Source organism: Malania oleifera, chromosome 8, assembly GCF_029873635.1.
Source record: "Malania oleifera isolate guangnan ecotype guangnan chromosome 8, ASM2987363v1, whole genome shotgun sequence".
In the NCBI taxonomy this organism is placed as follows: domain Eukaryota; kingdom Viridiplantae; phylum Streptophyta; class Magnoliopsida; order Santalales; family Ximeniaceae; genus Malania; species Malania oleifera.
In genome coordinates this window covers 70,131,980-70,204,068 of record NC_080424.1, presented here as the reverse complement: position 1 = coordinate 70,204,068, position 72,089 = coordinate 70,131,980, and the positions used below count along the sequence as shown (strand labels likewise).

Below are 72,089 nucleotides of genomic sequence, written 5' to 3'. Positions count from 1 at the left end.
ACGAAAAAACAACATTAACCAGTAGTGACCCCATAGTTACAGTAAATATGGGAACTGAGGAAGAACCAAAACAAGTAAAAAATGGGGTCTTGTTAAAAGGTAAAGAAAAAGGTAGAATAGTGAGCTACTGAAGGAATATTGGGATGTATTTGCATGGTCATACCAAGACATGCCGGGTTTGGACACAGATTTGGTAACTCACAAGATACCCATTTGCCCCGATTCTAAGTCGATAAAGCAGAAATTGAGGAGAATGCGACCGGAAGAGTTAATCAAGATAAAGGAGGAAGTGCAAAAGCAATTCGAGGTTGAGTTTCTAGAAGTAGCCCAATACCCTGAATGGATGGCCAACGTTGTCCTGATTATAAAAAGGAATGGGAAAGTGTGAGTTTGTGTTGACTATCAGGACCTATATATAGCTAGCTTATTCCTACTTCCACACATAAACGTGTTGGTAGACAATACAATGGGGCATGCTTTATTTTCGTTCATGGATGACTTCTCAGGATACAATCAGATCAAGATGGCCCTGGAAGACAAGGAAAAAACCACTTTCATCACATTGTGGGGGACCTTTCATTACAAGGTTATGCCATTCGGGTTAAAGAACGGAGGGGCCACTTACCAAAGGACAATGGTAAACTTGCTCCATGACTTAACGCACAAGGAGATTGAGGTATATGTGGATGACATGATCATGAAGTCACAGGATGGAGGTGATTACGCAGAAAACTTGGAAAAGTTGTTTAAAAGACTTTAGAAATGTTAGTTAAAGTTGAATCTCGAAAAATGTTCTTTTGGCACCACTTCGGGGAAGTTGTTGGCATTCATGGTGAGCAAAAAGGGGATTGAGCTAGACCTAGACAAAATAAAAGCCATTCAAGAAATGTTAATTCCAAAAACTGAAAAGGAGGTTCAGAGTTTCATAGGCAGGCTCAATTACATAGCTCAGTTAATATCTCAACTGACTACTACCTGTGAACCCATCTTCAAGTTGTTAAGAAAGAACAACCCGAAAAAATGGAACGAAGAGTGTCAAGAGGCTTTTGAGAAGATAAAAGAGTACCTCTTGAACCCTCCGATGCATGTTCCCTCCGTACCCGGGAGGCCACTCATACTCTATTTTGCAATATCAGAAAACTTTATGGGTTGCGTGTTGGGGCAACATGACGAGTTTGGAAGAAAAAAATGGGCCATCTACTACCTAAGTAAGAAATTCATAGGATATGAAGACCTGTTGTGCTTTGGTATGAGTGATCAGTAGGCTGAGACAATACACATTGTATTACTTGACCTAGTTGATCTCCAAGATGGACCCAATTAAATATGTTTTTGAAAAACCGGCAGTGACAGATCGAGTGGCACGGTGGCAGATGCTCTTAATCGAATACGACATCACCTATGTGATTAGAAAAGCCATCAAGGGTAGCGCCATTGCAGAATATTTGGCGGATAGAGCTATTGAGGATTACTAGCCTATGGGATTTGATTTCTTGGATAAGGACATCGATTTGATAAGTCAAGAAGAAGGGGATCACATGGGATGGATGATGTTATTTGATGGAGCAGTTAACGTGAGGGGACATATAATAGGGGCTGTGCTTATTTCATCAGAGGACAAGCATTACCCGATCACAACTAAACTCACCTTTCCTTGTACCAACAACATAGCTTAATATAAAGCGCACATATTGGAGTTTTGGGTTGCGCCATAGATTGGGGAATCAAGGAATTGGTTGTAAAGGGAGAATCAACCTTGGTTATTCACCATTTGACTAGAGAATGGGAGACCCAAGACTCTAAGTTAATACCTTATCAGGAATATGTCTAAGAGATAATTATAGAATTAGACCACATCAGTTTTGCCCACCTACCAAGGAAAAACAATTTGATTCCTGATGCATTGGCCACATTAGCAGCTCTATTTAAAGCTGAGATGGGAGTAGAGGTTGAACCAATTCGTATAAGGGTGCAGTTAGAGCAAGCATATTGCATAGTGATGGAGGAGACCAATGGGAAACCCTAGTTCCATGATATCTAGACTTACATTGAAAAGAGAGAGTATCCTGAGGGAGCTTCCAAAAATGACTAAAAGATTATCAGAAGGTTGGCTATCGGTTTCTTCTAGGACGGAGAGGTGTTGTACAAGGGAAACCATGACATGACTCTCCTACGATGTGTGGAGGGGCAAGAAGCAAGACAGATCATGCAGCAAGTTCATAAGGGTATTTTTGGTACGCATACTGGAGGACACTCGGCTCAAAAATTCCGCAGGAGCAGGTATTACTGGTTGATCATGGAAAGGGACTGCATAGAGTATGCCCAGAAATGCCACAAATGTCAGATTTACGGGTGTCATATTCAAATTCCACCAGCCCAACTCCAAGTCTTATTCGCACCTTGGCCCTTCTCAGCTTGGGGCATGGAAGTGATTGGGCCAATTACCCCGAAATCCAGCAATGGGCACTATTTCATCTTCGTGGCCATCGATTATTTCACCAAGTGGGTAGAGGTAGCATCATATTCCAATGTCACTCATAATGTCATCTGCAGATTCATAAAGAAAGAGTTGATCCACAGGTATGGGATCCCTAAAAGAATCATCTCAGATAATGCTAAGAATTTGAGCAATGAGGTAATGACAAAATTATGTAAATAGTTCTAGGTTAGGGATCACAATCCAACACCATATAGACCACAGATGAATGGAGCTGTTGAAGTAGCCAACAAGAACATCAAGAACATTTTGGAGAAGATGTTGGAGACCTATAAAGATTGGCATGACAAGCTTCCCTTTGTCCTGTTGGCCTATAGAACCATGGTTCGAACCTCTACAGGGGCTACCCCTTTCTCGTTGGTGTACTGTAGAAGTGGAAATTCCCTCCTTATAGGTCCTAAAAGAAGCAGAGCTAACTAAGGGAGAATGGAAACAGTCTTGGTATGACCAGCTGAATTTGAATAAAGAAAAGAGAATGACCACCATAGCCCATGGCCTGCTGTACCAAAGGAGGATAATGAGGGCATTCAATAAAAAGGTGCGACCTCGATAGCTCTAAGAAGGGGATTTGGTGCTAAAGAAAAATTTGCCAATCCATATCGACTAGCGTGGCAAGTGGACTCTCAATTATAAAGGGCCTTATGTGGTGAAGAAAGCATTTTCGAGAGGCGCCCTATTACTAGTAGACATGGATGGAATCGATCTTTTACACCCTATCAATTCTAATGCTGTTAAAAAAAAAAAAAAATTCTATGCTTAGAGACACTGTAAATTTTCAAAGGAATTCAATAAAATGTTTATGCTATTTGTTCCATAGATTTCTTATCTGCTTATGTTTTGATCAAATGATAGATGGCCCTCTTCGCCAGCCAGTTTTCCTATAAAGAACCAAACATTAATTTATCACTTGCCAAACAAATTGAACCTGGATGTTAAACCATTTTCTTATGAAAACTCATCTTTCAAAATTTAATCGGGGACGGGTGTCAAAGGTTTGGAAAATCATGCGAGACAACAATTGGCCGCCGAAATGAAGGCAGGCCATTCTTCAGCTACCCACAAAAAAAAAGAAAAAATAAAAACCCCTTGCTAACCCTCTTAAGTCGAGAAAATTCATTTCTTAATGAACCCATCAAAAGATCACAACCTACATTAGGACAGTTTGGAAAGCATTTTGTCCCAAGTGGTTTGCAAAAGAAAATAATATCAACGAGCCATTCACAAAAAGCAAAAATACAGCTAATGAAGAAGAAAAGGGACGTGCTATAAATGTGATCCATAACCAGTGACTACCCTTTGTAAAAACTTGAGCCTTATTATACCTGTCAACTCCCCAATTTTAACTAGGCCCCTTTCCCGAGAAAACTTGACATAATAAAGGTTGACGTTGAGTCCTGGATAGACTCCTTTTTCAAAATTAAGACCCTGAGTGCCCCTTTCCAAAAATTGAGTCTTTTTGGGTAGTTCAAGCCCCTTTAACTTCAAAACCCAGCTTGTATAATTTTAGCATAGTTTTCCTTAGTCACATAATTAATCCCTTTTCATAAGGTTTCATGAAATAGGTCCTTGTAATTTTAAAATTTAGTCCTTTTGACTTCGGTCAAACGAGTTCCTAAAAAATCTTTTCAAAATGGGGTCTTACGAAATAGGGTCTGTCAAATCTTCAAAACCAAGTTGTTATGTGGTGTCTTTAATTAATTTGAAAAATTAATCTCATCTCAAATTAGACTAGGTATTGTGTCTTAAGTCTTAAAATACCATAAATCTGAGTCCTTGATTTTAATCTCGAAATTGATTTCTACAAATCAAATTCTAAAGTTTTCAAAGGTTAGTCTTTGGCTTTGATTAGGATGTGAATTAAGTTTCTTTCTTGAAATTATTTTCTTAAGTCCTTCACCATTTGAAATTGAGCTTTTATTTCCTAAGTTTTAAAATTAGGTCTTTAATTTTGAAATTGGTTATTTTATTGAGATCTCAAAGTCATTCATTATTATCAGGATTTTCTTCTGAAAAAGGGTCAACTCCGAGATTGGCGTCAAAATTAAAAATAAAGTCACATTTCATTATGAAAAGGGGGAGGGGGCACTGCACGTGTGAGGTACAAACACGTAGGAAACATACAAGGAATGTGAAATATGGGTTATAAATAAAATACAAGTCGCAACAGGTAAGTATAGGGAAATGGAAATAATGTTACAAATAAATGTTGTAGGAAAGAAAACCCAGGAGTGCATACATCAACATATAGAAAATAATACAAAAGTGTATAAAAACTACAAAAAAATGAAATAAAGTTCCCTGCCCTCCATTCATGGCTCACCACCTTGTCAAAGGTCCCAAAGCCTTCCATTCTCCCGTTGCCACCTAGATCTCTCAAAGTCACCTGTGCACAAAGGAGAACCATGAATCAGCCAATAAGCAGGATAATAATAAAATGCCATGCCCTCCATTCCCGGAATGCCACCTAGATCACCAGGTTCACTTGCGCACAGGAAGCACAAAATCAGTTAACTAAAGCCCAAAATAATAAGAAATGAAATGCAAAAATAACATGTGAGTTGTTAAAGGGAATTATTCCCTGCCAGGTGGAGGGCAATTATGTTAATTGGCACCAAAAAGCACCACCAGACTCCCTATAAATAGGGAGTCTCATTGTAGCAAAGGCACACCTCAAAGAGCGCAAAAGCGCCCTGCCAAATTGAGAATACAAGAACATTAGAGATACCCTACGAAATTGAGAAGTGAGAGAACTAAGAGCAAAGCGAAAATCTACTGAAGTAGAGAACAGAGAAGTAGGAGCTCACTTAGAACTTGGAGGAGCTCTACTAAATTGTAGAGGGCAGAAGGGTGGAGGAAGTGGAGAAGCAGACTACAGAGAGCATTTAGACACGCTCAAGCCACTAGACCATATGCCCAAAATAGAGATAGAAAGACAGGAGGAGAGAAAGGAAGAAGGTAAAAATTTGAAACCATCACTGATGTAGTCATTCATTCCATTCAATATTGGTGTGTGGATGTGAATGCAGGGACTATTCTTGTTAAATTTCATGTTTGTGCTTGAATTTGAACTGTAGAGACCAAACCCAAGCCCACTTCCCTGAACCTAAATCCAAGTTCAGGTTCGAACCCCTCGAACCAGCCCACTAGACTTGGACTTCCCAAACCTGAATCAGAATCCAGTTTCAAACCCATCTTGAAAAGTACCCTAGCCCAACCTGGTTTTAAAATTAAAGCCCATCCGTTTTTTAAGTACCTTGGCCCAACCTTGTTTTAAAATTAAAGCCCATCTATTTTTAAAAGTACCCTGGCCCAACCTTGTTTTAAAATTAACCAAAAGCCTAATGATCTCTTTTTAAAAAAACCCAAACCCACTTGAGTTCTAAACTAAACTCGAGGCCCGGTTAAGTTTTTAAAACAAAAGCCCATTTGAAACTTTAAAATTGTTGAAAGACCCATTTCCAATTTAAAAGAACCTACTCTTTTCTCTTTTAAATTAGGCCTATATTCATTTTAAAACATCAAGCCCAATTTAATTTCAAAAATTTCACCTAGGGCCCATTTGAAATTTAAACCTCAGCCTAGCCTGTTTTGAAATTCGAACCCCCGAGGCCTTACTTCCAAATCCAAAGCCACTGGGGCTGCTTAGTTCAAAATTTATCCAGCCCATTTTCAAATTTAAATCAGGCCCAACCTCATTCTAAAAGTCCTAACCCGGGTCAAGCCCATTTATCCAAACAAAGAACCCCATACATGCCCAAGTCTAGCACGTGTCCTAAGTCCGAATCAGGCCTAACCGAGTTCACACGAGCCTGCTCGGTTGACTCATGTGAGTCAACCCATTGCTCACTCACCTGGGGTGAGACAAGTTTAGCTTGTCTTCTTCCCTTTGCCTAAAACACTAACTAGAGACCCCAATCCCTTACCCAGAGCATCAGAATATCTAATACGCGATCATCATAAACTAGCATTCACACCATCAAAGTTTCACACACACCCATAAGATTGCACAACAAACAATCAACAATCAAAAAGGAAAGGTACAATATTTGAAAGAAAAAGAAAAAAAAAAACAAGAAAACTTATGAGCACATGGTCGAATCTTGAAGAGATCGCCCCAAGCACCATGCCAATTTGCCTCAGAGACTTCCCTGAGGTGCTCGCCGCGGGTTTTGGTTTCACCAAAAGCCTCCCTACTACTTGGATCCAACCAAAATAGCTTGAGAGAAAGGGGATTATCTGAACTTGGAGCCTCAGTTCGTTCAACGGTAGTGGAGAAAGCATCTAGGGTTCCGATTCAGAAAGAGAGGGTGAGCTAAAAAGGAGAACCTAGGGTTTCATGTAGAACTGAGTCATAAAGGATAAACTGAGAGATGGTAAAGAAGAGAGAAAGAAGAAAGGTGAAGGAGAGGAAGAAGGGTAACGGGCTGAGAAGGTTGTAGGCACCGAGAAGTCACAAAAACCCTAGGGCTTTTGAGATAGGGTTTCGATGGAAGAAAGAGATTGAGAATGAGGGAAAGGGAAAAGGAATAGAGAGTGTGTTCGAGAGAAGTGACAAAAATGAGAAAAATGAAAATTTTTAGTTTAGATATGCCCTACCTCGGGACCCAGGGATTTTGACACGTGGTACCTCCACTCCCCCTACGATTAAGGTTGTGCACAGACGAATCATAGTGGTTTGCTATGTGTTTGTTCTAAATGCACTAGATGAAGCCATGTTGACATCTGATTCATCACCATTCGATCTGGGTTGGCTTGGATGGCCACGATCCCGTCAACGTCAGCATCTCTAGAATGTTTGATTGCCGTCGTTCAATCTGGATCCATTAGATGGCCACAATTCACCCTCATCAGCAGCTCTGACACGCTCAACTAACACCGTCCGATCTCTACAGTGTGTCAATGGCCTAGATCACCTGTGGAGGGGTCATTATGAAGCCCTGCACGCTGCCCCACACATGTCAACATGTGGCATGCTTGTCCCCCCTCTCCATTAATGCGTGGCGGCCTTCCTTGGTAACCGTTGGATTCATGCCTCAACGGATGCCCAAGATTGATCCAATACATGGATCTCCACCAGCATCCACGCCACCATTCACAACGGGACACGTGGTGCACCTTTCCCATGTGCGGCAGGGCAAGATGTGGTTATTTCTCAATTGTTAGATCCTTGCATTCAACAAGTGTTCAAGATGATGCCTCGTCTCCAATCCTACTTGCGGGCTGCCAGCCGTTCGGATGCTACTACATGGCCCTTTGGTCCTGATCCGGACCTTAAACCGGTCTCCCTCGGACCGGTCTTCCCCCGAACCGGTTTCACCTGGTTCATCTCTTTAAAATTTTTTATTTGATTTTGAATTTCAAATAATTCATAAAGCTTACAAAAAAAATCATATAAAAATTTCATAAAAATTCCTAAAAATAAGGAAAAATAAAAAAAAAATGTAGGAAAATTCTAGAAATATTTTTGACTTGATTTTTAGTGTTTTTGCTTAATTTTCTGTGTTATTTCAATTAAAAATATAGAACTACAAATCATGTTTTTAATTGCTTTTATACTTTGAAAATCATATAAAAATTCAGGAAAATCATAGGAAAATATATAAAAAAAATATTTGAGTTGGAAAATTCATTTTCACAAATATTTCATCCCCAAATAAATTCAAAACCTCCCAAAATATTACTTTTCATTTAGATAATTCTATTAAGATTTCGAAACCTCGGGAGTATATTTTTGTAAACTATTTTCTCGATTTTCTGATCCCGATGATTGCAAAGGGAGGCATGAGCTCTTTGGAGCACAATGCGCCCCCATTCTGAGGGAATACTTATATAGTATTTTATTTTGTGCATTTTCTTTGATTTTTGAAAGGGAGTAATTTTTTAAGGCTTATTAAATTTATTTTGGCATATATTTCGATTAATTAGGTATTGTTAGTGAGAACGGGCATGTAAGAGGTGCTAATACCTTCCCCTTGCGTAATAAAACTCCTGAGCCTGACTCTAGTAAAGGAGATCGATTCTACCCTTAATTGAGTACTAATCAAGTGTTCTAACCACACTTCAAAAGTTTAGTGGTGATTCCATCACACTTTGTTTTCCACGAAAATCATAATTTCAAAATCCACACACTTCATCACTTCATCATCATTTTTGAGTCATCCTAAGTTCACGACCGGGAATGTTGCGATAGCTTGGCAACTCTGCTGGGGATGCTTGAGAGTTGAGCGAGTAATTAATTGAGAGTTATCCCAAAATTTAAATTTGATAAGCCTTTTGATTACTCCCACTCATTTTTTGTGAATAATGTCGAATATGTGTTTGAATAAACTCGTAAAGCATGTATGTAGTTTGAACTATTTATACTTCATTCATGACAAGAATGCGATTAATTGTGAATAACTATGAGCACTTTGTTGTTTATTGAATAAGCATGCGATCAGCTGTGAGTACTTTGTTCCCCTTATTAATTGAATAAGCATGAGATTATTTGTGAATGTTTTGATCAAATAACATGTGGATGCATGTGGGGTAAGGGGATCAGGTTAAAACTGAGTTCACACACTCTCACGCTCTATACCTGGGCTTTCCTTATTAGGATTAGATAGGGTTGTAATAGCGTTTGTCCCTTCATAGCTAAAGCTTGATGGGACCCGCGAACCACTCTACTCAGTGTGAGCTTTGTCTGGACCTCTGTGAGGGAGGATGGAGTCTCAATCTAGGAACCTGTTGTCTATAAGGAACATATCCTAGCCACACATAATTGTCTGAAGTCCCCCACCAAGGATAGAGCCTTGGAAAACTCTGCATATATCTACCCTTGGTTTGGGACAGAAGCCCCATCTTTCTCCAGGTGGTCTCATGCCTGTACATATCTACTTTGAATTGCATGGTAGTATTACTAACATGTTGCATCCATATAGGCATTCCGTTCACTTTACCAAGGTTTCAAAAAAGATTGGAGCCATTTATGGAGGATACAATGATTTACCAGGAAATAGAGTTTGTAGTACAGTCACATTCTGAAAGTCAGTAGAGGTAATGGGGAGATAGCCTGAACAAGGAGTCAGTGGTAAAGCTATTGGCCAAAGTCTACATATATACCAGGTCAAATCCCCTCGACGAACTAAAAACTATCTGGAAGAGATGGACACCGCAACGCCGTTTGGAGTTCTCACAGTCATACAACCATATCAGTTTTCAATTGCACATATCAATGAATCTCCATATGGTGAAGGCAATAGTCGAATTTTGGAATCCCTAGTACTCGTGCTGCACCGTAAATGGAATAGACATGGTTCCTACAATCGAAGAGTACACCTCACTACTGCATCTGATGAAACAACGACCACCGTACCAGATCTATGCACCTGATTCTCAGACTTCTTTGGCAAGAGAGTTGTATAATGTTTTTGGAATCAAGATTTAGCAAACCGTATGGGAAAATGAAAAGTCACTTGGAAGTGTTTGAAGGCGCTGTTGGAAGAAGAGGAAGGTAAAGAGACCCAGATGCATCTGTTAGCCCTAGCCATATACAATTTGATTATATTCCCCAACGAACTAGGAACCATTGATCAAGCCACTATTCCTTTTGTGGCACAACTAAAGAATGGAGTTAATCCAATTCCTGGCATTTTGGAAGAAACTTTCCGATCCCTCAACAAATGCAGCAGCAAGAGTTGGGAACAATTGAAGTGTTGTGTTCCTTTACTCTATGTTTGGTTTACCAGTCACCTGCCAAGCAACCAGGGGGTACCGTAACACATTTTTAGCTATAAGAATTCCCTTATCCGAGTTTGAAGGGGTTCAGTAGATTGTCCAATGGAGCAAGGGCGTTCGGAATGAAAAATTGCACAAATTGGGTGATTTGGGATTAATTTGGCAAACACCATGGATAAACCGTTCCAGTATGATATATTGATGTGAAAACCTCCCATGGGTCCCGTTACTAGGCCCATGGAGAGGAGTAGCATAAGCTCCTTTGATGGCCAAGAGGCAGGTGGGGGCGTCTCAATTTGTGCAGGCAACCCACGGGTTGGAAAAATCAGACTTTGCTTATGCAACAATGGATGCCCAGAATCAGGTCAAAAAATTTACAGTAGCCTGGAAACATGTGCTCTTGGTGGACCCAAGTTATGAAACCATCACAACTCAAGGAAGCTACGAGGTATGGCGGGTCAACCGAATGAACCCCCAATTCGAAGGAACATTCGGAGCCCTTGCTACTCATTTCAAATTTCCAAGAAAAGACCCGTAGTCGAGGTTGGTAGTGACAAAAAACCAGCAAACGGAGCAGAGGAAAGATGAACTAGTTGCCTTCTACCGCAGGAAAGTCAAACGGCAAAAGACTCAGCTCATACAATTATAACGAGAAGTAGTGGCTCTGAGGAAAGAGAGACAAATGCTTCGAGTCGTTCTCGATTGGAAATCCAAAATGCTAGAAGGCGCCAAGGTTGAAACAGAAGAGAAAACCCTCTACATACGAGAATTAAATAGCCAGTGGGATGAACAAAGGAGAACATTCAGCTAGGCATTGGACAAGGCGCAACCATTTGTAGAACAAGCCAGATACTGGGAAGCCTAATAACGAGCACTAAAGAGGAGGGTAGACAGTTTGACACCTGGAAGGTTAGTGCTAGCTTAAGAGGGCTCAAGCCACATCAACAACGGCAAGCAAGGGAATCAAAATCTCGCATCCGTTTAGTCTATTCTGTTAGCTTTACCGTAATCCCAAGAGGAAGGGTGAATTGGTATTTTCAAAATTAATGCCCTAGGTCAATCCTCTAACAGAAGTATTACACAAGCCTAGGGTCAATCTAGTAAAGATAAAGTAAATCAATATAAATATACAACGGATATTAAACTGCACAAATAATTTAGCTAAGCATGCACAATAAAGCGATAAATAGAGATGACACCCAGAAATGTTATCGAGATTCGGCAAACTACCTACATCCTCGCCATAACTAATAAGCACAAGGATTACCACTATGAGCTCACTTAACGGGTGGAGCGGCACCTAAACAACAAGATTAATTAGCACAGGGCTGACGTCAACCTTTACAAACAATCCTTACTAGGCTGGATTACCACCCCCTCAGGTCACTCCTAAAATACAACAGTATTTTCATAATATAACTAGTACAGTGATTATGCTTCTCAGTAAAGTAGATACGTACGAAATATAATCAATCACATGTACATCAACAGTATAGGTTATGTAAGCTCGGTGATGTGTATCTTTGTGCAAACAACACTCAGCGAGATGTGATAACAACTATGCTCAAGAGTGTTCTAATCAAGCTATATCTTTGAAACAAGTTAAATCAAATATTAATAACAAATCAGAGTTTCAAAGATGCTAATCAAATATTCAAACTAAAAATATTTTCCTTCAATGAAATAAGTACAAGAGTAGTTTGAAAATACTATAACTTGGAAAAATATTTGCACAGCAAAATCAAAGTTATAGGAATCTTACAATGACAATGCAAAGATCCTTAAGCTTGTTAGTTTATCCCAACACTAGACTTACAATATTCAAATCTGTAGGATAAACTTAACTAAACTCCCCAAAATCAATATCAATAATCAACCAAAGCAAAGGGAGTATTAGTAATATCTAATAAGCACTAGCACAATCAATAAGCTCTCACAATGCTAAGATGTATCAATGGAATGAAGATATTAGAGGTATTATTAGGAATGAGGTCCTATATATAGACAAAGGCCAAAATATAACCGTTTAGGACATGTAGGGTATTATTAGGAATGTTTTAAAACATATTAGAAAAAGTAACCCTCTTTAAAGAATTTAAACCTCGGTAAATAATTTGCAACCCAAGAGGTTTCGAGTGGCTGAACTTTAGTTCAGTTGCCCGAAAAGACTCGGCTCAAAAATCCATTTTTAATGGTTCGGATGCCCGAGTTCAAGCTTCGTTGGCTAAATAAAAGTCATAATCTGTTTGTCCGTGGTTTGGGTGCTCGGGTCTAAGTTTGGTTACCTAAATATAGGTCTTTGGTCGCCCAAGGCCTATTTTGAACTGAAATGTTCAGCAGCTCAAGTTGGTGAAAAGTGTCCTTTTAAGGGTTCGGTTGCCCTAGGGAGATAGGATCATTTCTAGTTCGATCGCCCGAAACCAGGTCAACCTGCTGATTTTCCAGCAGTTCAGGCACTCGAGGTGTTTTGAACACCATAGGTTCGGTCACCTGACCTCTCACAGGATTTTCATTTTAAGTCTGATTTCTCTCAGTTTTGATCCCCTGATTTGTGAATGATAATGAGGACTTATTTGTGCATAAGTGGTGGGACTTAAGGTCTCACTAAGGTCTAGTAAGCTTACCATATATCCTATATGCTTGATATGCAGATAATTATTGCAAGACATTTTTCTCCTAATTACTATTATAGACCCACATTATATAAAATGAATTACAATCATAAAAATAGTCTTTCGGGTCTTCATGCTTTGCTTTCATGTGCTATTATTTGATCTGTTAATATAAACCTACACATACACTTGAAAGCTATCAAATACTAGAATATTTATTATTATCAAAGCTGGGTGTGACGTATAAGGTCAACATTCTCCCCCTTTTTGATGATAACAAATACACCATGCAAAAAGTAGGTATAGCCTTAGAAGGCTCCCCCTAACAATATGCATAATGTAAAAATTTATCAATGCAAATAATTTTTCTTTTAAGTTTAAGTGCAACCCAAATAATTTTTCTTTGAAGTTTAAGTGCAACCCAATTTAAGTGCAACCCAATTTTTGCCCACTCTAATGCATCTCCCCCTTTTGGCAATAGAAAAAAAGGGCTATGAAGTTAATAGCCTTAGGCATTAGGTATAAACCATTAGCACACAAGAGAAGTTTGGGAATTTTTAAAAAAATTCGACAGCATGCCATTTGAAAATAAAACATTTCCCAAAAATTTCTCTATAAAAAATGACATGTTTTGAATTTTAATATTAACAGTTTATCCACAAATACTTAACCCAAACAATTCCAATATGATCAAGACGTAAAACATAAACAAAATCATCATCATGCAGTAGATATGAGAATTATGCATTGCAAAACACAAATAAATTCATAAAGTTTAAACCAATGAAAAATACCAATAGTTATATCAATTGTTAGACTTGAGATTTGTTATAAAGCTCCCCCTAAGTTGATGCATTCTATCAAATGTCTAGGAAGCATCTCTACCATGCATGAGACCTAGTTCACATCTAATTTGTATGAACCTATCTTTTGGAAGTGGTTTAGTGAAAATGTCAGCCCATTGTTCATTTGTGCACACAAATTAAAGTGCCACATCCCCTTCTGTACATGATCATAAAGGAAATGATGCTTAATCTCAATGTGTTTAGTTCGTGAATGTGAAATAGGATTCTTTGAAATGTTGATTGCACTAGTATTATCCATTTAATCGGTACTGTATCATAGTGCAACCCAAAATCCATAAGTTGTTGTTTCATATAAAGAGTTTGAGCACAACAACTTCTAGTCACAATATATTGTGCTTTGGCTGTGGATAAGGCAACTGAGTTTTTTTTCTTAGAGAACCAAGAAATGAGAGATAGTCTTAAATAGTGACAAGTGTCAATAGTACTCTCCCTATCAACCTTAATATCGGCAAAGTCAGCATCAGCATAACTAACAATATCAAATGTCGTATGCTTAGGATACCATAATCCTAGCTTTATGGTTCTAACTACATACCTAAGGATTCGTTTTACTGCCAATAGATGAGATTCCTTAGGAGCGGTCTGAAACCTAGCACACATGCACACACTAAACATAACATAAGGGCTACTAGCTGTAAGATATAGAAGACTCTCAATCATGCCACGATACAATTTCACATCAACAGAGATTCCTTACTTATCTTTATCAAGTTTAATGGAAGAACTCATAGGAGTACCAAGAATTTTACTATCTTCCATATTAAATTTCTTTAGCAAGTCCCTGACATATTTAGATTGACATATGAAGGTTCCATATTTAGCTTGTTTAATTTGCAGCCCTAAAAAGAAACTAAGTTCACCATTATGCTTATTTCAAATTCACTTTGCATGCATTTGGAAAACTCATTACACAACTCGTCATTGGTTGCTCAAAAAATGATATCATCAACATAAATTTGAACTAGAAGCATATCATCATTTTTAGATTTGATGAATAGTGTAGTGTCAATATTGCCACGGGTAAATCCATTTTCTAGTAGAAACCCACTAAGCCTCTCATACCAAGCTCTAGGAGCTTGCTTCAATCCATACAAGGATTTAGACAACCGTATACATGATCTAGGCATTTATGATTTTCAAAATTGGGTGGTTGTTCTGCATACACTTCTTCATTAATATAGTCATTAATAAAAGCACTTTTAACATCCATTTGAAACAATTAAAATTTTTAAAACCGGCATAAGCAAGTAGCATACGAATGACTTCCATCCTAGCAACAGGAGCATATGTTTCATCAAAATCTATCCCCTCTTCCTTATAATAACCCTGAGCAACTAGTCTAGCCTTTTTCTTAGTCACTACACCATTCTTATCTTTCTTATTTCTAATATACCCATTTGGTTCCTATAAATGTATGATCATTGGGCCTAGGAACTAAGGTCCACACTCTGTTTCTTTTAAATTGATTAAGTTCTTCTTGCATAGACATTATCCAAGACTCATCCTCTATGGTTTCTTTAATATTTTTAGGTTCTTCTTGGGACAAGAAAGCATAATGACTCATTAGGTTTTTCAAGGAAGATCTTGTCGCTACACCACAGGAAGGTTCACGTATGATTTGATCTATAGGATGGTTTCTAATGAATTTCCCATCTCTAGGCAACTCCTAAACTTCATTCCTATTGTTATTATCTTTAGATGATTTATCATTAATTTCTGAATTCTCACTTGCATTGTTTTCAATAGATAGCTTGTCTAAGCATTTTCTAATGTCAATGTCATCTTCATCATTTCTCTTAGAAAACAGATTTAATTCATCAAATTTAACATGAATAGATTCAATGAAAGTTAAGGTTCTTTTATTGAAAACTCTATATGCTTTACTATTAGGAGAAAAACCTAGGAAAATGTCTTCATCAAATTTAGACTCAAATTTTCCTATATGCTCACTATCCCTAAGGACAAAGCATTTACAACTAAAAACATGAAAATGGGAAATATTAGGGCTATGATTGTTCCACAATTCATAAGGGGTTTTATTTAGTGAAGGTCTAATCAACACCCTATTCATGACATAACATGCAGTATTTATAGCCTCAGCCCAAAAATATTAAGGTAGCTTATGCTCATTCAACATGGTCCTACCCATTTCTTGTAAAGACCTATTCTTTCTTTCTACCACACCATTTTGTTGAGAGGTCGTAGGTTAGAAAAGTTGTGTGATATACCCTCTATGTCACAAAAATCTTCTATGCCTTCATTTTTAAATTTAGTTCCCCTATAACTTCTTATGTGAGTTATCTTTTAGCCTTTTTCATTTTGAATTCTCCTACAAAATTTAGTAAACTGTTCATATGATTCATTTTTATATGAGAGAAACAACACCCATGTGAACCTAGAATAGTCATCAACAATGAAAAAAGCAAATGATTTTCCACCAAGACTTTGCACAGAATTAGGACCAAAAAAATCCAAGTGAAGCATTTCAAGTGGTCCAGTGGTAGATATAAAATTCTTTTTCTTAAAGCTAGATTTTGTTTGCTTACCTATTTAACATGCATCAAAGATTTTATCTTTCACAAATGGTGTTTTAGGAAAGCCTTTTACTAAATCTTTTCTTACTAGTTTTGACAATAAGTCCATGCTAGCGTGTCCTAAGCGCCTATGTCATAACCAACTAGTTTCATTAGTTGCAGAAAAACAAGTTACTTGTTGTGAAACTAAATTATCAAAAGTAGAAGTACATAAATTTCATAGCGATCTACAGTGAAAAGAATTTTATGATCTGATTTGCTTTCAACTATGCATTTATCATTTTCAAATGAAACTTTATATCCTTTATCACACAATTGACTAATGCTCGAAAAATTATGCTTCAAGCCATAACTAATAAAACATTATCAATAACAAGGGAAAGATCCTTACCGACTTTACCTACACCGATGATGCGTCCCTTTGCATTGTCACCAAATGTCACGAACCCTCCATCCTTGGGAGAGATTGAAGTGAATTTTGTGTTGTCGCCGATCATGTGCCATGAACACCTGCTATCCGGGTACCATCTGTCCTTTAAAGAGGACGAGCTCAAACATACCTGTAAGATCTAAGTAATTGAAGCTGGTCCACAATATATGTTAGGTCCACGAGGGTTAGTGACTGGATCACCCTTAACTACCCACACCTTTCTAATTTTTACATGTCTATTTCTAAGTAGGCAATCAAATTTAATGCGGCTGATTTGCATGCATTTAAAACATTTCATTCTGCAGTTAGGATCTTTAGGTGAGATTTGAGATTTAGATTCATGTGTAAAATGCCCCAGGTAAAGATTAGGTCGTCTAACATTCTCAACACCATTAAAACCACAACACTCTTTACTAAGAGAATTTCTTTGGGCTCGAAGTATTTTTTCAAAATTGCGTTGGCTCTCGGTGAATTTAAAAATAATTTTGGAGCTATCCTCCAATTTTCTTTCAAGCTCATCAATTTTCAAATCCTTTTCTTTAAGAATCGAAGCATGAGAATTTTTTGCCATTTCAAATAATTTTGACCAATTTTCACATTTTTTTTTTCAAAACATCATTTTCCTTTGTCATTTTATTCAAAAGTTTAGACACGCGAATATATTCAAATTGCAATTCTCTAAAAGTAGGCATGCTATCAGATTCACAATCATCAGAAGAATAATATGAAGATAAAAAGCAAAAAGACGATACTCATCATCATGTGGCATCAACCACAGATTAGCAACCTCTATGTTGCTGTGGTCTGAGTCGAAGTCACTACTACTTAGTTTATCCCATGAAGTGTTTTCTTTCATGGCTTTCTTCTTTTTCCTAGCATCCTTTTTCAGTAGTGGACAATCTAGTTTGATATGCATCTTTGTTGCAGTTATAGCACATAGGAGCATTTGACTTTTCATTTCTTTTACTCGACTCTCCCTTATCAGATGCAGACTCCCTATATCTTTTGTATGACTTTCTATTCTTCCTAAAGAATTTGCTGAATTTTCTAGTTAGCATAGTCATATCATCCTCAAAATCAGGTTTGCTACATTCACTAGATGTATTAATGGAATTTTTCAATGCAATCATCTTCTTCACCCTATTATGTTCATTAAGTCTCTCATTTATAGCTAGTTCATAGGTGATTAGAGAACTTATCAATTCATCTAATGTCATGGCCTTAAGGTCTCTACCCTCAGAAATGGTCATAACTTTAGCCTCCCAAACAGAATACAAGTCTTTAAGGATCTTCCTAATCATCTCATATGTAGGATAGGTCTTACCTAATGCATGTAGTGAGTTTATAATGTGTGTGAATCTAGTGTACATACTCTGAATGGACTCACCTACATTCATCCTAAAAGTCTAATATTCACTTGTCAGTATATCTATCCTACTATCTTTTACATACCTAGTGCCTTCATATGTGACTTCTCATTTATCCTAGATTTCTTTTGCAGTAGCACATGTCATTACTCTATTAAACTCATTCACATCAAGATCACAATACAGATTATTCATAGCAGTGGCATTTAAACTAAAAACTTTTATATCATCATCATTATATTCATCCTTTGTTTTAGGAATTCTAGTCCCACCCTCTGTTTTCATAGGAACATAATTTACTTTAGAGACAATCCTCCACACCTTCCAATCTATATTTTGAAGGTGGATGCGTATCCTCTATTTCCAGAAAGTGTAATTAACACCACTGAAAATCGGAGGTCATGTGGAAGAGGGTCCCTCAGGGAAAAGGATCACGGTGCTATGAGCCATCCTAGATCTTTTGCAAAATAACTTTTAAGTCTATACTACATGGCTCTGATACCAATTGTTAACTTTACTGTAGTCCCAAAAGAGGGGGAGGGTGAATTGGTATTTTCAAAATTAATGCCCTAAGTCAATCCCCTAACAGAAGTATTACACAAGCATAGGGTCAATCTAGTGCAGATAAAGTAAATCAATATAAATATACAGAGAAAATTAAACTGCATAATAAATTAGCTAAGCATGCACAATAAAGCGGTAAATAGAGATGACACCCAAAAATGTTATAAAGGTTTGGCAAACTGCCTACTTCCTCGCCTTGACTAATAAGCACAAAGATTACCACTATTAGCTCACTTAACAGGTGGAGCGACACCTAAACAACTAGGTTAATTAGTACAGGACTAACCTCAACCTTTACAAACAATCCTTACTGGGCTAGATTACCGCCCCCTTAGGTCACACCTGGAATACAATAGTATTTTCACAATAACCGGTATAATGATTATGCTTCTTAGTAAAGCAGATATGTACCAAATGTAATCAATCACATGTACATCAATAGTTTAGGTTATGTAAGCTTAGTGTTGTGTATCTTTGTGTAAGCAACACTCAACAAGATGTGATAACAAATGCCCAAGAGTGTTCTAATCAAGCTATATCTTTGAAACAAGTTATATCAAATCTTAATAACAAATTAGAGTTTAGAAGATGCTAATCAAATATTCAAACTAACTCAAAATATTTTCCTTCAATGAAATAAGCACAAGAGTAGTTTGAAAATACTATAACTTGGAAAAATATTTGCACAACAAAATCAAAGCTATAGGAATCTTGCAATGACAATGCAAAGATCCTTAAGCTTGTTAGTTTATCCCAACACTAGACTTACAATATTTAAATCTGTGGGATAAACTTAACTAAACTCTCCAAAATCAATATAAATAATTAACCAAAGAAAAGAGAGTATTAGTAATATCTAATAAGCACTAGCACAATCAATAAGCTCTCACAATGCTAAGATGTATCAAGGGAATGAAGATATGAGAATATTTGGGTAAAATAGGATTTTTAAATAGAGAGAATTTTTGCTAATGATTTTCTTAATCTTGTTGGCAATCCGCTCAAATGAGGTCCTATATATAGACAAAGGCCAAAATATAACTGTTTAGGACATGTAAGGTATTATTAGGAATGTTTTAAAACACATTAGAAAAATTAACCTTGTTTAAAGTATTTTAACCTTGGTAAATAATTTGTATCCCGAGAGGTTTCGGGTGGCTAAACTTTAATTCGGTTGTCTGAATAGACTCAGCTCAAAAATCCATTTTTAATGGTTCGGGTGCCCGAGTTCAAGCTTGGTTGGCTAAATAAAAGTTAGAATCTTTCTATCTGTGCTTCAGGTGGCCGGGTCTAAGTTCGGTTACCTGAATACAGGTCTTCGGTCGCACGAGGCCTATTTTGAACTAAAATGTTCGGCAGTCCGAGTTGCTGAAAAGTGTCTTTTTAAGGGTTCGATCACCGTAGGGAGATAGGATCATTTTTTGTTCGGTCGCCCAAAATCAGGTCAACCCGCTGACTTTCCAACGGTTCTGGTGCCCGAGGCGTTTTGAACACCCCAGGTTCGATCGCCCGATCTCTTACAAGATTTTCATTTTAAGTCCAGTTTGTCTCAGTTTTGATCCCCTAATTTGTGAATGATAATGAGGACTTATTTGTGTGTAAGTTTTGGGACCTAAGGTCTTATTAAGGTCCACTGAGCTTACCATATATCCTATATCCCTGACACGCAGATAATTATTACAAGACATTTTTCCCCTAATTACTATTGCAGAACCACATTACATAAAATGAATTACAATTGTAAAAATAGTCTTCAAGGTCTTCATGCTTTGTTTTCATGTGCCATTACTTGATATGTTATTATAAACCTGTACATACACTTGAACGCTATCAAATACTAGAGTATTTGTCATTATCAAAATCGGGTGTGACGTATAAGGTCAACATATTTAGAAACTCCTTGTATTTCTTGCTAAAATGTTGTATGGAAATATTGTAATGAAATTATGGCAATTTTTCCCAAAACTTTGGGCAAACTACATAGGCCGCATGCATAATTGTGTTGTTTGTATGTGGCCTTACACTAACTACATCCTTGCATAAACATTCATGGCATATCATCATCATTCTGAAGAGGAATTTTTCGTACAGGGAAGAAAAAGAAGAAAGGACTGCAACAATTGAGGTGCCCACTCATCTTTACAATACTCAACGCAAAGCAAGGATTATGGCTGAGTAGGTAGAAAACAAAATCGTGGGCCTAGAACAAGGGCAAAAGGAGATGAATGACAAAATAAACAAAACATTGGATCTATTAACGGGCAAAGGGAAAAAGGTTCTGGACTTGAATGATGAAACCAATGACGATCCCGTCTATACTTCGAGTTTTACCCAAGTCCATGGGCAAGCATTTAGGCCACTGCCAGTTGTCGTAGAGGGCCCACTTCCTAACATGGCCCCATTCATCCCAGTGGCACCGGTACAAAGATTTCCCATGGATAGAGCACCTCCAATGGTGGCAACAGAGGTAGGAACAAATAAGTTTGCAACCGAGCATCGTTTCAATGTGCTCGAAGAGCGCCTATAGGCCATCGAGGGGGTCAACGTATCTGGTTCCTTTGACCCCGCAAACCACTATCTAGTCTCTAAAGTAGTATTGTCGCCGAAGTTCAAAGTACTAGACTTTAAGAAGTTTGACCGGACTGATGTCCAAAAACCTTTCTTTGATTGTACTGTCAAGCGATAGTAGCCTACTTTGATGACGAAAAATTGATGATGCATTGCTTCCAGAGTAGCCTAACCAGAGCAACAGTAAGATGGTATATCCGATAAGACAGGGCATATATACGAACTTGGAGAGATTTGGCCAATCCCTTTGTCGTCTAATACCGCCGTATAGTGGAAATGGCACCAGATCGGATGACCTTGCAAGAAATGGAAAAGAAGCCCACTAAGGCGTTCAAAAAGAACGCTTATCGATGGAGTGACGTGGCTATTCAAGCGGACCCTTTAGTGAATGACTGGGAGGCCATCTCTCTATTCATGGGCACATTTAAAGATCCCTATCGCGTGCATCTTTGGGGAGCAACTCCCCATGATTTCATGGACATCGTGGCCGTAGAAGGGAGAATTAAGTCAGACATCAAGGTAGGCCTACTCAAGAACAGTGGAATCGAGACTGGTCCGAGTAAGAAGTAGACCAACAAGAAGAGAGAAGAAGAGGCCAAAATGATTCACGGGCCATCTAATCGAAGAAACCAAAGAAGCCAGAACCAGTGGCATAACAAGAATTTTGTAATATAACCCACAGTAAACTAGACAGTGTATGCGGGCGCAAGGCCCTAATTTCTAGTCACCCAGTTAATGACTGCCACACCCATGTCAGCTTGCCAAAACACACAAGTCCGTGACAAAGGAACCACCAAGAGAGCTCACAGGTTGGACCCTATTCCAATGATGTATGTCTCACTCGAAAAATGAGCAGCTCGGAAGTTATCCAAAGTATAAAAGTTCAGTCATGTAATATTTAACCCAAAGGCCAGATCGTATCCTCAAGGAATGCAGTTTAATTCCAAATTTTATGTAATTCCAATAAGAAAATCATAAACAAAAGGTTTACTGAACACAATTCAAATTCGGGTTTTCTAGGATGTTTGAGATTTTTGTGAATGAAATTAAAGCATAAAATAAGAACCTAATACACGTAGAATAACGAGAAACGAATGATGGTAATTAAGTCCTGTTTAGACAATAAATAAATCCTACGTGTGAAATTGCAGACAAATGCCTAAAGATCAAAACTTTATTAATTAACTAAAGCATTCAACCTTAAAATTAAACATCAACTAAATAATTGAACTTAACCCACATAAACAAAACTTAAACTCAACCTAACAATAATTTCACCGAAATCAAAATTGACTCTTTAACAACTTAAATAATAAATTAGAACACAATAATAACTAAGACAAATGGAACCCAACAATTATTTAAATTCTCTAGAAAGATTTTAAAAAAATAATAATAAACCATGCTTGAACAACCAAATTCAAATAAAACAAGTATTTAAATTTCAACAATGAAACCTTAAATAAGAACGAAATTAAAATCAACAATATAAATAACTTAAAAAAAAATCTTAAATTAAAAATAACTAAACTCAAATCCAACTAAACATCAACCTTAAAAAATTGAACTAAACTCAAATCCAAGTAAAGCATTCAACAAGATATATTAAAATAAATTAAAACAACTAAATAAAAATAAGAGAGAGATAGAGAAAAGCAAGTTGTGAGAGAGAGATTGGATGGCTAGCTAGCCCGTGGAGAAGAAGAGCAGTAGTAGGAATGGAGGACTTCAACAGGGGCTTTTCGGGTCCTCCTTCTTTAGCATCAGCCAGTAGAGTAGCAATGGCAGCACAAGGGCTTCTCGTGTCCTCCTCCTTCAGCAACAACCAGCAGAGTAGAAGCAGGGAAAAGAGAGTCTTGGATTTAGCTACACAACAGCAAGAAGACAACAGCATTGGGAGAGGCAGCAGTAACAACTAGGTATGTGGAGAGCAGCAGGTTCGAGTTTTCACAGGCAACAGTAGTAGGAGGAAGAAAGGAGGAAGAAGGAGAGGGAGAGTGAGACTAAGATGGAAGCTGGAAGAGGGGCAAAGAAAAAAGAAAACGAGGGAGAGTTGGAGAGAAGAGAGTTTAGGCCAATAAGGAGGAAGCTGAGGGAGAGGAAGGAAGAAGAAGCGAAGGGAAATGAGAGGAGGAAGAATAAGAGAGGGGACTGGGTACTCTTAAAAGAAGAAAAAATAAAATACTTAAAACCTCCTCACTAGGATCCCTACCTAGCGTACCATAAGAAAAGGACCCGATTGCATGGTCGGGTCAAATCACAAATTGTTTTTTTTATTATTATTATTTTTATTATTTTTTTTTCTTGTTTTGTCTTGTTTCACCTTTTTTCTTTTCCTTTTTTTGTCTCCCAGCGAAGAAGCCTAATTTTGACTCTTCTAGAACCCGTAGCTCTCAAATCTCAAAACATGAAAGTCGTAAAACACCTCTCAACTTTCCCTAAAAATTTTGAATAATCTCGATCATAACTCAAACGAGAAAGTTACACCAAAAATACAAAGTAGTGTCGATTTTTGCTTCCAATAATTGCCCTACAATAAAGAATACGAAAAATTCATAAATTACTCAATAAAATGCAAATATTATAAATAGAACACAATGTTAAAATATTGAGAATAATTAGGCATTTAATTAAAAAATATAATTCTTAATGCATGAATTTAAATGCCTAATTACACAATTTAGGCGCATAATCAATGTATGCCAAATTATTCCCCTAGTTGAAAGAAAGAGGAATGGTGACCGCAATCCCTGCGATACCCGTGACGAACCCTCCCCCACACTGGTACGATCCTGAGGCCCCCTGTGAGTATCAGGAAAACTCTCTCGGCCTCATTATCGACCGATGTTGGGTGTTTAAACACAAAGTACAGGATCTGAGGGACGCGGACTAGCTAGTGTTTGATGACAAGAAGTCGAGAATCCAAGGGAACACTTTACCAGTTCATTGAGGTAACAACGTGGGGATGATAGAAGAAGGAGCAATGGAGATCCCAGAGGGAGATTTTGATCGAATGTGTTATACTGGATATACAGTATACTCATAGCGGTTGGCCAAATTGAACAGAGGGTTACATATCCCAATGGCACGCACTGTGCATGCCAGGATACCGAGGAAAGATTAGTTCAGAATTGTGCAACTTTCAGAGCTTGCCTGCGAAGGATGGTGAACAACAAGCAGTTGGAAATTAACCGTATTCAGAAGACCAGTGACGTTTCAGCTATCAGGGAAGGTCGGTTTGATCACCCCCAATTCATAAACAGATCGTTCATTCCCACCATGAAAAGGACATCGCAGGTCCCTAAGACACTAGCTTGTTTAGTAATCTTCATTCCTCTACCATTTCCCTACCAGAGCGACCAAGTGGTACCATGAAAGTACAACAGTGAGGCATGTACCGAAGGGTAAGCCAATAGTGTGGCAGAAGCAAGGGGAATTACCTGGAGCGGAAGGCTGTACACACCAGAGCACACGGAAAAAACGAGTTCAGGAAAGGCAGTGGAGTAGAACATAAATTTAAAGAAATTAGTTCCACCTAATGAGGTCAAAGTGTTCTTAAAAATAATTAGACATAGCAAGTACAACATTGTTAACCAGCTCAAGAAAATGGCCGCACACATCTCTATCATGTCACTGTTATTAAACTCAGAAACTCACGGGGAGGCTTTGCTGAAAGTTCTCAACCAAGCCTATATCCCCTAGGACATCAACATCAATAACTTTAATCATGTGATTAGGGGTCTCACAACCACCAATTACATCACATTTTTTGATGAGGAGATCCTGGTGGAAGGACAAGGGCGCAATCAAACGCAGCATATTTCTGTTAAATGTCAAGATCACATGATCGCGAGGATGCTAATAGATAATGGGTCATACCTGAATGTTATGCCAATGACAACCCTGCAGAAGTTACCCATTGATCTTTCCTACATGAAACAAAACAACTTGATCATGCGAGTTTTTGAAGGTACCCATAGAGAGTTTATTGGATCCATAGAAATCCCTATAAAAATCGAACCTGTCTTCTTTGATATCACCTTTCAAGTCATGGCCATAATGTCATCCTACAGTTGTTTGTTGGGGAGGCCATGGATACATAACACTGGGGCAGTTCTGTCATCATTGCATAAGTGGTTGAAACTTGTGGTGGATGGGAAAATGGTATGCGTATACGGGGGGATGGATTTGATGGTGACCAAACCCTCTTCCACCCCCTACGTGGAGGCCACCGAAGAAGCTCTTGAGGACTTATTCCGAGCCTTTGAAGTTGTCAATGCCACTATAATGATGGAGGGCCTTCCCGTTCCTAGGCGCTAGATCTCTTCTGCAGTGTACAAGATGGCGTCAGAGATTATCAGAACAAGATTCTGCTCAGGTTGGGGATTGGGAAAACGCCTTCAAGGTACGCTGAATCCTTTGCTACTAGAAAGGGTGAAAGATCAATACAGTCTCAGATACACTCCCACCCGTGCAAACCAAAAAAAGAAAACGGTAGAAAAGAAAGAGCAAAGAATGGAAAGGCTAGCTGGGAAGGTGAGTGCCAACTAGGGGATTGAAATCCCACCTATCAGCCACACTTTTAGAAAGAGTAGCTAGTAAAATCTTGAGGCAAAAATGAGGCATCTGGGTATATCAGTCGTGGACCTGAAGGAATATGAAGATGGCTCGAATGGATGAGTTCACCTTTTGCCTATGGGAACTAAACTACTAAACTGGAGCACTTTTGACTTTCCCAGTTTTCTTATGTAATGATTTTTATTTTTCCTTTTAAATTTTCTTGTCTGTAACCCAAGGGAGATATAGCCCTAGGCAGTTTTTCCCTTTTAATGAAATGAATTATGCATTTCTTGATATTGCTCTTGCATCCTGAGCTCAATTGTCAAAATTTATTTGCTATGACTTCATATAGGAATAGGGGAGATAATAACACCAACACCCATGATCAAGAAATTGACATTAATTTTGAAAACATAATTTGTGAAACTGAAACTGAAGAAGATGAGATGAACTTATCCCCTCGAAATGGAAAGGATGCTGAAGTCCGATGAAAAGCCAACATTAACTATTAGTGACCCCACTGTTGTAATCAATCAAGGAACTGAGGAAGAGCCCAAACAGGTGAAAATCGGGGCATTGCTGGAATGTAAAGAAAAGAGCAAAATGATTGAACTGTTAAAAGAATATCGGGATGTGTTTGCGTGATCATACTAGGACATGCCATGTCTAGACACTGACTTGTTAACTCACAAAATACCCATCTACCATGATTGTAAGTCGGTGAAGCAAAAGTTGAGGATAATGTGGCTGGAGATGTTGTTCAAAATAAAGGAGGAGGTGACAAAGCAATTCGAGGTTGGATTTATAGAAGTGGCACAATATCCCGAATGGATGGCTAATGTTGTCCCGATATTGAAAATAACGGTAATGAACGAGTTTGTGTCGACTATCGGGACTTAAATAAAGATAGCCCTAAAGATAAATTTCCACTCCCACACATTGATGTGTTGGTGGATTATACAGTAGGGCACGCTTTATTTTTTATCATGGTTGGTTTTTTGGGATACAACCAAATTAAGATGGCCCCATAAGACAAGGAAAAAATCACTTTTATCACATTATGGGGGACCTTTTGTTGCCATGGCAACCTTATTCCATGACTTAATGCACAAGGAGATTGAGGTGTATGTGGATGACATGATTGTTAAGTCACGAAATAAAGATGACCATGCAACAAACCTGGAGAAGTTGTTCAAGAGACTCTGGAAATTCCAGTTAAAGTTGAACTCAGAAAAGTGTGCTTTTGGAGCCACCTAAGGAAAATTATTGGGGTTTATTGTAAGCGAGAAAGGAATTGAGGTTGACCCTGACAAAATCAAAGTCGTTCAAGAGATGCCTAGCCCCAAGACCAAAGAGGAGGTGCGAAGTTTCCTCGGCATGCTCTATTACATAGCTCGGTTTATATCCCAATTAACCACCACATGTGAGCTTATATTTAAGCTGCTAAGAAAGAATAACCCAAAAAAGTGGAATGAGGAATGCCAAAAGGCTTTCGAGAAGATAAAGGAATACCTCCTAAACCCTCCAGTATTAGTACCCCTAGTACCTGGAAGACCATTGATTCTATACCTCGCAGTATCATAGAATTCCATGGTTTGCGTATTGGGCCAACATGATGAGTCAGGAAGGAAAGAACATGCCATTTACTACTTAAGCAAAAAGTTCACAGAATATGAGTATAAGTACTCAGACTTGGAGAAGACCTTCTGCGCTCTAGTATGGGTGGTCAGAAGGCTGAGACAATACACATTGTATTACTCAACCTAGTTGATCTCCAAGATGGACCCGATTAAGTATGTTTTTGAAAAACCAGCAGTAAAAATATTGGTGGCATGGTGGCAGATGCTATTGACCATATACGACATCACCTATGTTACCAGAAGAGCCATCAAGGGAAGCATAATCGCAGAATATTTGGCTGATAGAGCTGTGGAGGACTACTAGCCTATAGAGTTTGACTTCCCAGATAAGGACATTGACTCAATCAGCCAAGAAGAAGAAGATCACGAAGGTTGGAAGATGTTATTTGACAGGGCGGTCAATGTGTAGGGACATTGAATAGGAGCCATACTCATATCGCCAGAAGGGAGACTTTATCCAGTTGTAGCTAAGCTTACTTTTCCGTGCACCAATAACATAGCAGACTACAAAGCATGTATATTGGGTTTGCAGGCCGCCATAGACCGGGGAATCAGAGAAATTAGTTGTGAAAGGAGACTCGACCTTGGTTGTTCACCAATTGACCGAAGAGTAGGAAACCAGGGATTCCAAATTAGTGTTATATCAATAGTACATTCAGGAGATGATTAAAGAATTTGATAGCATCAATTTTGCCCACCTGCCAGGGGAAAATAACTTGATTCCCAATGCACTAGCCACTCTGGTGACTTTGTTTAAAGTGGAATTAGGAATGGAAATTGAGTCGATTCGAATCAAAATACAGTCAAAACCCGCATATTGTGCAATGATGGGAAACATTGGTTTCATGATATTAAAACATACATCCAACAAAATGAGCACCCCGAAGGAGCGACCAGTAATAATTGAAAGACAATCAGAAGATTGGCCATGAGATTTTTCCTATATGGAGAAGTGTTGTACAAAAGGAACCATGATATGATTCTCCTACGATGCTTAGAAGCATAGGAGGCACAACAAGTTATGCTAAAAATCCACGAAGGAGTCTGTGGAACTCATGTTGGGGGTCATTCATTGGCTTGAAAAATCCTTAGAAGTGGGTATTATTGGATGACCATGGAAAGGGATTGCATTGAATATGCTCGAAAGTGCCACAAATTTCAGATTTATGGAGACCGGATACAAGTTCCACCAGCCCCACTTCATGTTTTATCAGCACCCTGGCCCTTTTTAGCCTGGGGCATGGATGTGATTGGGCCAATTACTCCAAAGGCTAGTAATGGACACCGTTTCCTCTTTATGGCTATTGATTATTTTACCAAATGGGTGTAGGTGGCCTCACACTCGAGTGTCACACAAAATGTAATCAGACACTTCATAAAGAGAGAGTTGATCTGTCGATATGGAATCCCCGAAAGGATAATCTTGAAGAATGCCAAAAACCTGAACAACGAAGCAATGACAAAGTTATGCAATCAATTCAAGGTTAAGCATCACAATTCAGCTCCTTATAGGCCACATATGAATAGGGCAGTGGAAGCAACCAATAAAAGCATGAAGAATATCTTGGAGAAGATGATTGAAACCTACAAAGATTGGCATGACAAGCTTCCATTTTCCCTAATGGCCTACATAACTACAGTTCGGACCTCCACGGGAGCTAGTCCATTATCTTTGGTGTACAGGAATTGAGGTCGTGGTCCTAATAAAGGTTGAAATCCCGTCCCTACAGGTCTTGAAAGAAGCTAAGTTGATTGAGACAGAATGGATACAATCCTGGTATGACCAGTTAAACCTGATTGAGGAGAAAAAAATGGCCGCTATAGCTCACGGGCAACTGTATCACAGAAGAATAATGAGGGCATTCAACAAGAAGGTGCGACCTCAGCAATTCCAAGAGGGGGATTTAGTATTGAAGAAGATTTTGTTGATCCATACTGACCTTTGCGACAAGTGGACTCCTAATTATGAGGAGCCCAACGTGGTGAAGAAGGCATTCTCAGGAGGCACCTTATTGCTGGCAGACATGGATGGAACCGATCTTTTGCTCCCTATCAATTCTGATGCTGTAAAGAAATATTTTGCTTAGAAATTGTACAAACTCTCAAAAGGAATTAAATAAAATGACTTTGATGTTTGCTCCATGGATTCATTATCTTTTGTCAACTCATGTTTCAATCAAATGACAGATGGCCATTTTTGGCCGACCAGTCTTTCCCCTAAAAAACCAAACATTTATTTACCAATTGTAAGACCCGTTGAACTTGAATACTAAGCCTTTTTCTTCAAAGAATTCATTTCCTAAAAATTAAACTGGGTCGAGGTTTTCAAGGATCCGGCAAATCATGCGAGACAATAACAAATGCCAAAGTGATGATAGACCATTTTTTCACTACCCTGAAAAGCCAAGAAAGAAAGCACCCTTGGCTATCCCCTTTGAGGTTGAAAAATTCAATTTTTTTTTAACCCGTCAAGTGATCACACCCCACACTGGGGCAGTTTACAAGGTTCAGTCCCAAATGAAGCTCGAAAGAAAAACGAAGTCATAATTTCTTTCACAAAAGGAAGGGAAAAATATTAAGAAAGAACAAAAGAAAGAATAAAAGCAAAGAAGAAGTAAAGGGCATACTCCATTTGTGATCTTTGACCAATTTACCTTTTTTATAAAATTGATAATTTTAAGCCTTATATACCCCTTCTTCTTTAACCAATATCCATAGCCTACATTACGGTCCAAATAAAAGACCTAACTAGATTGGTATATGTATTGTCATCTCTAATAATTTGTCAGAGTTAATGTGGAGTCTAAACTACGTAATGACCCGATCCTATAAAAGGTACGTAGGCAACTTTTTCAAATTAACAAGTTTAGTCAATACTTTGAGCCCTAAACTAAGACAAAACACGTCATCTAGGGATGGGATTTTTGAGCCTTAGTTTCATTTTGCTTCTAAAAACCTGCATCCATAGGCCTATGTTTCGTCTCGAGTCTTAAAGACCATCTAGAGACCATAGGATGAGTAGAGATTGATTGAACCATGGACAAGCAACTGAACAAGAAAGTATCAAGGTCTCCTTTGATGAAATTGGGTCAATTTGTGAAAGACAGGGGGAAAGTTAGTCGATTAAGCAAATTGATTTCATAAATTAATGTCAAAATCATAGAACTTGAGGAAACTAGTGTAAAATTTACCCTTTCTAGAAAACAATTTTTGAACATAGAGAAACAGCTCTTTTGCATAGTTTGATCTCCTGATTTAGCAAATTGATGACATAAATGCATAATCTTTTTCAATACCAAAAAAATTTTTATTTTTCAAAAACAGGCATTAAAAAGGATTAAGCTTTCATGATACTGGGGCAGTTCCCAAATGACAGTTGAAATGCGAAACTTTGCCAAAATAGTGATGGTATAATACTGAGGCAAATTTTGAGCACCTGTTGGAATTTGAAACATTGCAACGATCAGTGGCCGATGAATGTAACTAGGGTAGTCCTATTGGAGCCAATTCAAGCGCCTTCATACCAAAATACAAATTGAAAACATGGTCAAGATCAGTGGTCGATGAATGAAACTCGGGTAGTTTTTGAGTTTTTTTAGAGCGAATTCAAAAGCTTTAATGTTAGAATGGAACTTGAAAACATGGCCTAGACCCGTGACATAAGAATAAAACTGGGGCAGTTTTCGCATTGAAAACGTGGCCAAGGTTAGAGATTAGGTTGTCGATTTCAGGCATGTTGGAAAACGAAAGTTCATGCATCACCATGCATTTCATGCATTGCATAGAAAAGAAAATAGAAATGCAAATACATCATGTCATGCAACATGCACACCTATCCCTGCATTTTGGCACCATAGGTAGCAGCATGCATCATGTAGCATCATTTAATCATATTTATCATATTTTTCTGCATCCCTTGTCAATAACCAATTTATGAATAATGTTCATAACTGGGGCGAGCTAGATCAGGGAAGGATCTCGGGATCTCCTACCCGATTGATCATCCCCAATGGAGCAACTTTTTCTAGACCTAAAATCCCGCATGAAATACCCATTTTCCAAAAGATCTCAGGATCTGATGCATGACATCCCTTTCTATGCGTTAGCTTAGATTCCTATATCTGATGCACAACATCCCCTTTGGATGCACTAGCTCGGATTCTTACATCTGATGCACGACATCCCTATCGATGCGCTAGCTCGAATTTCTACATCTGATGCACGACATCCCCTCTGGTGCACTAGCTTGGATTCCTACATCTGATGCATGAAATCCCTTTCGATGCGCTAGCTCGGATTCTTACATCTGATGTAAGATATCCCCTCTGGTGCGCTAGCTCATATTCCTACATCCGATGCACAACATCCCCTCCGATGCGCTACCTTGGATTCTTACATTCGATGCACGACATCTGCTGTGGTGCGTTAGCTTAGATTCCTACATCCGATACATGATGCACTAGCTTGGATTCCTACATCCAATGCACGAAATTCCCTCTGATACGCTAGGTCGGACTCCTACATCCGATGCACGACATCCCCGATTCCTACATTCGATGCACAATATCCCCTCTGATGCGCTAGCTCAGATTCTTATATCCGATGCATGACATCCCCTCTGATGCACTAACTTGGATTCCTACATCCAATGCACAACATCCCCTTTGATGCGCTAACTCGAATTCCTACATCTAATGCATGACTTTCCTTTCGTTTCCCTAGCTCGGATACCTACATCTGCAACAAACTGTCATAGAGATTCGAGTCATTGTACCCCCATAGTTCGGATTCCTACATCCGCAGCAAACTGTCATGCAGGTTTGGGTCGTTGTACCGTTGTAGCTCGAATTCATCCACAGCAAGCTGTCAGGGAGGTTTAGGTCATTATACCCTCATGGCTCGGATTCCTACATCCACAGCATGCCACTCCACACCCTTCGCAATTCTATACTACCTACTAGTCACTAAAAAATAAAAAATCTTAGTGCAACATGCCCACTACACCTTGTTTGCCTTTTCCACATCATCAGATAGGCAGAAGTGAACCACATCAAATTGACCTGAATGTTGAGCAATCGAAGTGGCTTGGTCAAAATAAGTGTCTTTTATCTTTGTTATTTCATACTGTTACATTGTAACAACAAAGCCTACAAAGCAGGACAGCTTTCAACACCCCAATTTTAACAAGACCCCTTTCCCAAAAAAACTCGGTATAATAAAAGTTGACGTTGAGTCCTGAATAAACTCCTTCTTCAAAATTAAGACCTTGAGTCCCCCTTTCCAAAAAATTGAGTCTTTTTGGGTAGTCCAAGTAATTTCAAAACCCAACTTGTATAATCTTAGCGTAGTCTTCCTAAATCACAAAATTAATCTCTCTTCAAAAGGTCTCATGAAATAAGTCCTCGTAATTTTAAAATTAAGTCTTTTTGACTTCCAAGTTCCTCAAAAATCTTTTCAAAATAGGGTCTTGCAAAATAGGGTCTATCAAATCTTCAAAACCAAGTTGTTAGGTGGTGTTTTCAATTAAGTTGCAAAATTAATCTCCTCTCAAATTAGACCAGGTATTGTGTCTTAAGTCATAAAATCCCATAAATCTAAGTCCTTGATTTTAATCTTGAAATTGATTTCTTCAAATCAAATCCTGAAGTTTTCAAAGGTTAGTCTTTGGCTTTGATTAGGATGCGAATTAAGTTTCTTTCTTGAAATTATTTTCTTAAGCCCTTCACAATTTGAAATTGAGCTTTTATATCGTAAGTTTTAAAATTGGGTCTTTAATTTTGAAACTGGTTATTTTATTTAGGTCTCAAAGTCATTCATTATTATCAACATTTTCTTTTGGAAAAGGGTAAACTCTAAGATTAGGATCAAAATTAAAAATAAAGTCACATTTCATTATGAAAAGGGTGGAGTGGGGCATATGTGCACGTGTGAGGTACAAACACATAGGAAACATACATGGAATGTGAAATAAGGGTTACAGATAAAATACAAGTAGCAACAGGTAAGTACAGGGAAATGAAAATACTGGTACAAATAAATGTTGCAGGAACTAAAACCCAGGGGTACATACATCAGCATACAGAAAATAATACAAAAATGTATAAAAACTACAAAAAGTGAGATAAAGTTCCCTGCCTTAATTCCTGGCTCGTCACCTGGTAAAAGGTCCCAAAGCCCTCCATTCTCCCATTGCCACTTGGATCTCTCGAAGTCACCTGCGCACAAAGGAGAACCATGAATCATTCCATAAGCAGGAAAACAAAAATTAAAAGTGAAAGCACAAAAATAATAAGATGTCATGCTCTCCATTCCTAAAATGCCACCTAGATCACCAGGTTCACCTGTGCACAGGAAGCACAAAATCAGTTAACTGGAGCCCAAAATAATAAGAAATGAAATGCAAAAGTCACATGTGAGTTGTTAGAGGGAATTATTTCTTGCCAGGTGGAGGGGATTTCTGTTAATTGGCGCAAAAAAGCACCCTTATACTCCCTATAAATAAGGAGTCTCGCTATAGCAAAGGCACACTGTAGAGAGTGCAAAAGCACCCTGCCAAATTAAGAGTATGAGAGCATTAGAGATACTCTAACGAATTGACAAGTGAGAACTGAGAGCAGAGTGAAACTCTGCTGAAGCAGAGAATAGAGGAACATAAGCTCACTTAGAAGTCGGAGGAGCTCTACCAAATTGCAGAGGACGCAAAGGTGGAAGAAGTGGAGAAGTAGACTACAGAGAGCATTTAGACATGCTCAAGCCACCATACTAGACGACCGAAACAGACACAGAAAGACAGGAGGAGAGAAAGGAAGAAGGTAAAAATTCGAAACCATCACTCCTCTAATCATTCAATTCATTCAATAGTGGTGTGTGGATGTGAATGCAGGGACTATTCTTATTAAATTTCATGTTCGTGCTTGAATTTGTATTGTAGAGACCAACCCAAGCCCACTTCCCTAGACCTGAATCCTAGTTTAGGTTCGAGACCCTCGAACTAGCCCACTAGACTTAGACTTCCCAAACCCGAATCAGAGTCTGGTTTCAAACCCATCTTGAAAAGTACCCTGGCCCAACCTTGTTTTAAAATTAACCCAAAGCCCACTGATCTCTTTTTTAAAAAACCCAAACCCACCTGAGTTCTAAACTAAACCCAAGGCCCAGTTAAGTTGTTAAAACAAAAGCCCATTTGAAACTTTAAAAGTGCTGAAACGCCCATTTCCAATTTAAAAGAACCTGCCCATTTCTCTTTTAAATGAGGCCCATATTCATTTAAAAACATCAAGCCCATTTTAATTTCCAAAATTTCACCCCGGGCCCGTTTGAAATTTAAACCTCGACCCAGCAGCCTATTTTGAAAGTCTAACCCCCGAGGCCCTACTTCCAAATCCAAAGCCACAGGGCTTGTTTAGTTCAAAATTTACTCAGCCCATTTTCAAATTCAAATCAGGCCCAACCTCATTCTAAAAGTCTTAACCCGAGTCGAGCCCATTTTTACAAACAAAGAACCCCACACGTGCTTGAGTCTAGCACGTGCCCTGAGTCTGAATTAGGACTAATCGAGTTCACACGACCTCGCTGGGTTGACTCACATTGTTCACTCACCCGGGGTGAGACGAGATTAGCTCATCTTCTTCCCTCTGCCTAAAACACTAACCAGAGACCCTAATCCCTCACCCAGAGTATCAAACCATCCAATACCCGATCATCCCAAACCAGCATTCACAACATTAAAGTTTCACACACACCCATCAGATTGCACAAAAAACAATCAACAATCAAAAAAGGAAAGGGAGAAGGATGGAAAGAAAAACAAAAAAAACAAAAAAAACTTATCTGAGCACATCGTCGGATCCTGAAGAGATCACCCCAAGCACCATGCCAATTTGCCTTTGAGACTTCCCCGGGGTGCTCTCCACTGGTTTTGGTTCCACCAAAGGCCTCCCTACTACTCAGATATGACCAAAAGAGCTGGAAAGAAGGGGTATTATTCGAACTTGAAGCCTCGGTTCATTCGAAGGTAGAGGAGAAAGCATCTAGGGTTCCGATTCAAAAAGAGAGGGAGAGCTGAAAAGGAGAACCTAGGGTTTCATGTAGAGCTGAGTCATAGAGGATAAATCAAAAGAAGATAAAGAAGAAAGAAAGAAGAAAGGTGAAGGAAAGGAAGAAGGGTAATGGGCTAAGAAGGCACTGAGAAGTTACAGAAACCCTGGGCTTCTGAGTTAGGGTTTCGATGGAAGATGGAGACTGAGAATGAGAGAAAGGGAAGAGGAACAGAGAGTGTGTTAGAGAGAAGTGGCAAAAATGAGAAAATGAAAATTTTTATTTTAAATATGCACTGCCTCGGGACCTAGGGATTTTGACATGTGTCTGTTTTAAATGCACCAGATGAAGCCACATTGACAACATATTCATCACTGTTTGATTTGGTTGGACAGGACAGCCACGATCCCATCAACGTCAGCATCTCTGGCGTGTTTGATTGCCGTCGTTTGATCTAGATCCATTAGATGGCCATGATTCGCCCTCATCAGTAGCTCTGACACGCTCAACCAACACTGTTTGATCTCTGCAGTGTGTCGATGACCCAAATCGCCTGTGAGAGGGGTCATTATGAAACCATGCACGCTCCCCCACACGCGTCAACATGTGGCGCTCTTGTCCCCCCTCTCCGTTAATTCCTGGCGGGCTTCCCTGGTAGCCGTTGGATTCATGCCTCAATGGATTCCCAAGATTGATCCAAGACACGGATCTCCACCAGCATGCACGCAACCATTCACAATGGGACATGTGGCGCACCTTTTCCCGTGTGCGGCAGGGCAAGATGTTTCCATTTCTCAGTTGTTAGATTGTTGCCTTCAACAGATGATGCCATGTCTCCAAACCCTACTCGCGGGCTGCCAGCCGCTCGAATGTCGTCGCATGGCGCTTTGGTCTTGACCCAGACCTTAAATCGGTCTCCCTCGGACCGGTTAAAGTTTGATTGGTCTTCCCCTGAATCGGTTTCACCCGGTTCATATCTTTTTTAACTTTTTTATTTGATTTTCAATTTCAAATAATTCATAAAGCTTAAAAAAAATTCATAAAAAAATTTTAGAAAAATTCCTAAAAATTGGGAAAGATACGGAAAATGCAGGAAAATTCTAAAAATATTTTTGACTTGATTTTTAGTGTTTTTTCTTAATTGTCTTTGAGTTATTTCAATTAAAAATCAAGAACCAAAAATCATGTTTTTAATTGCTTTTATACTTGGAAAATCACATAAAAATTTAGGAAAAATCATAAATAAATAAAAAATTATTTGAGTTGAGAAACTCATTTTCATAAAATTTTCATCCCCAAATAAATTCAAAACCGCCCGAAATATTACTTTTCCTTAGAAAATTCTATAAAGATTTCAAAATCCCAGAAGTGTATTTTTATAAACTATTTTCTCGATTTTCTGATCCTGGTGATTGCAAAGGGAGGCATGGGCTCTTCGAAGCACGATATGCCCCCGTTTTGAGGGCATACTTATATAGTATTTTATTTTGTGCATTTTATTTTATTTTTGAAAGGGAGTAATTTTCAAAGGCTTATTAAATTTATTTTGTGATAATTTTCGATTAAATTAGGTAGCATTCATAAGAACGAACACATAAGGGGTGCTGATGTCATCCCCTCGCTTAATTGAACTCCCAAACCCAATTTTGGTAATACAAACCGATTCTACCCTTAATTGAGTAGTAATCAAGTGTTCTAACCATACTTCAAAAGGTTAATGGTGACTCCATCACACTTTGTTTTCCACGAAAATCACATTTTCAAAATCCACACACTTCATCACTTCATCATCATTTTTTAGTCGTCCCAAATTTTCGTCCGAGAATGTCACGACAACACCCTTTTCTTTTTAGACCTATACCCTAGCCTACATTACTGTCCTATTAAAAGACCTGACTAGATTGGTACACATTGTTGTCTCAATTGATTTTTCAAACTCGATGTTAAGTCTAAACTATGTAATAACCTAATCTTGAAAAGGTACGTAAGCAACTTGTTTAAATTAACAAGTTCGGTCAATATCTTACAAAAAAAAATTCCCAAATTAGGGTAAAATGTGTCATTCAGGGATGGGATTTTCGAGCCTTAGTTTCCCTTTTCTTTTAAGAATCTGAATCTCTCAACCTACCAAGTCTTAAAGAATATCTTGAGATCAAAATGTGGGCAGAACTGGATTAAACCATAGTTAAAAGGTTGAACGAGGGAGTCCCTTTTGTGTGTCACAACACTGAAGAAAAAGCAAAAGAGGTGTTTCCAACCGGGGCAGTTGTCGAAAAAGGAAAATCGGTCATTTAGGGGTTTGGTTTGATAAAGTAACACCAATGTTGTATAACTCTGGGATGCTAGTGTAAAATCCGCCCCTTTCTAAGAACAACTTTTGAACATGGTAAAACATCTATTTTGTGCAGATTGATCTTTTTATTTAGTAAGTTTATGTCATAAATGCATAATCATTTTCATTAAAAAACCTTTCCACTTTCCAAAAATCCACAAGAAAGACGGACGGTCAAAGGGCTCAAGATTTCCAATATACTGGGGTAGATTTCAAGTGTTTTCATATTTGATTGGTGTTGCCCTTACAAGGCTTAATATCTTATTTTGATTCTAAAAAACAAGTAAAACTTAACATGCTTAGGTTAAGTGATTTATTTTCAGGACTCAATGATGAATGCAAGGTTAAAGAATTCATGAAAGCTTGTACTTCAAAGAAGGATGATTATATCAAAGCTTGAGGCATGGATTAAAACTTGAAGATTATGAGAGCATTGATATTAAAGAAAAATCTTCAAGAATGAAAGCCCAAGTGATCAACATGGAAAGCTCAAATAAAGATGAAGCAAGCATAAAGACCTCAAGGAATTCAAGAATTGAAAATTTGAAAAAGTCTATAGGACATGCCATGTAAAAACTTCAAAGAATTTCAATATGGATGCATGAAGCTCTTAGGTTAATTTATTGGACCTAAATACCTTTTAACATACTTGGAAAGTATTTATATAAGGTCAATAATTGTTTCAAAAAGGTTAGAATCATTTTTGGAATGAAAAACACCAAAAAGAGGATTTCTCAATTGCTATCAATTTTTTTACATCTGCATTGATGTACATGTGTCTCCATCAAAAAATATTTATTTTAAAATGTGTTCAACATGAAAGTTTTAGTATTTTCTCTTAGATTTCATTTGACACCAATATCATCAAATTTGACATTTTACAGAAAAAAGTTATGACTAAAATACGGAAGTTTGCTTGAAGTTAATAGCTTGACAACCATCTGTCAATGTTCGAATAAAAGCCTGGTGTTACACTATCAGGCGCCTGTCCGTGTTTAGAGAGGTGACTGCCACCCTACTATGTCTTTAATTTAGCTAGACAGATGACGACCAAAAATGGACAGTCAGCTGTCACACGGAAGATTTGAAATTTTTTATAACAGTCAAATTTTTTAAATGAGGTTGCTTGGGGCTCAAATTTTGTGAAAACTTGGGAAATACTCTAAGTCACTTGGGGATCAAGTTACATCTTTTTTAAATTTTATAAATAAGAATCAAAGATCATTGAATCAATGAACCAAGAATTCAATTCAGAAAAAATTCAAAATCTCTCTCAATTGCTCTCAAATTCTCAAGGCTCTCTCTTGCTCTCAACTTGCACAAATTCAACTGAGTTTTTGCTGATCTTCTTCAACCGGAATCGTGCTACAAATTCTAAATCTTTAAATCATTGAAAGAATTAAACGGTGATATACTTCATTGAGCTTTAAGTTAAATTCCATATTGTTATTTACTTTGAAGTATATAGTTCTGAATTGTTGTACTAATCAGCTCTTGTAGAAGCAAATTCTTTGTACACAAATATTTGATTTGTATCTTGTAGATTGACAATTCCAATGGCTTTTTGGATCGTTGGCTAAGCAAGGGGATATTGCTTAGAGAGGCAGGCTTTAGCCTAGTTAAGGAGTGACCGGACGAGGGGATATCGTTTGGAGAAGGCGGGCTCTAACCTTAACCAAGGAGTGTTGTAAAGGTATTATTCCACCCGTTAAAGGAACATGTTTAGTAAATCCTTTGGTGGTTTTCCAAAGGCGAGGACGTAGGCTGGGTATAAGCCGAACCTCGTAAAAATCTCTGTCTCACTCTTTCTTTCCCTACTCTTTATTTTCAGTACATATTTAAATTGCGTGGATGGTTTAAATTGGAAATCATATATACTATGTATATTTGGAAATCAAGTAAACTTGAAGTCTGATTTTGATTTGGGTTGCGGAAACCGAAGGGGAGTAGATTGGTTATACCATATCTTGCGGAAACCATACAAGAGTACATTACTTGGTTAACATCCCGAAGATAAAATTAACTAAGAGTTTATTTGAATTCTAGATTTTGGAAAGAGTGTTGGATTTCATATTACACATTATATTAAAGAAGCAAATCCATTACTACAGGGCTTGATTCAAATTTATAACTAGGGCTAACAACAAAAGCTGAAAGTTGAATTTAATATATTGATATATTGTGGCTGAATGGTTTAAAATTTGAATGTGTTTATATTCCAAAGAGTGTTGAATCTTGCATACTTCCATTAATCTAATAATGTTGCAGCTAACTTATACTTGGGAAATTAATTGGTTGTTTGGTTTGAATATTATGCTTAATTAATTAGTTGTTTAATTGTGTTGTTGATTGGATAAAGGAAACTAAGTTCTTGTGTGATTGAAAAATTAAACAAACAAGTCTAAAATTAATTAATCAAGAAGAAGTTCTCATAGGAATTAAAAGAAAGTTTTAAAAACCAATTCACCTCCCTCTTGGAACTACACCTTGCTTTTCAATTGGAAGTTGAAGAAAGCTACGATCGGTCGCAAACTGGGGCAGATTTCGTGTTGAGCTTCGATAAGGCCAGTTCACGTGCCTTCAGGTTATTCAGAAAAGCTAAATATCAGCCGCAAACTGGGGCATAATTCCAAGCACTTTCTTATCTGATCGGGATTGGAAAGATAACCAAGATCATCTTCAAATAAGTTTAACTGTGGCAGATTTCGGAGAAGCTGAGTCAGGGGTAGACTCCATGATGAGCTTAGTAAAACCCATTTAGGTGCCTTCATATCCATTTGGAATTTGAAGCATGGCCAAGATCAGTAATTAGATGTAACTGGGGCGGTTGCAGTGGAACCCATTCAGGCACCTTCTTATGAGATGGGAATTAGAAAACATGACCAATGTCAAAGATTGGGTTATTAGTTGTAGGCACATGGGGAAAATGATTCATGCAATGTCATGCATCTCATACATTGCATAAAAAAGAAGAAGCACATCACATCAACATGAATGCCTACCCCCGCATTTAGGTATTATAAGTAGCAACATGCACGAACATAGCAACAATGCACCATTCACGCTGGTCCTATTGAACCAGATTTAAAATAATCACTCGGCTTACTTGACTAAGGACTACCTCTTTTGCTAATCACAGGAAAACAAGGCAGCTGACCCCAGGCGCACAAAGACTGACCTGCAAATTGGGGCTGTTGACCCCAAAGACAAACTAACTCACGCATTTATTTGGGATCTTGGGGCCATACATCGGATTAGACTTCCTCAATAAAGTAACCATTTTTTAAACACATGATTTCACACCTAAATACTTAAAAGTTTTGGCTCAGTTCGCCATACCTGTTGTGGCTTGGATTATCACATCCGTAGCAAGCCAGCATAAAGGAGTTTTGGCTCGGGTCGTCGTACCTGTTATGGCTCGGATTATCACATCCGTAGCAAGCCATCATAGAGTAGCTTGGATGAGATCATTTTATCCGCTGTAGCTTGGATTATCACATCTATAGCAAGCTAGCATAGAGGAGTTTTGGCTCAGGTTGTCATACAAGTTGTGGCTCAGATTATCACATCCGTAGTAAGCCATCAGAGGGAAGTTTTGGCTCGGATCATCATATCCGTTGTGGCTCGGGTTATCACATCTGTAGCAAGCCATCATAGGGGAGTTTTGGCTTGGATCGTCATATCCGTTGTGGCTCATATTATCACATCTGTAGCAAGCTAGCATAGAGGAATTTTGGCTTGGGTTGTTGTACCATTGTGGCTCAGATTATCACATCCGCAGCAAGCCATTAGAGAAGTTTGGCTCAGATCATCGTATCCGTTGTGGCTCGAATTATCACATCTACAGCAAGCCATCATAGAGAAGCTTGGCTTAGATCATCTTATCCATTGTAGCTTGGATTATCATATTTGCAGCAAGGCAACATAGAGGAGTTTTGGCTCGAGTCGTTGTACCCGCTATGGCTCGGGTTATCACATCTGTGGCAAGCCATCATAGGGGAGTTTTGGCTCTGTTCATTGTATCCGTTGTGGCTTGGATTATCACATCTGTAGCAAGCCATCAGAGAAGTTTGGCTCGGATCATCGTATCTGCTATGGCTCAGATTATCACATCCGCAGCAAACAAGCATAGAGGAGTTTTGGCTTTGGTTGTTGTACCCGCTGTGGCTTGAATAATCACTTCCCTAGAAAGCCATCATATGGGGATTTTTGGCTCGGATCATCACATCCACTACAACTCAGATTATCACATCCGTAGCAAGCCATCATAGGGGAGTTTTGGCTCAAGTCGTCGTACCCACTATGGCTCAGATTATCACATCTGTGACGAGCCATCATAAGGGAGTTTTGGCTCAGATAATCACATCCATAGCAAGCCATCAAGAAGTAGTTACTATTCAGGTCGTCATACCCGCCATGGCTCGAATCATCACATCTGATGCAAGCCACATTCCACATCTTAATAAACCAATTAGATGGAGTCCTTTTTGATTTTAACTAGTTTTTATGTTTAAGTTCTTTTAGTTGCAAAATTAATCCCTTTCATGGGTCTAGGACCCAAAACTTCAAAACTAATTAGGCTAGGTATGGCGGTTTGAGCCCTTATAAAAACCCACTAATCACTTACTTCCCAAAGAAAAGCGCAACATTCCCATTTTGCCCGATTTGCTCTTTGATTAGGGAAATGTTGAGTAGTCGAGTGGCTTGGTAAAAATAGGTGTCTTTTATCTTTGCAGTCTTGTTGCCTCAAAATAACATAGGAGAGTTCCTACTATTACGTTGAAGCAACAAAGCCTAGAAAGAGAGGCAGCTGTCGACACCCCAATTTTAACCAAGCACTCCTAAGAAGACCCAGTATCAAGAAAGTTTGACTTTGAGTCCTGCACAATGTTAAGTTTTAAAATTAAGACCCAAAGTCCCCATAATGTCCAAACTTGAGTCCTTTTGGTGTCAACCCAAGTTTTGCAGTTTTCGTGAGTCTATTTGGTTTTCAAATCATAAGTTGTTAGATTTTTAATTGGGTCTTCTCGTTTTTGTCTTTTTAAACCTTAGTTTTGTTATCCTAGTATGAGTTCTTCTAATTGCAAAATTAATCTCCAAGACCCTGTAATTTTAAAACCCATTTCCTTTAGGCTAAGCAGTATGGTCTAAGTTTTAAAAACCCGAATTTGAGTCAATGATGGTTCCCTGTTAGATTAGGGTTCCTAAACTGTTAATTAATTTCAAAATTAGTTTTCTTTCATTTTTCAATTAAGTCCTATTCAAAATTAAAGTCCCATTTTGAAGTTCCAGCTATTTCCAAAAAAAAAAGAGCCTTCCCATTTTAAGTTTGAATCATGCTACCCTAGGAAAAGTATTGAGTCCTTTTTACTTTCGTTTTAAAATGAGTTTTCCTAACTTTAGTTGGTGTCCACGAATTAATCTCCGATTAGACTAGGATGTGTCCTTTTAAATTTTACTTCTTCTAACTTTGGTTTGAATTTCAAAATTAAGTCTTGTTTTTATTAAAAATCAAATTTTAAATTCTTAATTTGTGAAATTTGGGGCAACGTTTTCAAATTGAGTAGTTCTTTTCAAAACCAGGAACTATGATTACTCTTAAGGTCAATTTTATTGCTAGGATTTTCTTTGGGCAAGACTGTTTAATGTTGACCTTGTTGGTCAAAATTAAAAAATGTATGAGATCATGGGACGTGGCCAAGTGACTTGCACACACATTAAGAAAAATAACACACAAAGATGCAAAGTACAAGGAGGCAAGAAGAAAATACAAAAAGAAAATACATACTAAAAAGGTCCGTTACAAATTACTGTTGCAGGGAAAAGGGTACAGGGGTACATTCTTTGCACACAGAAATGTGCACATGCAAACCTTGCAGTACAACGAAAAAAGGGTAGGGTGCACGTGGGTGTGCATACTGCCAACACATGCAAGGAAATGCAAAACAAAATAAAATAAACAAGAACATATAAGGAAACAAAGTCACCAAAAAATACAAGGATATTCCCAGTGTATAAATAATAGTTGCTGAGGGAGCAACTCGGGGATACATCTAAATCAAAGACAAAATACAAAAATACACAATAAATGCAGATGGGATTCCAAGCCCTCCATTCTAAGGCTGCCACATGTATCTTCCAATTCACCTGCGCACAAAATGCAATAGAATCAGTTAATTGGATGTCAAAACAAAAAAGGAAAATGCAAAAATTCACATGTGCAAAACGCAATCTGTTAGAAAGAATCATTCCCTACCAGCTTAGGAATTCTGTTAGAGGGGAAAATTGGCGCCAAACAGGCCCCCAAGCCTCCCTATAAATAGGGAGGCTCACACTATAGCTAGACATTGGAGAGTGCTCAGCAAATTGCTAGAAAAATTGAGAGAAATTAGAAGGAAATTGAGAGCATTAGAAAACCTCTAGGGAAATTGAGAGAAAGAAACGAGGGAAAATAGAGAGCACTGGGGAGGTTCTTCCAAATTGCAGAGAGCAAAGAGGCAGGGGAGCTGAGAACAGAGGAGCTAGAAGAAGGAGAAGTAGAGAACTAGACCTGAGGACCAGAGCAGAGAACTAGACCTGAGGACCTAACCGGCCCCAAACCAGTCTTCCCCCAGACTGATCAGTGTTTGACCGGTTTACCCCCCTGAATCGGTTTACACCGGTTTTCTTTTTTCTTTAATTTTTTTACTTTAATAATTTATTTAAAAAATCCACAAAAATCCATAAAAATTTAGAAAAATTACAAAAAATTAGGCAAAACTAGGAAAATTAAAAACAATGTTTTTAAACTAGTTGTCTTTCTTCTTCTTTTTTTCCCTAAAATGAATTATATGCTAAAAAAACCACCAAAAAAAATCAAAAACACAAAAATACATTTTAAAGCTAAAAATTATATTTTTACACTTAGAAAATCACAAAAAAACTTAGAAAGCTCATGATAAAATTCAAAAAATATTCTTGACTTTATTTTAATTATTTTTCTTTAATTCTCTTTTTGTTATTGCAAAATTTGGGGGGAAAATACTAAAAATTGTCATAAAATTTTAGAAAAATTACAAAAAAATATAAAAATATTTTTGAAATTAGAAATTCATCTTTGCAAGTCTTTCATCCCTAAATGAACTCCAAAAATCTCTCAGAATAGTATTTTTCCTTATTTAGGAATGAAATGAGGAATAGCTTCCCAAGAGGGGGGGGGTGAATTGAATTCTTTTTAAATTTTAATGATTTTTAAGCCATTGATTTTAATTACCCAGAAAACAAGATATATAAACGATAACTACACTTAAAAATACTGAAATTTAAATTCACAAGTCAATTAATAAAATCAACATAATTCAATCACTCAACCAAAAATATTAGAGTTTTAGTTGATTTTTTTTTAAACTCTTATTATGTACTTTACTTGATCAAGATTTCCGCAGATTAACCAACGTACTCCCTTTTTGGGTTTCCGCAAATGATTAATCAAAATGTACTTTCTAAATATCAAGTACCTTTGTTTCTTTCTCACTTAAGAATCTGCAACCTGCACATTTAAATCATACCACAATAGCAAGTAAATAATATAAAGTAAATAGAGAAAGAGACACAAGATTTTTACGAGGATCGGCTTCAACACAGCCTACGTCCTTGCCTTTGGCAAAACACCAAAGGATTCCACTATATCAGTTCCGTTACCTGGTGGAACAATACCAATTTACAACTACTCATTCTGTCAAGCTAGAGCCCGCCTCTCCAAACAATAACCTCTTGTTTGGTCCAACGATTCAACAACTTTGAATCGTTTAAGAATTATGATAAAGGAATTTGTGTACGAAAGAGAACTCTCACGATAGAGTAGATTAGTACAATGATCAGCTCACTTATACTCTAAAGTAATTCAAATATAAGAAATTTGAAGCTCAACGCTGAGTATGAATTACCAAATGATTTTTCAAAGAAAATGAAAGATTCTGATTTTTTAAAGCTTTGCTTCAAAAAATATAAATCAATATCAGATTAGAAAGTTTAAGCACAAGAAAATTTTAGATCCTTTTGAGAAATTTGAATATTTGAAAATCACTTGATCTAAAAACTTTTGAAAAATAGTTTGATCTAAAAACCTTGAAGGTTGCTTGATCTTAAATTTTGAAGATTGCTGGATCTGAAACTTTGAAAATTTCTGGATCTAAAACTTTTGAAGATTTCTGGATTTGAAACTTTTGAGAATTGCTTAATTTCAAAAATCTTTCAATATTGCCTCTATGATCATTATTTTAAACCTTTGAAATTTTAGACTATTTATAGATGTTTTTAGAAGCCATCCATTACTCCCAAAGATTCCTAAAATTCATTTCCAAATATTTTGAAATAAATATATTTAAAAACATGGTTTAAAAAATCTTCCCTTCTTAAGCCCTTTTTGTTTATTAAAAAATAAATACTTTTTAGAGTATATATGTTTAAAAAAATGGTTTAAAAAATCTTCCCTTCTTAAGCCCTTTTTATTTATTAAAAAAAAAAAACTTTTTAGAGTATATATGTTAAAAAATATATATTTTTGATTTTCTATGAGTTTCAAACCACTTTATATTTGAGTTTAACCTTTGAAGTACTTACATTAAGAACATCCTAAAATATAATTCTTTAATCTTCAATCTTATTCTTCCATCATCTTTGTTGTTTCAATCTTTTATTTGAGCTTTTCACCAGTATAATTTTATTCCTCATGTTCTTTGTAATTCATAAGCTTTTCCTTGTGTTTTTCAAGGATTCTTTGTAATCCATAAACTATACTTGTGTTCTTCAAGGATTCTTTGTAATCCATAGGCTTCTTTATGGACTTGGTCTTTGTCACTTTTTTGAAAAAATTTTACTTGAAACATATTAAACATATCATTGATTTGTTATCATCAAAATAAGAATTGTAAACCTTATTAGGCCAACAAGGAAAACCCTACAAAATTCAAAAAATCTCAAGAGTGCATGTTATACTCCATCTTCTCGATTTTTTTGATCCCGATGATTTAAAAGGGAGGTGTGAGCTCTTCGAAGTACGGTATGCCCCGGTTCTGAGTGAATATTTATATAGTATTTTATTTTGTGCATTTCTTTGCACTTTTTAAAAGGGAGTAATATTCAAAGACTTATCAAGTTTAATTTATAGGATAATTTTTAATTTTTGTAAGAACAGGCTTGTAGTGGGTGTTAATACCTTTCCCTTGCGTAACCAAACTCTCGAGCCTGACTCTGGAAATGCAGACCGATTCTATCCTTAATTGGGTAGTAAAGTGTTCTAACCACACTCCAAAAAGTTAGTGGTGACTATATACACCATGTTTTCCATGAAAATATCATTTTTAAAACCACCTTGTCCAGTTCACGCCTGAGAACATTGCGACATCACTTATACAGCTAGGTTGTTTTTTTTTTTCTTCTCAATCCTAATACCTTCTAATTTTTATTTACTCTTGATTACGGTGATGTTATCAAAATTCTTAAATTTCTTAAATATTAAATTTATCATTTGTAAATTTGCTTATAAATACATTTTATTATAAGCAATCTATTAATTTGTGACCCTCACTTATTTTCTCACTTAGATTGAACTATCACCTTTTGTTACCACAAGTCAAGTAATGTTGAAACTCTTTTCCTTATACTTTTTGGGCTCACAATATTTGGTCCATAGGTTTTGTACAATTTTTTCCTTAAATTATGTCTCATGACAAATTTTTTTTTCAATCGTCAATTCTTTATTTATATTATTTCTTTAATGAATCCTTAGTTATTCTATGGACTTCATACTTGCATTCTATAGCCTCAAATGACAACAAGTTATGAATTTTTATTTTTATAGTTGATCTTCTATGAATTGAAAACATTTGATTCAGTAACATTTGTACATTCATTTAAGGTCATAAATATTTTATTGTATTTTTATTTTTATAGTTAATCTTCTATGAATTGAAAACATTTGATTCAGTAACATTTGTACATTCATTTAAGGTCATAAAAATTTTATTGTCTTATATTCCTAAATACTAAACAATTATGCCTTGCACGAACATATCACAAAGTTTATATTATACACTATATTGATGGCGGATATATGACGATGTGTTGTGTTTGTTAGATTAATGTGTTTGCACAATCAAAAATATGTGCATATAGATAATTAAAATTATAGTAGCCAATCAATAACATTACTATTCTTAATTACAATTTTATAATGTTGTTTGTAAGAACCACCACATTTGTAATAATACAACATGATTGAGAATTAATTGTAGGTGGAAAATTTTTTTAATTATGTAAACTATAGTTGATAATGATTAGAATCGTTATATTTAAGTACATAAATAGATAAATACATATATACATACACTGAAGATTAGTGACCCATACTTATTTTGTCACTAAAAGTAGCCCTTTAGTGATGAAACTATGTCCATCACGAAAACATGTGTCACTAAAAATGACATTTTTTTTTTGTAGTAGAAATAAAACCTTTTATATTCATTGTAGCATCCCATGAAATTTCAAAACAATCATTCAAAATGTAGAATCCATCCATGAACGCATTCATGCGTGTATGTATTAAGATGTAACATACCTTGTTTCTTTGACGGTTTGAAGATCAAAGGGCTAAAAAACGTGAGGGACTCAAATCTCTATTCTCATTCTTCAAGATTGAACTCTTCAATGGGGTTTTGCAGGAAGAACCATACATGAGGAGGAAAAGCTTTGCCGTTGAGGTCCATTCGTCGTTAGTTGAACTCTAAAGTTTAGTTTGGTATATTTTGATATGATTTTGGTTGTATTTATGTTTTTATCTTCTTGGTTAGTTAATTTTAGTTTTTGTTGTCCTAGTTTGGTTTGGTTGCTGGTGTTGGTTTTGTTGGAAGGGTTTTTCTGTACTTTCCCTTTTGTTTTATCTTGTAACCAAGGTATTCCTCCGCCATAAGTGAGGGTATATTAATAAATAAATGGAGGTATCGCCCTCTTTTTTTTAAATAAAAAAGCTTGGTAGCTGAGGTTTCCACTCACTCGCTCACTCTCTTCTTTTGGACAAATGTATGCTTTGTTTCTTTAAACAAATATTTCCCCTTTCTTGTTAAACGTGTGTCTCCATTCCCCCTTTGAACGTATGCCCCCTTTCGAGCCTCCCCTTTTGTGATGTTTTAAGCTCCTTTAAATAAAGCAAGGATAGGATTTTAAATTTAACACCTTCACATTGGCAAAACACCCTTGAGAGCAATAAAGGCTTCATTCCTTGTCATAAATGGGTGTTTGGGCACTCCCATCACCTCTACCTTCGGTTAACATCCTAATAAAATAATAATAACGCCCAATTTTAACTAATAATTTCAAAACATGAAATTAATACTCCAAAGTAACCTATGATGTGCACACAAAAACGCTAGAAAGGAGAGCAAGGCCTTTATTAACTATTCTAGATTCAAATTCACCCTTGATATCTCAATTAATTCTAAATAACTCAAATATTGGCTAAATTAACCCCAGACAAAATAATATGTCAACAAGTTAACAAAAATATTGCAAAGGAGGAATGGGACGCATGAGATGAATTATTGAAGTCATGTCAAGGTATGGAAAGAACTAAAAGACTCTGATTACAAACTTTATAATGATAGTACAAACTTTTACAGATGGAGAAATTAGAATTGGTTTTTGATTTTTTTTTTCACAAACATTAGTTGTTGTCAATCAACTGTGAACTAATAGAGAGGAGGAAAAAATTTTAAAATTATGGAGAAAATTCTTCAAACTTTAACAATTGGGTAGGAGTATCTTGTGGCTACAAAAGAGAAATCTAAAAAGTTGAATGTAATAAAATTGGAAGAATTATTTGTATCATTACAGACTCATGAATGACTAAATAAAAAACTATAAGTTTGAGGAAATTATGGAGTCTTTGAGGAAATTCTCAGAGTGTTTTGGTCTTGAAGCTAATAAACTTAAATCTAATATCTTTACTGCAGGTATTAAAGAAAATGATCTTGATGAAATTATGGAGTTAATTGGTTTTTCTCGTGGTGAATTCCCCTTTCGTTATTTAGGTATCCCTTTAGCATCGACTAGGTTGAATGCAATGCACTACTCTCTACTAATTAATAAGATATCCAATAATATTGGTGCTTGGCCGAAGAATACTATCTCCTATGCAGGGAAATTAGAATTAATCAACTTAGTTATTCAGAGTTCAGAGTGCTTTTGGCTTTCAATTTTTTCCCATTCCCAGCTCTGTCAGAGAGTATATTATTAAGCTGTGTAGGATGTTTTTATGGGGTGATAGGAAGAAACCCTTGGTGGCCTGGAAGGACGTGTGTTTACCCAAAGAAGAAGGGGGATTGGGAGTTTTTGATCTCAAAACATGGAATAAAGTTATCCTCATTAAAGCTTTGTGGAATATTCATGATAAAAAAGATTCTTTATGGGTGAAATGGATAAATCAGAATTATTTGAGAGGCTGTAACATCTGGGAGGCTTCTTCTAAACATGATGACTCTCCTTGGTTTAAGATGATCATTGAAATTAAGAATAACATACTGTTGCATTGTAGAGACCAACGAGAAGTTGATTACTAGTTAAGGAAATGGGTGATTGGTGACAAAATCTCATGTTCAGAAGTCTATCATTTCTGGAGAAGGAAAGGAAGTAAGGTTCCGTGGTTAAATGTTGTATGGATGAATGGTTGCACTCCTAAACACTGCTTTATTCTCTGGCTTAGTGCAAAAGGTAGACTAGCTACTACTGATAATATACATGTGGAAGGGATTAACCATTCTTGTTGCTTTTGTAATACGGATGAGGAAAAAATAGAACATCTCTTTTTCAAATGTACTTTTACAGCTTCAGTTTAGGATTACCTGAGGAGTTGGTTGGGCATCATAAGAGCTAACCACACTCAAGGCTTCTCTAAAATGGATGCATAAGAAAGCTAGAGGTATGGGGGTTCAATCAGTGGCTAAAAAAGTTTGTTTTGCTGCCACAGTGTATTATTTATGGCACTTCAGAAACAAGAAGATATTTGAAGGTAAAGTCACTCCTTTAGAAGCCATTGTTCGAGTCATTCAAATGCATACTTACAGAACTGTATTTGACAGATTTCCCAGGTTTGTAAAAACTTGGGAACCAGCAAGATGTGAGTGATCATGCGATAACAGTTACAAAGAAGGAAATATGATATGAATCTAAAATGTCTTTTCCTGATTACAGGCATGGTTTTGAGTTGTAGTGGTAGGATTTTTCTGGAGTTGGCCTACTATGGGGGCTGGAGTAATAGTTTTCAGTTCCTGGTGTCTTCAGTGGTTCCCCTTGGGTAGTTCCAGGGTTGCATTTGATGACACATCCTTCTCATTGATTTAGTTTTGCTATTGATGATCGACTATTTGTCTGAGCTTATGTTGATATGGTTGTTGTATCTCTAGGGCAGTGAAGTAGGGTCCTCAAGATTCTAATATCAAGACTGATACACTATATTTGCATGTCTAAACTGTAATACCCTCTGTTGATGATGCTGCAGTGTGCATTGGACTACAAATGGTGGTCTGAGGCTTGAAGTTAGGTGTCTTGGGCTCTTTGTGAGAATTTCAGGAGATTGGAGTTGATGAGGGTGGTGGCTGCTATGTTCTGAAGTGCAAAGTCTTCTCAGGTTCCTGCAGGTTTGGTCTTTGTGCCGGTTGCTTGTGATTTGGTGGCTGTTAGTTCATTTGGGTTGCAGACTTAACCTGGTAGTGCTAGAAGATGTACCTGGTGTGATTCATTACTGGTGACTCAAGTTTGAAGTTTGGAGGCTTGAATGTTGTGAGTGTGCAGTGAGGGTTGTTTTGTTTGATAGTAGTTTATTTAATTTCAGTTTCCTTTAGGATAGGCTCATGTGTGTTGAAAAATTGAGATCTGTTTGTGTTTTCCAATCTTGCATTGGGCTTCTGGATCTTTTGTGATCTATTTCTAATGCTGGTGCAGTGTGCTTTGGACTTTAGATTGTGATCGTTGAGTATGGTTGCGGGTGGTTCATAATTCAAACCTGAGTTTTAACTGGTGGAGTGTGTTAGTGAAGAAGTGTCTCAGGTTTAATTTGGAAGGTATTGTGTTGGTGTTTTAATTATCCTGCTGGATTGGTACTTCTACGATGGAAGTTTGTGATCTGTTACGGCTTTCAGATCTGCATAGAGCTTCTGGACTTCTGGTGTGAGAAGTGAGAGTCAGAATGTAAGATGAAGTGTTGGGGTCTAAGTGAGGTGCTGCCCTTGGATACTTGGTTGAAGGGACTTGTTCTCTTCTAGATTGGATTCTGATCTATAGTTGATAGTTAGATCAGCTTTAAAAAAAAAAAAAAAATCTCAATTTCCCCTTTCTATCCTCCCATTTTCATTTCTTTCTTTTTCCTTCTAATCTCTCAATGGGTTTTCGGACTATTATGAGGTGGTTGTAGTTTCTTGAATTCTTGAAATATCCTACTGGAATTCTCTCTAATGGCTGATCCTGGCTTTTGATTGGTTTTCTTCTGGTACATCTACAGGAGATGGAATGATGCAGATTTTATGTTTAGATGGTTTCTCTATCAAGGCTTCATGTTATGATTCTCTTTAGAAGGTGGATTGAACCTTTGTTATGGTTTGTGACTTTTCTTAGAGGTGATTGAGTTGCTAATCTTCAGCTGGTCTTGTCTTCCTTCTGATTGTGGATTGTGTACCCGGCCTAAGTTGAGGATTGTTGCTTAAGTTTGAGGGCTTTTACTCTCCTTTTTCCTGGAGGGTAGAGTGTAAAAAAAAAAAAAAAAACTTATTCTCTTTGTTTCCTTCTTTCCTTTCAATGGGTATCCGGCCTTTTCTGAGGCAGGAGTCTCTTTGTTTTTGTCTCCTTCTTTTCTCTCAATGGTTTTCGGACTATTATGTGGTTCGAAGATTCTTGGGTTCTTGAGATATCATCTTGGAGTTCTCTCTGGTGGCTTATCTGGGCTTTTGATTGATTTCTTTTGGTGCGCCTTCAGGAGATCGAATGAGATACGTTCTTATGCAGCTTTTGTGATAGGATGGTACTTTTCAGCAAGGTTTCGAGTTGTTTCTCTATGGAAGGTGGTTTGAACCTCTGTTAAGCTTCGCCTCGGTCTTCTTTCTTATGGATGGTGTTCCCAGGCTAAGTTGTTGATTATTTGGGAATCCTTCTGCTTTCATCGTCTTACAGGTTGCTGTTGGAGGGTGCTATGCTTGATTCATTCTGGAGTGGATATCCATCATCTCATGACATTCTTTCTGGTGATGACTTGAGTTCTAAGGTATCTTATTTCCTTTTTGATTGAATTATGGTATTTGGTTAATTTTTGGTTTTGGTTTGATGGCTTATTACCCTTGGGAATGCCCAGGTTTGATGTAATAGTGATAAACTTTTCTTTGGCTTCCTTCATCTCCGGTATGCCCAGAGTTTCTGTACATATCCATTTGATCAATATAATTTATCATTCACTGATAAAAAAAAAAAAAACTATAAGTTTTAGTAGAGGAATCCCCATAGAACTAGTTAAATATAGAAGGTGAGAATAATATGTCATAGGAGCAACAAAAATCTTTCCAAAGAAATCAACTATTCGAGAATGAAGGGAGAAAAAATTATAGATTAGGTTTGGAAGAAAAAACAACGATAATACTTCAAAAAGGTAGGACAAATCTCAAGTTCAATGTCATAATTGTAATAAATGAATATGGTCACTGCAAATCAGAGTGCTAGTATCATGAAAAAAAATCATAGGGTATATCACATGAAGGTTGCCGAAAATAATGAAGAAAATTTGGGAAGTATTATTGGTGTCGGATGGAGTAGGGAATCACGTGTGCTAAGAAAGATATGTTTTTTCAGTTAGATGTGTAATTCAAATCGGAAGTAGAATTTAGAAATAATGCAATGGTACCAATTTTTTGTAAGGGAATAATAGCCATAAGCTTGAAGGATGGATCTACCAAATTTATCTTAGATGTATTTTATGTTCCTAGACTTCATTATAATTTGTTGAGTATAGGACAATTGTCGAAATAAGATTATGTCATATGCATCTACAATGGGTTTTGTACTATCAGTGATTGCTTGGGTAAACTAATAGCAAAGGTAAATATGACTCAATTATTTGTTTTCACTTAAAATTAATTATGGAAATTACCTTGCTTTAGTTCATTTATTTCTAATGATAATTGGTTGTGGCATATGCACTTTGGACACTAAATTTTGGTAGCCTTAAATTTCATGCTCAAGAAAGTTTTTTTTTTTTTTGGATTTGCCATTTATTGATTGTTTGAGAAAAATTTGTGAGTCTTGTGTTTTTTAGGAAATAAACATAGAGATTCCTTTTCTAAATATAATTATTGGAGAGCAAAGAAGCCATTAGAGTTGATTCATTCGTATTTGTGTTTTGTGGATGTTCCTTCCAATGGTGGTTGCAGGTATTTTGTTACTTTTATTGATGATTATTGTTGGAAGGCATATGTTTAGAATTTGAAGAATAAATCTGAAGCTTGTGATGCATTTAAGAGATTTTATTTGATGACTAGAAACAAAGTGAGAACTTAATAAAAAATTTGAGAACTAATAGAGGTATGGAGTGTAACGACCCAGAAAAAATTTAACTATTTGAAATAATAAGGAAGATAAAAGGGAAGGAAGAATAAGTTAGAAAATGGAGGTGGCAATCATTCATCGACAAACAACTGGTCTCGTCGACGAGTGTTCATTTTGGCTCATCGACGAGGTTACGTGTCTTGTCGACGAGGAATTACAGAGAGGGGGGTTTTCACGACTGAAATTCGTCAACGAGTTCACTATTTTGTCGCCGAATTGTGCACTAATACTCATCGATGAATCCACGTGTCTCGTCGACAAACCCCTACTGGTAAATAGTGAGATCATTCTTTTTGCGCAAAATTTCCTGCATGTTCTCTCTCTCTCTCTCTCTCACTATAAATTCAGCCCTACCACCTTCTCTCTTCTATTCTGGACCGAATTTAGCTCGGTTCGATGATCGGAAGCTACCAAGAGACTCCTAGGAAGTTTCTCTGCAATATAGGCAGAGTGGATTTTTTATTTGAGAAGTTTGCGAAACATCCCAAAACCAGGGTAAGTGAAATAACTTAAGGAATTAACATTATTTTGAGGTACTTGGAGCCTAGGAAGTATTATAAGGGTATTTTATTAAGATGTGTGAAATTTGAAATTTTTGGATTATAAAGTCTCATTTTTTTTATTTTGGATCAAATTTCAAGGAGTAGCTAAGGGGAAATATTTTATAATAGCTTTTTAATAATTTTAAACGACTAGTTTTGAGTATGAATTTCTATATATACAAGTATAATTTCCTAAACTATGCTGGCATTGAAAATGTTGCTTTTAGATAGATAAATTATATTGGGAAAAATCGTGTGGTTGAAACCATTTTGGATAAATAAATGATTGTGAGTAATGTGGAATGATGAATTATTGAGACTATGAAAATCGTTTAACTATGAATTTTGTCTAGCTGGATATATTGGTTGATTGCGAATCTTGATGTTATGTATATTGTGGTAGAATTGTGAATATGTTGAATGATTGGTTGTTGTTGACTTGGGTTGTGGTTTATGAAAATTACGATATAACGTTGGCAGTCGTATAAGGAGGTTGTTATATCGTACTTGGTATAACCGTCATATAACGTTGGCAGTGGTATGAGGAGGTCATTATATGGACGTTTATATTTGGAGCTAAACATTGGCAGTGGTATGAGGAGGTTGTTTACCCATTTACCAAGAACGAAATGTTGTTTTGTATCCTGTGTGGACATTTATGCTATGATTTGATTAGTCCTATGTGGACCAGTCCTGTGTGGACATTAATGCTGTGATTTGATTAGTTCTATATGGACTAGTCCTATGAGGACATTTATGTTGTGATTTGATTAATCCTATGTGGACCAGTCCTATGTGGACATTTATGTTGTGATTTTGATTAGTCCTATGTGGACCAGTCCTGTGTGGACATTTATGCTGTGATTTGTTTAGTCCTGTGTGGACATTTATGCTGTGATTTGTTAGGGTCATATGTGGACGATTACATGATATGTGGATTTAAACCCTGTGTGGGTAAAATTGGAACTTGTATGAATATCTTATGTGGATTGATTATAATATGGGTATATGAGTCACTTTAATTAATTAAGTATTTATGGTAAAGTAGATTACTCCACCCGAGGGTTTGTTGAGAAAGATGAGTACTCTAGTAATTAATTGTGGGTACCAAAGTAGAGAGAAGCCACTTGTATGGGCGGGTGATCTTCCCTATTCTTGGTGACTTTACTTGGATACATAACCCAAGGGCTTACTGAGAAAGGTGAGTGCTCTAATGTTAGCACTAGAGCAGAGGGAAACTACTTGTATGGGCGAGTAGATTTCTTTATTCTCAAGGAATTACAAGTAAAATATTGATGATTGTGGGTTTGGGATTGGATGACAAAGACGTTGATTTGGTGTGTTTATGGGCACGATATTTTGGCTTACTTGTGGATTGTAAATGCATTTTGGATGGATATTTTAATTATATATTAAACAGTTTAGTCACACACTGTTATAAACTATTTCTTCCTTACTGAGAGGAGTCTCACTCCGTCGATGTTATAAATTTTTCAGGTTATCAAGGTGATTGAGCTTAGATAGCTCTAGGGCAGGGTAGTTTTGTGAGTGAGACTTAAACGGTTATGTTTTAGTTTTTATGTTTTATTATATTTCCTCGATGTTTTATAATATAGAGAACGTGGATGTGTGGAATGAGTTTGATGATGTATAATTATAGAACTATGGTATATTATGTTCAAGGTTTCTTTATTATATTCCGCTGCGTGAACGGTATTAGAGACGCAAGTCAATTTCATAACACTTCGAGCCCCACGTGGCGAGTCTGGGGTGTTACAGTTGGTATTAGAGCATAACGGTCTTGCAAACTTTAGGAGGATTAATACTAGAGTATAGGTTTCAACTGAATAAGTGTAGGAATGGGTAAAATAGGGCATTGATTGAAGTTTGAGGTTGTTTTGTAATTTGGAGGCAGAAATTCCTTAACGGACTTCTGTGATTTTCTAAATTAGTCGATGGTTTCAGAAAACCCCAGTAAATCCATTGACGATGATGTTTCCGAATTATGAAACCAAGATTTGGAATTTAAATTTGTAAGTTTTGATGATTGTGGATAAATGGATATTGGATGTTTAATTGAGGATATGGATATCCATTTGGTTTTACGTTTTATGATTATGTCATATATATAAAGATATGGAGATTCTAAAATTTCCTTTGTTGTACATTTATATTCAGGGATGGATCCTAGAGGCAGGGCATAGATGAGGGAGAAGGAAGTGAAATGGGAGCTTCTAGTGGGGATGAGATTGACACCTCTCTACTGTTATGAGTAATAGCTCATCAGGTTAGGGAAGAAATGAGACGGGATTTTGGGGGAACAAGCTATCCACCAATGCACTAGGGTTGCACCATTGACCAGTTTACTTGTCTGAAACCCTCTTCTTTTGAGGGTGGCACCAATCCGATTAAGGCTGAGATGTGGATGCAAGAAATGGAGAAAATACTGGCTGTGTTAAATTGTACCAGGAGCAGAAGGTCCTCTTCGCCACCTTCAAACTAGCTAGAGAAGCTGAACGGTGGTGGCATGCAATGAAACTATTGGAGGAACAGCGAGTGGTACCTATAGTAATGATCTGGGGTCGCTTCAAGCAGGTCTTCTACGAACGATATTTTCCCGCCACCACCATAAATGCAAAGGTGGAAGAATTTTTCAGCTTGACTCAGGGGCGCCTCATTGTTTAGCAGTACGCTACTAAATTTCTAGAGTTATCTCATTTTGCACCTTCTGTGGTTCCAAATGAATATCAGAAGGCAAGGTGGTTTGAGAGGGGCCTAAATCGGAGGATCCACAAGCATATGGCGTGTTTGTAGATTTAGGACTTCACGGAGTTGGTGAAGAAAGCTACGGTGGCAAAGTCGAGTCTGCAGAGGGGTACGAAAGCATCAGAGCGAAGGGAGAGGCCTGCATCTCCATGATCCCAAACAAATGTTAGACAAGGGTCGTGGAGGGGAGACAAAGATGCAGCAGACCAGGGGTTAGAAAGGGGTGATCGGGGACGTCAGGGCTATTCGTCACGCCTCCATTGCCCTAGATGTAATCAGCAACATTAGGGAGAATGTCGGACTTGGAGTGTTGTATGCTATAGATGCAGTAAACAGGGTCACATAGCTCGGGAATGTCGAGAACCGCCGAATAATGCATCAGCTTTGAACCTAAATCAGAACCAAAGGAACAATCCAGAGCCTCGGGGCGGCGGTCACCCGACGCTCGTCTATATGTTGGGTACGCCTGAAGAGGGCAATACTAAGGGCCCAGGTAATAGTTTGTGTTAGTATGTGTATTAATGTTGTTTGACTATGTATGATTTGATGTTGCATATGTTTGAATTGTTTGAAATTCGTGAATATGTGTAGTTAGCGTTTTGGTGTATAAATGGGTTATTAATAAATTTCAAGGACGAAATTCTTTTAAAGAGGGGAGAATGTAATGACCCAAAAAATTTTTAACAATTTGAAATAATAAGGAAGATAAAAGGGAAGGAAGAATAAGTTGGAAAAGGGGGGGGGGGGGGGCAATCATTCATCGACGAACAACTGGTCTCATTGACGAGTGTTTATTTTGGCTTGTCAACGAGGGTACGTGTCTCGTTGACGAGGAATTACCGAGAGGGGGGTTTTCACGACTGAAATTCTTCGACAAGTTCACTTTTTTGTCACCGAATTGTGTACTAGGACTCGTTGATGAGTCCACATGTCTCTTCGACGAACCCCTGCTTATAAATAGTGAAATATTTCATTTCTGTGCGAAATTTCCTGCATGTTCTCTCTCTCTCTCTCTCTCTCTCTCTCACTAGAAATTTGGCCCTACCACCTTCTCTCTTCGATTATGGCGTAGATTTAGCTCGGTTCGACGATCAGAAGCTACCACGAGACTCCTGGGAAGATTCTCTGCAATATAGGCGGAGTGGATTTTTGATTTGAGAATTTTGGAAAACATCCCAAAACTAGGGTAAGTGAAATAATTTAAGGTATCAACATTATTTTGAGGTATTTGGAGCCTAGGAAATATTATAAGGGTATTTTATTAAGATTTGTGGAATTTTGAATCTTTATATTATAGGGTCTCATTTTGTTGATTTTGGGTTTAATTTCGAGGTGCGGGTAAGGGGAAAATATTTTATAATAGTTTTTTAATAATTTTAAACGACTAGTTTCAAGTATGAATTTCTATATATTTAAGTATAATTTTCTAAATTATGCTGGCATTGAAAATGTTGCTTTTAGATAAATAAATTATATTGGGAAAAATCGTGTGGTTAAAACCATTTTTGATAAATAAATGATTGTCAGTAATTTGGAATGATGAATTATTGAGACTGCGAAAATCGTTTAACTTTGAATTTCGTTTGGATGAATATATTGGCTGATTGTGAATCCTAATGCTGTGTATATTGTGGTTGAATTGTGAATATGTTGAATGATTGGTTGCTGTTGACTTGGGTTGTGGTTCATGTAAGTTACGATATAGTGTTAGCAGTGGTATGAAGAGGTCATTATATTCTACCTGGTATAACTCATATAATGTTGGATGTGGTATGAGGATGTCGTTATATGGACATTTATATTGGGAGGTAAACATTAGTAGTGGTATGAGGAGGTTGTTTACCTATTTACCAAGAACGGAGTGCTGTTTTGTATCCTGTGTGGACATTTATGCTGTGATTTGATTAGTCCTATGTGGACAATTATGCTGTGATTTGATTAGTTCTATGTAGACCAGTCCTATGTGGACATTTATGCTGTGATTTTGATTAGTCCTTTGTGGACCAGTCCTGTGTTGACATTTATGCTATGATTTGTTTAGTCTTGTGTGGACCAATCCTGTGTGGACATTTATGCTATGATTTGTTAGGGTCTTGTGTGGATGATTACATGATATGTGGATGTAAACCCTGTGTGGGTAAAATTAGAAATTGTATGAATATCCTATGTGGATTGATTGTAATATGGGTATATGTGTCACTTTAATTAATTAATTATTTATGGTAAAGTAGATTACTCCACCCGAGGGCTTGCTAAGAAAGGCGAGTACTCTAGTAATTAATTGTGGGTACTTGAGTAGAGAGACGCCACTTGTATAGGGGGGTGATCTTCCATATTCTCAGTGACTTTAACCGGTTACATAACTCAAGGGCTTACTAAAAAAGGTGAGTGCCCTGATGTTAGCACTAGAGCAGAGGGAAACTTCTTGTATGGGTGGGCAGATTTCCCTATTCTCAAGGAATTACAAGTAAAATATTGATGATTGTGGGTTTACGATTGGATGACAAAGACGTTGATTTAGTGTGTTTATATGCACAATATTTTGGGTTACTTGTGGATTGTAAATGCATTTTGGATGGATATTTTAATTATATATTAAACACTTCAGCCACACACTGTTATAAACTATTTCTTCCTTACTAAGAGGAGTCGCATTTAGACATCCATCCTTTATGTATCCTTCTACTCTCAATTTTATTTTTGTATGAAGTAATTATTTCATTTTTGGTACCCATATCTTCTTGGTTCCTTTTGATTTGTCAAGGGATGTTTCTTTTATTCACAACACCTGTTTAGTCTTCACACCCTTTCTCTTAAATGGACATTCAAACTTGATATGCCCATTTTTCTAACATTTATATCATAGTGTATTCGTGTAGGTATTACTAGATATGGTAGCATAGTCTTTGGATTCTTTTGAGAAATATCCCATATACAGATTCTTTTTCCTTTTATTTTTAACTCCATTGAAACCAATGCCTTCTTTGTTCAATGACATTCTTTGTAAGCCAATCATCTTATCAAGATTTTCTTTTCCTTTAGTGAAGTTATAAATGATCTTATCTTTATCTTTGATTTGACTCTTGAGATCGTTTATCTCCATCTCTTTCTTGTTGTCAACTTTTTTTAATGATTCCTCTAATTCTAAAGATAAATTTTTGATTCTATCCTCAAATTCAAAAATGTACATATTTTTCTCATATACCGTAGAGGATAAGGATCGAAGGTCTTCTATCATTCTTTCATTCTTACTTTCTAATTCTTTGATTTTTAAGTCTTTTTCCTTCTCAGGAAGATTTTTGGATTCTAATTCTTTTGTCATAGATTCATTCTTACTTTCAATTTTCTTGATTCTAGAATCCTTTTCTCTTTCAGCAGCCTTAAGGGTTTATATCTCTTTCATTATACCTTCATTCATATTTTTCAAAGAAGTGTTATGTTTAGATACTTTAATCAGCATCTTATGAACTTTGAATAAATCATTTTGAAGTTCTTCATATGATGGCATGCTCTCATTATCGGATTCATGACAACAAGAATTATTTGAAGATTTAGATAAGGAACTTTCCTCATTGTCCTAATCCATAAAGCATTTATAAGTAACCTCTTAGTCACTTGATTCATTTTTCGAACTACTTGTACTTATCATGTCCCAAGTGGTGGCTTTCATAGCCTTTTTCTTTTTCTTCTTAGGCTCTTTCTTTAGTAGTAGTGGACATTCTGGTTTTATACGTCCAACTTTATTGCAATTGTAGGACGTAGGAGTTTTATTCTTTGATTTCTTGCTAACTACTTCTTCTGATTCATCTTATTCAAATTTTTGATTTCTTCTTTTGAATTTGTTTCTTCTTCTTAGTATTCTTGCTAACCTTTTAGATATGAAGGCTACTTCATCTTCATCCATTTCTTCTTCACTACTTGAGTTGTCTTTTAAGGCTTTGAAGGCTATTCAATCTTAGGATTTGGCTTTTCCACTCTTTTCATTCATTGCCATTTCATATGTGAGTAAAGAATCTATAAGCTCATCTAAGGAAGTGTTTTTTAGATTTCTTCCTTCCGTTATAGCAGTGGCTTTTGGTTCCCAATTAGTGGGTAGCCCTCTAAGAATTTTCCTTATCATCTCATAAGTAGTGTAGGTTTTTCCTAATGCATTTAGGGAATTGATTATATGAGTGAACCTAGTAAACATATTAGTTATAGATTCATCCGGGTTCATTTTAAATGCTTCATATTCACTTGTAAGCATATCGATCCTATTATCCCTAACATCTATAGTGTCTTCATATGTTACTTCAAATTTGTCTCATATTTCCTTAGCTGATTTGCAAGCCATTATTCTATTAAATTCATTGGCATCTAAAGCACAATATAGAGCATTCATGGCACTAGAATTTACATGCATTATCTTATAGTCTAAGCCTGTCATATCAATTTTCTCTTGTTTTCCATCAACTATCTTAGTGGGAATTTGGTCACCTTCCATAACAACCTCCTATGCTTTCCAATCCATAGTTTGGAGATATATTTGCATTCTCTTTTTCCAGAAAGTATAGTTGTGTCCATAAAAGAATGGAGGCCTAGTTGACGATTGTCCCTCTCCAAAGGGAGCTATGGCTAAGTTAGCCATTACAATCTTTTTATATCTACTAGTTAAGATTTTCTATAACCTGGTTCTGATACCAATTGAAATTAGGAATAGCTTCCTAAGAGGGGGAGTGAATTGGCTTTTAAAAATTTCTTTTTATTTCATTTTAAAGTCCTTAACTTCTTTTAATATTTAACCAATTCTTTGACTTGTATATCTAATTTGTCAATCAAAGAAGAACTTGATTTCTTTTAAACAATCAACAATACCTCTAATAAAACATTCAATATTCAACCACACAAATAATTAAACTGGTCAAGCCAATCAATCACAATGCTCAAACCAGTAGCACTATTAGATTAATAGAAGATTCAAGATTCAGTACTTTCTGAAATATAAACACAGCTCATTCAATCTCAAGCTTTGTATCATTCAATCACAATATATTTGTAGTATATTTAACTTTCAGCTTTTGTATTCTGTTTAGCCCTGTGGTGAATGTGAGTTTGACTAAAGCTCAGTATATAAGAAATTGCTTCTTCAATATGATGTTCAATATAAAATCCAATTACCCTTTCCAAACTTCAGAATTCAAATAAACTCTTAAGTTAATTTATATTTGGGATGTTTAACCAAGTAATGTACTCTCGTATGGTTTCCGCAAAGTATGGTTTAAACAACGTACTCCCTCTCGATTTACGCAATCCCAAATCAAAATTAAACCTTAAGTTTGTTTGATTTCCAAATTTAAACCATCCACACAATTGAATTAAGTACTGAAAATTAAGAGTAAGGAAAAGAGAGAGTGAGACGGGGATTTTTGCGAGGTTCGGCTTATACCCAGCTTACATCCTCGCCTTTGGCAAACCACCAAAGGATTACAAAACCTGTTCCTTTAACGGGTGGAACAATACCTTTAGAACACTTCTTGATTAAGGCTAGAGCCCGCCTTCTCCAAATGATATCCCCTCGTCTGGTCACTCCTTACATAGGCTAGAGCCCGCCTCTCTAAGAAATATACCCTTGCTTAACCAACGATCCAAACAACCCTTGGAATCGTCAATCTACAAGAAATAATTCAAATAGATGCGTACAAATAATGCTCACACAAAGAGCTGATTACTACATGTTACAAACTAATATACTTTAAATTCAAAATAGCAAAAGAATGAAGTAAGAATCCCAATATAAATATCACCGATTTACTTCACTTTGATGAGGATCAAGAATTTAAATTAGATACTTCGTAGAAGTTGTAAAAGTTCAGATATTTCTCAGAAATTTCACAGCATTTCAAAACTTTAAAACAAATAGCAAGGAGCTTTGAGTGAAAAAGATCTTGAAAGAATTTTTTCAATGCTTGGTGTATTTTGATTCTCATAAACTATGTATATATAGGCTTCAAAAACACTTTTTTTTTTTGCTTCCCAAGTTTACTTGGAGTACCCTCAAAGTTTCCAAAAATATTAGGGCGCAAGACAATTAAATTTGAAAAATAGAAGTTTGAAAAATATGCCCGTTGCCGTTCTTCGATTGCCTGAGACGCAACCTTAGTAGCATGAAGTGGGTTCAGAAGCCTAAAGACACAGGGTCGGGTGCCTAAAGATGCACTACCTATTTGATTTTCTTCAGAAAAAATCTTTGGTTGCCTGAGGTTTTAACATTAGTCGCCTGAACTGTACAAAATCACTTTCCTTCTTTCTTTTTCAAAGATATTTGTTTTCTTTGCTTTCTTACTTTTGAAAAACATTTTCTAGGGTATAAAAATAAAGTCTCTAAGTCCATCTTTATCCCCTAATGAGTTTCATTCATTCACAATGACATTTTTAACTTTAAAGTGCTTACATGAAGATTTCCTAACTATATGAACATTTCTTGTTCTTTGAAACTTCATGAATATCTTGAAGCTTTAGGTTCATTTCATCTTTAGATGTCTTTGTGCTTCCTGGTTTGATCACTTCATGACACAATATACACCTTTAAGCTTGTTGGTGATCTTTCGAAGCTTTGTTGAGTTTGACTTTTTCAAATTCCTGAAAACATCATTACTTGAACACATAATATCATTAACCTTTTCTTCATTTGTTATCATCAAAATAAGATGTGAAAGCCTTGTTAGGCTAACAATCTCCCTCTTTTTGATGATGACATATATGGAGCAAAAATTTATAAAAACTTGTAGAATGCTCCCCCCTACAATAAGCATAGAGTCAAGTAATATTTCCCAATATTTGCATTTGCATAGTTTATTTATATAGTCAATTTTCATATATTCAATTTCAACATTCATCATAGTATTTCTTTAAACCATTTCATATATTCAGTTTAGCATTTCTTATAGTCAACAAATAATGTTTTCAACATTCAATTTTGTGCATATTCAATTCAGCTCAATATTCTAATCAGCTCAAATATTCAATTCATATTTTTGCTCTCCTTAAACCATCTCTCCCCCTCTGACATCATACAAAAAGGGTACACAATTTTAATACAAAGAGCAAAGTACCATATAGATATGCATCTAGAGAACCATAAGTAGTACAACTCAAAAACACATCACTAAGATGTGACCTATAGTAGTACAATGCATCATAAAAAGAGCTTCTTGACTCTACGAGTCCAATCTTGTTTTGATAATGACAAATCACTTGATATTTGATCTGTGCATTGAGTTTATGAATAGGACTTACACTAAACATGCATGGAAAGTTAACAAATCTTGGCAAGATCCAAGGAACTCAAAGAGTACGAGAATCAATATGCAAGCGGCAAAGTTCAAGAATATCTTGGGAAAGGGTATTTAGAACTCATATACTTACATTTTCATATTATTTAATTTGAGGCTCATTATAACTTAGAATGGTTTTAGGATTCATGCATTTCATATACATCATTAGGAAACTCTCATGGACCTTGAAATGTTTTCAAAATCATGAAAAATATGTTTTATGAAAGACCCAAGAAAAGGAGCCAAGCAGATTTTTAATTAGAAATGAAAATTTGAGAAAATTGAGACTTCGGTCGCCTGAACTCAAACCTCAGTAGCTTGAAGAATTTCTTCAGTTGCCAGAAGATTAAGTTCAGTGGCCTGAAAAATTAAACGGGAAAGACAGAACCTGGTAGAGGTACCTCGGTCGCCTGACCTTGGAACCTCAAGCACATGAAGTTGACACTTTAGGAGCCTGAAGTCGAGTTCGGTTGCCTGAACTTGCGGGAAAGCCTAAAAATCAGTTCTTTATTAAAAAGACATGCGAAGTATCTTATTGATCCAACGACTAAGATTAATTCTAAGGGTAATACACTATATATTATGAATATCTAAACCCTAGAACACAAGTTAGACACACAAGAAAGAGAAGAACACACCTTGTTGCAAGATCATTAAAAAGTGTTATACGATTGCCTATACATCAATCTAAAATCTTCAAGCTTGGGCAAATCAAGTCAGATTTTCAAAGGGAACTTGTTTACTCTACTGGACTTCAATCATCTAGTGAGGTTTGATCTTTCAAGTTTTTATTTCTCAAGAACCTCTCATCACATCTTGTGTTTCATTGAGTATCTTTAGAAAGAGTTTTAGATCTTGAGTGTGCATACACATATAAAAGTGGATTTTTGTAAAAATCATTTTATGAGAAAGTCTTGTTAACTTGGTTCATTGATTATTGGATTCAAGAGTATATAAACATATATATATATATATATATATATATATATATATATATATATATATATTCTGTTCATAGGGCCTTTTTATTGAAAAACCTAGTTTGGTGGGAAGATTGAACTTTGAAAGAAGTTTTGTGATTTTGATTGAGTTTGCATTCAAGACAAAGATTTTGTTAACTAGTTCACTTCAAATATACTTGTGCATTTTTACAAAGTAAACTAAGAACCCTAGTTAACTCCAAGGTATTTCAAATATATTTTTACTTGGGAGTTTTGATTAAATACGAATTTGTGTGTTGACACATATCATACATCAAACAATTGTATCGTTTTTCATACATTCTTGAGCTTCAAGTTATATCATATGTTAATGTGTTAGGAAATTGAATTGTACTCACAAGCTTTTGTTAGAAGCATTGTTTTGAGTGTTATTTTCAGATTTCATTGTAAACATGGTTCGGGTTGTGAACCGAGTGTGAGGAGGACGTTGTACCTCTTGTGAGCAGCGGATAAGGAGGGAGCTGTACCTCTTGTAAGCAACGATTTGTAAGGGAAGTTCTATCCCACTTTAAGGAGTAGGGTTTTTAGTGAATCCGTGAGTGGTTGCTCAAGGCGAGGACGTAGGCCAAGTCGGCTGAACCTCGTAAAATCGCGTTTGTTTTCTCTCTTTCTTTTACTCTTTATTTTTTGCGTTATTTTAAATTGAGTATATTGCATGCATAGATAGGATTGCCACACTCATACATAATTGAGCAAAAAGAAGTAGTTGGTAAATTGATAAGAAGTGTGTAAAAGGAAACTAAGTGGCTTAATTTTTTTTATATCCAATTCACCCCCCCTCTTAGGATTAAACCTTAATCAACAGAGCTATTTTTAAGTTTACGTTTTAAAAGCTAAGAAATGTCAATCATCATATCCTTCCAATTTTAAAATATAATGCATGATATCAATTGATTAATAGAAAAATGATTATACACAAGTGATTAATCATAACACTCCCTCTGTCAATCAGCATACTCAATAATTTCTTTTAAGTCATAAGTTCAAAAGGTTCAAAGTTTCAGATTTAACATTAACATTAGAACTTATAGTACATCAAACTTATAAAAAAACATTTCATAGGTTCAGAGATTCAAAGCTAGAAACAAATACATGTAAAAACTCATAGACTTTGCTCACACATACTCCCCCTTTTAACATCAACAAAAAAAAAAAAAAAATACATTCAGAATTTGAGCATCTGTAGCATACAAAGTAGCAAAAACTCCTTCCTTATCTTCTTTAGATGCTTCTTTCGAGGAGTCATCACTATGAGGTATGGAGCTAGTGTCCATAGGATCACCATGTGAGGAACTAGCTCTTGCCTGTTCAATTCATGTGAGACGTTGATCTAAAGAAGAGTAGTTGTCCTGTAGAGATTTAAGACCATTTCGCATATCTTGGCTAAAAGATGTGAATTCATTATAGAATGGCATGAACCAAGAAGGAGCTTCGATTACAGAATCTTGTGGCTGAGTCTGAGGTGAAATTCATTGTCTACCTACTTTTAAGAACCACTCCTAATTTCGTTTTTCATATTGCATCTATTTGAGAGTGGTTGAGGTAAAGAGTTCATATGTGGTCCTTTTTATGAAAAAGTTGGATGAAGATGTGATATTCTGATTTGCAAAGATCATATTAAAAGCTCCCCCATATGGAAGAGTGACTCGTTTTGCATCCATCTTTGCCCACATCCATTTCATAATAAGACTAGCCAAATCAAACTTCTTCCCTTTTAATAGACGCCACAACACAAAACAGTCGATATACGGGAGATGATCATATGATCCAGCTTATGGAAAAATGTTATTTGTGATGATCTTTTGAAGGATTTGGGCTCTCAAATTTAGCTGTTTGTAGAGTGGCGGAGGCCCAAAATAGATGGGTTCATAATCCATAATTAGTGGCAAAAACTCTTTTGGTGTAAACTCTTGTTGAAGTATACAAGATTGGGCAAATGCAGGGCATTCAAACTCTCCTAGAGTAATGTGAAGAATGGGAGCCATCGATTGAGGAGTTAGGATTATTTTCCTACCCTTAACTTCAATTGATAAGCTATTTTCTCCTTGCACCATGTTAGCATAAAATATCTTGACAAGATTTGGAAACAATCTTTTAGCTTGGTATACAATAAAGTTTTTCCATCCTATGGTTTGGAATAATGGCAGAATATCAGGAAATTCTATGTTGAAGAATTAGACATGAAGAACCTTACCAAATATAGGATCTATGGACTAAATACGGGTTCAATAAACATGCTTTGCATGAGAGGATACCAGCCATCGATCGATATTAGGATCATCTCTACCAGTAGATGAACCACGATTTGTTATTTGCTTCATTCGAGGCATTGTGGAGGTTTCTTGGAGTAGCGGATGGTTTCTTTCAAACCCCAGGGTGCGTATGATTCAACTGAGAAGCTTGAAATCTAAGGTTTTCAGTGCTGGAGATTGAAGGAGGTTTGGTGTTTGGAACTTCAGGTGAGTGATAGAACTTGGTTCAAGAGCCTAGAGTTTAGAAAAAAATAGGGTTTCGCGCTTTTAAAATATAAGGATTCCGCGACTTCAGGCACCTAAAGAATAAGTGCAGGCGCTTGAAAAATTTTATGGGCTAAAATTCAACAGGCAGTAGCGGTTTGGTCTCCTGAGGTCTGGAGCTCAAGCGCCTTAGGTACATGTAGGAGCCGGAAGTTATCAGCTCACTCAACCAAAGTTCTTCAACTTCTGAAATTTCCTTATTACCTTGTTTTGAACCTTTCTGGCTTATTTCCCTTATTGTATTATGGTTCAAGTATCTGTTTTTATTGATGTATACCTATCATTTAACAGAACTTATGTTATAAGCTTTTAGAGTTTCTTTTTGTTTCATTTAGACATCCATCCTTTATGTATCCTTCTACTCACTATTTTGTTTTTGTATGAAGTAATTATTTCATTTTTGGTACCCATATCTTCTTGGTTCCTTTTGATTTGTCAAGGGATGTTTCTTTTATTGTCCACACCTGTTTAGTCTTCGCACCCTTTCTCTTAAATGGACATTCAAACTTCATATGCCTATTTTTCTTACATTTATAGCATAGTGTATTCGTGTAGGTATTACTAGATGTGGTAGCATAGTCTTTGGATTCTTTTGAGAAATATCCTATACACAGATTCTTTTTCCTTTTATTTTTAACTCCATTGAAACCAATGCCTTCTTTGTTCAATGACATTTTTTGTAAGCCAATCATCTTATCAAGATTTTCTTTTCCTTTAGTGAAGTTATAAATGATCTTATCTTTATCTTTGATTTGACTCTTGAGATTGTTTATCTCCATCTCTTTCTTGTTGTCAACTTTCTTTAATGATTTCTCTAACTCTAGAGATAATTTTTTGATTCTATCCTCTAATTCAGAAATGTACATATCTTTCTCATATACCGTAGAGGATAAGGATCGAAGGTCTTCTATCATTCTTTCATTCTTGCTTTCTAATTCTTTGATTTTCAAGTTTTTTTCCTTTTCAGGAAGATTTTTGGATTCTAATCCTTTTGTCATAGATTCATTCTTACTTTCAATTTTATTGATTCTAGAATCCTTTTCTCTTTTAGCTACCTTAAGGGTTTCTATCTCTTTCATTATACCTTCATTCATATTTTTCAAAGAAATGTTTTGTTTAGTTACTTTAATCAACATCTTATGAACTTTGAAAAAATCATTTTGAAGTTCTTAATATGATGGCATGCTCTTATCATCGGATTCATCACAACAAGAGTTATTTGAAGATTTAGATGAGGAACTTTCCTCATTGTCCCAAGCCATAAAGCATGTACAAGCAACCTCTTGGTCACTTGATTCATTTTCTGAACTACTTGTACTCATCATATCCCAAGCAATGGCTTTTATGGCCTTTATCTTTTTCTTCTTAGGATCTTTCTTTAGTAGTAGTGGACATTCTGGTTTTATATGTCCAACTTTATTGCAATTGTAGCACATAGGAGTTTTATTCTTTGATTTCTTGCTAACTTCTTCTTCTGATTCATCTTATTCAAATTTTTGATTTCTTCTTTTGAATTTGCTTCTTCTTCTTAGTATTCTTGCTAACTTTTTAGATATGAAGGCTACTTCATCTTCATCCATTTCTTCTTCACTACTTGAGTTATCTTTTAAGGCTTTGAAGGCTATTGAATCTTGGGTTTTCATTTTTCCACTCTTTTCATTCATTACCATTTCATTTGTGAGTAAGGAACCTATAAGCTCATCTAAAGAAGTGTTTTTTAGATTTCTTTCTTCCATTATAGCAGTGGCTTTTGGTTCCCATTTACGTGGCAGCTCTCTAAGAATTTTCCTTATCATCTCATAAGTAGTGTAAGTTTTTTCCTAGTGCATTTAGGGAATTGATTATGTGAGTAAACCTAGTAAACATATTAGTTATGGATTCATCCAGGTTCATTTTAAATGCACTCGATTCACTTGTAAGCATATCGATCCTATTATCCCTAACATCTATAGTGTCTTCATATGTTACTTCTGATTTGTCCCATATCTTCTTAGCCGATTTGCAGCCCATTATTCTATTAAATTCGCTGGCATCTAAAGCACAATATAGAGCATTCATGGCACTAGAATTTACTTGCAGCATCTTATACTCTAAGTCTGTCATATCAATTTTCTCTAGTTTTCCATCAACTATCTTAGTGGGAATTTGGTCACCTTCCATAACAACCTCCCATACTTTCCAATCCATAGTTTGGAGATATATTTGCATTCACTTTTTCCAAGAAGTATAGTTGTGTCCACAAAAGATTGGAGGCCTAGTTGAAGATTGTCCCTCTCCAAAGGGAGCTACGCCTAAGTTAGCCATTACGATCTTTTAATAGCTACTAGTTAAGATTTGCTATAACCTGGTTCAAATACCAATTGAAATTAGGAATAACTTCCCAAGAGAGGGGGGGGGGTGAATTAAAATGTCCTTAACTTCTTTTAATATTTAACCAATTCTTTGACTTGTATATCTATTTTGTCAATCAAAAAAGAACTTGGTTTCTTCTAAACAATCAACAATACCTCTAATAAAACATTCAATATTCAACCACACAAACAATTAAACCAGTCAAGCCAATCAATCACAATGCTCAAACCAACAACCAATTTGTTTGCCAAATATAAGTTCACTGCAGCACTACTAGATTAATAGAACATTCAAAATTCAGTACTTTATGAAGTATAAACACAGCTCACTTAATCTTAAGCTTTATATCATTCAATCACAATATATTTATAGTAAATGTAACTTTCAACTTTTGTATTCTGTTCAGCCCTATGGTGAATGTGAGTTTGAACAAAGCTTGGTATATAAGAAATTGCTTCTTCAATATGATGTTCAATATAAAATCCAATTACTCTTTCCAAACTTCAAAATTCAAATAAACTCTTAAGTTAATTTATCTTTGGGATGTTTAACCAAGTAATGTACTCTCGTATGGTTTCCGCAAAGTATGGTTTAAACAACATACTCCCTCTCGGTTTCCGTAATCCCAAATCAAAATTAAACCTTAAGTTTGTTTGATTTCCAAATTTAATCCATCCACACAATTGAAATAAGTACTGAAAATTAAGAGTAAGGAAAAGAGAGAGTGAGACGGGGATTTTTACGAGGTTCGGCTTATACCCAGCTTACGTCCTCGCATTTGGCAAACCACCAAAGGATTACTAAACCTTTTCCTTTAACGGGCGGAACAATACCTTTACAACACTCCATGGTTAAGGCTAGAGTCCGCCTTCTCCAAATGATATTTCCTCGTCCAGTCACTCCTTAGATAGGCTAGAGCCCGCCTCTCTAAGAAATATCTCCTTGCTTAGCCAATGATCCAAACAACCCTTGGAATCATCAATCTACAAGAAATAATTCAAATAGATGCGTACAAATAATGCTCACACAAAGAGCTGATTAGTACACTTTAGAAACTAATATATTTCAAATTCAAAATATCAAATGAATGAAGTAAGAAGCTCAATATAAATATCACCGATTTACTTCTCTTTGATGAGGATCAAGAAATTAAATCAGATACTTAAGAGAAGTTGTAAAAGTTCAGAGATTTCTCAGAAATTTCGCAACAATTCAGAGCTTTAAAATAAATAGCAAAAAGCTTTGAGTGAAAGAGATCT

At 36.6% G+C, this 72,089-nt stretch overlaps 1 long non-coding RNA gene across 1 annotated transcript; it reads right to left on the bottom strand.

Moving 5' to 3' along the window:
* Positions 1 to 33,224: 33,224 nt before the first annotated feature.
* Positions 33,225 to 35,648, bottom strand: LOC131161970 (uncharacterized). The gene is made up of 2 exons (XR_009138657.1): positions 33,678 to 35,648; positions 33,225 to 33,569 (listed from the first exon to the last, which is right to left on the bottom strand). It is a non-coding gene; the product is annotated as an uncharacterized LOC131161970 (long non-coding RNA).
* Positions 35,649 to 72,089: the final 36,441 nt, after the last annotated feature.